Raw genomic sequence first — 60,936 nt, 5'->3', positions numbered from 1 at the left:
CCATAAATCCCACCCCGCAAGCTCGCTACCTAGGTGTTATCCTTAACTCGCATCTATCCTTTGTTCCCCACATCAACTCTATATATACATTATGCTGCATTATTCTAAAAAACATTTCCAGAATATATACATATCTCACACAAGACACCGCAAATACATTAATTCATGCACTCATCATCTCCCGCATCGACTATTGCAATTCCCTCCTTACTGGTCTTCCCAAAGTCAGACTTGAACCCCATCAACCTATTTTGCACGCAGCGGCTAGATTGATTTTCCTTGCAAACCGTTCTTCCTCTGCTGAGCCACTCTGTCAGTCTCTACATTGGCTGCCTGTAGTTCAACGAATCCAATATCAAATTCTTCTACTAACATACAAGGTCGTCAACAAAATTGCACCTACATACATTTCCTCACTTGTCTCAAAATATCTTCCAACTCGACACCTCTGTTCTGCACAAGACCTGCGTCTCTCTTCCACTCTCATCCCTTCTACCCAGGCGCGGGCTGGGAGATGACAGCCCGGGGGGCGCACAGGCGGCCGCATCGCCTGTCATGTGATGCGGCCGCCTGTGCGCTGACGCGGCCGCATCCCATGTCATGAGATGCGGCCGCCGGTGAAAATGTGTATATTGCATCTGGGGGGGCGGCCGGCCGGCCTACCCCCCGGCCCTAATAGCGGTAAGACTGAGCGGCCCCCCGGGCCGGTCCGCCCCTGCTTCTACCCATTCTCAGTTACAGGACTTTTTTTTCGGGCTGCACCCACTTTGTGGAATTCCCTCCCATGCAAAATAAGACTTTCCTCTAGTCTTCAAACCTTCAAGCATTCTCTGAAAACCCACCTCTTCAGGCAAGCTTATAGTATTCCTCTGCCACCCTCTTAATCTCCCTAGGTTACCCTTTTACCACCCTTTACACAGCTAACACAAGACAACAACCCTCTGACCAACATAGCTGTGTGACTGAGCATACAGCCAACCAATACTTTGTAACCTTTGCATTCTAGCTGGACAAATATTCTATATGATGTAGCACTTACCCTTGTGTTTTAAACCATTGTCCCATAGGCTGTAAGCTTGCGAGCAGGGCCCTCTTACCTCTCTGTCTGTATGTATTACCCAGTATTGTTTTATTAATGTTTGTTCCCAATTGTAAAGCGCTACGGAATCTGCTGGCGCTATATAAATAAATGTTGATGTTGATGATGATGATGGTGTCACTGACATTAATATCTTCACAAGTGAGTATGTTTATCATCTGTTCAGGGAGCTATTATTGACTACTGGTGCACTATAGAGATGCCCAATAGCTAGGCGTTATATAAAAAAAGAAATAGAAAATAAAATACTGAAGCTTCACAGTCCTTAAGTTATTCATCAAAATACCGATTTCTGTTAAATTCAGAGATTACTATTCCCCTCACATAGCTTTCTGATGATGTCAGCCTATCCCACATCTTGCAGAGGATGTGACATTGAACGGTCAGCTAGTGATGAGATATAGGTTACAGTATCGCATTAGAATTCGAGTAATTCTGAGCCAAATGGGATATAGGAACAATAGATTCAGTGGGACTGCTGACCTGTGGTTTAGTCATCGAGACCAGTGTGGGGCAAAAATAATTTGTACAAAAGCAAAAAAAATAAATAAATAGATTGAATGAGACTATGAACATGAAGCTGAAACTATGGCAGATACTGGTGCAGGACCTGTCTGAAGCGAGTGCTGTAGAGAATGGCGCTAGTCGGTCGCTTGGCAGCTTCAAGACCGTGGCATACTTCACTCACAGCATAAACTGCTGCCAACCAAAAAAGTGGGCAAGTATGCGTTTATCGCAGCAATACCAGAAAAAGTATCATCCAGACATTAACCAATAAAAGTATTTTACACTAGGACCATGTAGATACAGTTGCTCTACGTACTAATTGTGAATATATCCTAAACTAGCAACTTTCCACCCCCCCACTTTTATCTCTTTCTATTTGGTTGTAGCAACAGACTTTACTGCTCTGCCCCCCCCCCTCCCCTCCCCCCCCAAACTCTACTACCATAGACTCTTGCTTATGAGTAGAGAATCATGTTTCTACAGTGTAACTGTAGAATACTAGTAAAACTTTGAATCCTGCAATAAAGAGCCAGAAACTAAGATTCCTCTTGACACATGTTTGGAAAAACCAGAATATATGTGTAGCAGAATATAAATACATTAAAGTATATTCTGCATAGGTGGTCTCAGACTGCAGAGGACGAGAACAGCTCTCAGAACATTCTTTTACACAGCTACTGTAAATATAAAATAATAAATATTTAACAAAGATAGGAGCAAATGTAACCGTAAAATCCAAGCTGATGTCATGAATGGGCCATAGATCAGTCATTACTAACACATAACTGTGCATGAATGTGCAGCTCCTCAATGGCGCAGACATTTTCATCTTACAGCATATATGGGCGCCTCTGACATCTTGCAAAACCCTCATGTTATATGCTTTAGACCAGGCCTGTCCAACCTGCGGCCCTCCAGATGTTGTGAAACTACTGGCAAAGCATGCTGGGGCTTGTAGTTTCACAACACCTGGAGGGCCGCAGGTTGGACAGGCCTGCTTTAGACTGATCATCTGGCAGAGGGGGAAAAAAAATGCCAGCCACGCCAGGCTTGGGCTGGGTGAAGAGAGGGGCAGGTACAATTCAAATTTTTGGGGTTCGTTTTCCTGCAGCCACAAAGTGCCTAGATGGGCCTGACAGCCCAGAGGTAGACAGAGCTCCCTGACTGCTCCAATTGTGTTTTATATTGTACATTAACCCATCAGAGCGGGCAGGGAGCCTCCTCCGCCTGCCTTTCAGTCACCAGGCATGCCAATGCAGTGTTAGTATGATTTTTATCACTACCGGAAGTAGGGTAAGAAGAGATATGTATATTAATGCCACCAGAGATCCGGCATTTATTTATAACACCACATATGGATGGAAACAGCACACGCAATTAGGGCGCATCATTATAATGGACACAGTATAACATTATAAAGTCCTACTGGTCTTTAAACAAAAATGTAGTGTCACCAAATGACAGAAGAAAAGATTATCTTTGATTTATAAAGCACCATCATATTATGTAGCGCTGTACATTGACTTACTCATGTGACACAAATTACTTACAATGACTTGAAACAGAAGATACAAAATGGCCCTGTCAAATAAGTTAACAATCTAAGAGGTGTGGGGAACACTTGGTACATAAGGTGGCAGAATATCAATTGTAGCTGCTGGTGAGTAAAGTGCTTTTGGCTATTTTTACGCATTAGCATGATCAGCCTTCTGTCGTTGTCATTGGTGGCTGGCACTTCTGTGCAGCCAACGGTGGTACAGTAGGGTTGCAACGAGGAAAGAAGGCAGAAGGCGGAGCCACAAAACATGAACCAGTCACGGCAGAGATCTTAAAGCAGGTAGCTGCTGGCATTATCAACGGATCTTTACCATTTATCTTAAATGGTGAAAGACCAGGATTGGCTCACCTATCCGGCCACCGATTGGCCAGCAGGGGGAGGTGAGCCCTGATTGGCTCACTTGCCCTCTGCTGCCGGGACCTGTTGGGTATGAATGGAAGTACTCCCCGCTGGAACGCAGGACCGGTGAGTAGCTTGCAGTCTCTTATTTCTTCGCCCGCTTCCTGGGCACGGTAGCTGCAGGGCCCCTCTTCACACTACCACGTCATGTCCCATTGTGTTCACAAATTTTTAAATGTTTTATATTTATGGGAAGATGATTATGTAGGAGGTTAAGCCCAGAGCTGATCTATAGCTCTGGGCTTAACCTGAGCTTTCCCCCTCCGCTCTATACTCAATGCGGCCGCAAGAGTCATCTTCCTCTCACGCCGCTCCTCCTCTGCCTCCCCTCTCTGTCTTGCCTTACACTGGCTCCCCTACAGAATCCTTTTCAAACTCCTCACCACCACTTACAAGGCTCTCTCCAACTCTACTGCCCCCTATATCTCTAACCTCCTCTCCATTCACACTCCTGCCCGCCCCCTGCGCTCGTCCAACGACCGCCGCCTCTCCTCCACACTGATCACCTCTTCCCACTACAGAATCCAAGACTTTTCCCGTGCAGCCCCCCTTCTCTGGAACGACCTCCCTCGTTCCATCCGTCTCTCTCCTACTCTGTGCTCCTTCAAACGGGCCCTCAAAACTCACCTCTTCCTCAAAGCCTACCAACCATCTACTTAACCCCCATCTCCTCCCTTTAGCTCGTCCTCCCTTCTCTCCTCTTGCCTCAACTGGCTCCTCTTGTGCCTGGTCTGTTTACCCTCCCTTAGGATGTAAGCTCGTATGAGCAGGGCCCCCTCCCCTCCTGTCTCCATACCTGTTCTTACGCTCCGTCTTTACTGCATATGACTGACCGGAGTTTCTGAAGTACTTTTTGTTCATTGTTCTGTATGGTTTCACCCTGTTGGTACTGTGTGCGGCGCTGCGGATATCTTGTGGTGCCCAACAAATAAATGATGATAATAATAATAATAATATAGCCTAGACCTCTCTAACATCTCAAAAATAAAATGTTGGCTAAGCTGTATAACTTAAACTAAAAAAATAGTTATTTTAAACAAAAAGGGAAGCAGGATTAAATCCAGTTAAAGGGCTTTGTGCTTAATAGGGAAACCAGACTATAGGAGCCAAAATATCTTCCTGCATTCAGGGCTGGGATTTTCCAGTGGTGGAAAACTCACTGGACTTCTATTATTAATGGGTTGAGCTTGATTTTAAATATAATATTGTCAGTAACTAAAAAAAAAAGTAAAACAAATGAATCAAGTAAAAATATCAAATCATTAAACACAGTTATATTAATATGAATAACAATATGGGTTATAGACCTGAGTTCCAAATCCTAGGACAAGGTGGGTAACAGTTGTGGGCGCAGGGCAAGTGCCCTCTCTGCCCTGCACTAAAACCTGCCCTACCTGTACGGCCACTGCTCTGCACCAGAGACAGACAATACCCCCAATACTGAGAGCCACAGGCTGACTGCTTCTGCTCTAACCAATAACTGTATTTTCACCCTCTGAACTGTAGGGGGCTCACTCTCATCACTTTTTGATCAGCTAGTAGTGATAAAATTCACTTCAATTAAATTAAAATGCCCTTGTCATGACCTTCAAAATCTAACGCCGTACACTATACTTTATTGAAGCTGCTCTCATGGCGTTTTTATAGTGTGCTTGAAAGAAAAGGAATGACAGGGTATATAAGCCTAAAATAAAGCTTTTTACTTATTAAGTTACAATGCGCATGGTAACCTTTAATAAAGAACCGTGCCTTATAAGGAATCCTAACACATAGTTACACATAGCTCATGCTAGCGACAATTAAACTTCTCTATATCAGCTCATGTTCTAACAGTACATTGTAGTGCAAAATTTGCACTAAACCATTATAACTAATTATACTTTTGTTTTCATTGTTTAACCAGTGCTAGACACATACAAGCTGATTGGTTGCTGTCATATAGACTTCCTGTTATATGCACCTTGATCTATATACATTGGACCTAATTTAATAAGTACAATGGGTACTAGTTTGATTATTATGCTGCATTTTTATTCATCTTGGTTCAGTCTCTGTTCTTGCGCAATTTAATTTCTACAGTTGTAATATAAATATTGACTGAAAAAATACACCGTTCAGAAAATTAAAATTCCATATTTTAAGAGCAGCCTTGACCTTTTTGTATCAATTATTTGCAGATCATATTTACTAACCTCTCCAGATCTGCAGATTACTGCTCTTATGCTAAAGGAAAGAGAATCATCTCTCCTAACCACTAGGCAGCACAGTGGCCTAGTGGTTAGCACTTCTGCCTCACAGCACTGGGGTCATGAGTTCGATTCCCAACCATGGCCTTATCTGTGTGGAGTTTGTATGTTCTCCCTGTGTTTGCGTGGGTTTCCTCCGGGTGCACCAGTTTCCTCCCACACTCCAAAAACATACTAGTAGGTTAATTGGCTGCTATCAAAATTGACCCTAGTCTGTGTCTGTGTCTATAATAGGAAATTTAGACTGTAAGCTCCAATGGGGCAGGGACTGATGTGAGTGAGTTCTCTGTACAGCACTGTGGAATTAGTGGCGCTATATAAATAAATGATGATGAAGACTGCATATATTTTATATCATTATTTGATGAATGAATATATATATATATATATATATATATATATATATATATATAGTGCCCTCTAGTGTCCTCTTAATAACACAGATACATTGAAGATTCTAAAAATGAAGATAATTATATTCATTCCACAATCTACTATTAAATGTATACTTAATTAACTTCATTCCACCATATATCTATATTGACTATAGTCAGGCATTCAGGTCACCTACACTCCTTGGTAGCTCTTGAGCGCTATAGTGTGTTACACTGTTTGATGTCTTATGATTGTCGTCCAATTGCTGCTTTCATGTACCCATAATTTGCCACTTAATATTTATGCTTTGCTATATGAAAAAATCAAAAGAAAGTTTTTAAAAAATATATATATTATTGGTAGCACGGTGGCATAGTGGTTAGCACTTCTGCCTTACAGCACTTGGGTCATGAGTTCAATTCCTGATCATGGCCTTATCTGTGTGGAGTTTGCATGTTCTCCCCGTGTTTGCGTGGGTTTCCTCCGGGTGCTCCGGTTTCCTCCCACACTCCAAAAACATACTGGTAGGTTAATTGGCTGCTAACAAAATTGGTGTGTGTGTGTGTGTGTATTTAGACTGTAAGCTCCAATGGGGCAGGGACTGATGTGAATGAGTTCTCTGTACAACGCTGTGGAATTAGTGGCGCTATGTAAATAAATGGTGATGATGATGATATATTACAGAAAATAAAAGCTGACAGAGAGATACAGATTTTGTTATTTTCTGCTATATAGTGATTGTCTCACAGGACACAGCATATATGATAACTATGTCAACGTGAATGGTCTGGCATTAGATAAAGCATAACTCCAACCTTTATTCACATTATTCCTTCTTTCTCCCTCTGGTGGGAAATTCGGAGTCTCAACTAGGGTCAGATAAATACCCCTTTGTATTATGGCAGAATAATAAATAATAACAATAAGGAATAATAAACATTATAAATCTGACTAACACCATCACACAAAACCTTCAGCATTTGCATAAACTAGTTCTAATCTGGAACATATTTGCCTCTGTGATTTTGCATTCCTCTGGGCTCAACAATATATATGCAAAGTTGTTTCCCTTCTCTCTCCCCCTTTGATTGGCATAATCCTCATTTTCAACCTCACCATTTATTTAACCAGGACCACCAATTCCACAGCACTGTGTAGAGAATGTTTGTCAATCACACCAGTTCCTGCACCAATGGAAATGACAGTCATTCCCTAAGACACACGCTAGGGTTAATTATGTTAACTAAACTACTAGTATATTTTTGGAGTGTGGGAGGAAACCCACGCAAACACGGGGAGAACATACAAACTCCACACAGATAAGGCCATGGTCGGGAATTGAACTCGTGACCTCAGCGCTGTGAGGCAGAAGCGCTAACCACTGAGCCACTTTTATAAAATGATATGCAGTCCTTATGATTTAGCTACATGTTGAACTGCTATTGCCAAGTGGCAGGAAGAACTCCCATCCCTCCAAAACTGTGATATGTTACAAGCTTTGCACAATCAACATGGGTGGCCCCCTAACGTCCAAAATGAACACACATCACCCGTAATCTCCGTAATAACTTATAACAATACATTTAATCAAAGAAAGAGACAATTATCTGTAATAACATATCCGCAGGCATTTCAGACAAATATTACAAGCTACAACAAGCAGAATTGACAATAAAGCAGGAAGAAGCTGTGGGCTCCTTCCTGAGGGCCACATGTCCATCAGTGGAGGGCCACATGTCCATCAGTGGAGGGCCACATGTCCATCACTGGAGGGCCACATGTCCATCACTGGTCTATAGGATATTTTATAGAGTTATCTGTCTTGCTCACAATGTCACCCTATTGGAATTTCAGACGCCTTTAAATGCCCCAAATGTTCAGCCCCAAATGCATCTCTATATCATTGTTTATGGGATAGTTACCCAATAAAACAGTTCTGGTTTTATGTGAAGTTGCTGTCGGAACTTATAAACGTTTACCCTTTCACCAGAGCGATGGTAAATCATGTAGGTGTGTACACATGTATCTGCATGCTCGTCAGGACTTTCAGTCGTTGGTGAAATCATTAGAGACATTGAATCTGAAGTATGATTGCATTGGTGTGTACGCAGCTTAACGTGGAACAAGAAACATGCTATTCCTTTCCCCTCCCCCTTCCCTGATATAGGGGCCTATTTATCAAAGTTTTCCCCCCTGTTAAATCCCCGAAAACAACAGTTTTCGGAGATTAACCACTAACTTGCTGTTTATGATTGTAGCATCGCAGCAGATATCTCAGATATCTGCTGCTTTGTATCAATTATCGTTTTACTGAGCACTGCCCATAACAGTGTATGGGGAGTGTGCAGTAACGCTATTTAACAATGAACGAAATTAACTTTTCACTCATGTTAATCTACGCCAGCTCAAGCTGGCGTACATTAACATAATTGAAAAGTTTTACTGCCGGCAGCTCTCCTCCGAAGATCAGAGCTGGACAGCACATGTGTGGTGTGGAGGGATCATTTGATCCCTCCCTGTCACATGACCCACCGTCTTTCAGTCCAAATCTCTGAGCTTTTCGGTTGGCGCATGCGCACAGGGATTCAAAGCAGGCCGGAAACCACATCGCAGAGGATCGCTGAGGACTGCAAGTCAAGAGTGCGTGAAAAGTAAGTGTAAGACTTCACAGGAACAGCCGTTTTTCGGAACAACTGTTCCTGTGTTGATTTTTTTTTATAAATATGAGATATTTTTCAATCCTCATCTATGCAATGAGGATTAAAAAGTATCTTTCATAAAATGTGCTGCTACATAAATAGGCCCCATAGTGTCTTATCTATTTTGTATTAAAATGTATAAGGTTTACATGTGCTAACCCTATTGTTATGTAATGGTATTAATAGTCATACATATCATTATACTTGGAAAACTGTTATCAACCATCAGTGAAAAATGTGCATTTTCCACATGGGAGATGTTGATTGTGCTGTCTAGACCTCATCGTTCAAAATGTGTGAGCCAATATACATTTTTATGTTGGTTTAAGTGTGTTTTTTTGTTTTTTTTAAGGTTGCCCTAGTTCATCAGCCCAAGGAACACCTATTTTGATCCTCAGCTATTTTAAAAATATAAAACACTTTATTTCATGGGAAACAATGTGATTGGTGAGCAAGGTGGCTCAGTGGTTAGCACTTCTGCCTCACAGTGCTGGGGTCATGAGCTCAATTCCCAGCCATGGCCTTATCTGTGTGGAGTTTGTATGTTCTCCCCGTGTTTGCGTGGGTTTCCTCCGGGTGCTCCAGTTTCCTCCCTCACTCCAAAAACCTATTGGTAGGGTAATTGGGTGCTGACAACAGTCTGTATGTATGTGTTAGAAAATTTAAATTGTAAGCTCCAATGGGGCAGTGACGGATGTGAATGACAAATATTCTCTGTACAGTGCTGCAGAATTGGTGGCACTATATAAGTAAATGGTGATGATATTAATGGGTGTCTGGGGACTGAGGGGAAAATCTGTCCCTAGAATAGCTGCAATGTTGTTAGTCAACCACTAGATGGTGCTATATGTACCAAGAGAACTATGATGAAACTATTCATTATTTTAGGTCAGCTGAGTATAAAACGATATGAAGTCTATTGAGTCGCTACCCTCAGGACAGACACACAAGTATTGCAAAAATGTTATTGACTTAGTTACGCCAACTATTTTTGTCTGAACAATTGAAAGAAAATCTTATCCAACATGTTAAACTTTAAAGTTAATTTTGATACCCATTCAGCCTTGATAGCTAGTATTTTTTTCTTTTGTCCATAGCAACGTTAAAATACTTTGATCTCTGTAGAATTTAGAATGTAAGCACTGCAGATGTCTCTTGCATCCAGACCAATGATTGGATGGTTGCAGCATTTTACTTAGGGCACTGTTATTATATTATTATATGACCACTGGGCTTATTAAAAGCAGCATAATCTCTGGCTGCAGTATCTGAGGGGTTCTATGTCTCTACATCATATAATGATGTATATCTATCTGCAGGCTTCTATATAAAGGGCAAGAAATGCCCAGGTGCCTAATATGATAGGGCATTCGCTTTAATATTACTTTATATGTTACCATTCCTGTTCTGTGAAATAATTCAACTTCTTTCACATGATATGAATGCAATACAAATGAGTACAAGCTTTAACTCCAGCTATTTTATTCTGCATCCTTGCAGGGTTCACAGACTAGTGTGCATAGGAAAAAGTCTGTGTGTGCCAAGACTGTGCACTTCAAGTGGAACTTCATAGCATTTTCTTAAAAGTCAGGGGAGGGCACAGGTGTGTTGGTGCACAAGTCACGAGAGGGCACAGGTGTGTGGGTGCACAAGTCAGGGGAGGGCAGGGTACAGGTGTGTGGGTGCACAAGTCAGGGGAGGGCACAGGTGTGTGGGTGCACAAGTCAGAGAAGGGCACAGGTGTGTGGGTGCACAAGTCAGGGGAGGGCACAGGTGTGTGGGTGCACAAGTCAGGGGAGGGCACAGGTGTGTGGGTGCACAAGTCAGGGGAGGGCACAGGTGTTTGGGTGCACAAGTCAGGGGAGGGCACAGGTGTGTGGGTGCACAAGTCAGAGGAGGGCACAGGTGTGTGGGTGCACAAGTCAGGGGAGGGCACAGGTGTGTGGGTGCACAAGTCAGGGGAGGGCACAGGTGTTTGGGTGCAACCATCAGAATATGCCACTGATTGGCTGAAGTTTTCAATCAACATTAACTGTTATCTTGGATACACAGCTCCAATCACAGTCATTATGGTCAGTACCTCAGGAAGGTCTGTTATCTGACCGAGTAGTATGTCACTTGGTGCCACCAACTGAACAGCAGATTCAGAGCAGAGGGGACCATCTTTGGAGGCATCTTTACACTAGTGGGACAGCGACGTCACTTCCGTTACACCCATTCATCACCTCGAATAAAGTTTACTAGGTGCCACTTCAATATATGATGTCATTTTTGACAAACATACAAAATATTTCAATCTTTTTACTACCATGTTATAAGGTTATGTTTCGGTGTACAAGGATGTCACACAGCTGCATGAGGATTTGGTGATGGACTGAGGAGGGTGTAGGAACTAGAGAGAGGTGCAGGGGTTGTGATCACATGATCACACCTGCTAGAACCACCTCTGCTGTATTGTGGCATTATCCCAAGTTCAGGTAACTTTGATGGAAGAAGCTGAAGGTATCAGAGTATAAAGAAGTGTGTGGTATATTATGTTTGTTAGTATCAGATCAGATCGTATGGATCATATATGTCCTACATTGGTCACTGACTAGTGATGTCATAGAGGCTCAGAGATATTATACAGTTTATACAAGTATTTACACCACACATGTATTATTGGGTTAATTGTGTCCCTTACTGGTATTGATAAGTCATGTCCTTATTTGATTACCATAATGTCACTCTCTGACTTCACCAAAGATAAACTTATTCTATCAGTAATTTAAAATGACCTTTGTTTTGTTTTTTTTTAATGCTGCTAGGAATGCATAAGAAAGATTCTGATAACATTATGAAACAAGATTGCTGCCCTTTCATTTCTGCCACCTCAGGCCCAGGCTTATGTGCAGTCAATGTTCATCTTCTAGTTTTCAGATATCGTTACTTTGTTTTCAGCCGACGTTTTCATTTATTATGGTGTAAATCCTTTTGTTTAACATCCCACTCTCTGACCTTCCACTTGTTCTATCCAAACTTGTAGAGGCAGAAATGACCTCTCTCTATCACAGTATGCTGCGTTTATCTTATCTGTGTGTCTTAGTCCTGTCGGTCAATGTTCATGGATTTTAATTAGTCTTATTATTGATTTTATTAATCTTACTTTTCATTTCAACATGATATGTTTAACATCTTAAAATCGTCTTTTACATTTGCTCTCTGTGATACAAATGGTGCCAGCCCTCCCTTATACCCTGCCATCCTGCTCCCACTAACTGCTATACTCTGTATCAATTATTATTAATATTATTATTATTATTAATTTTTATTTATAGGGCGCCATTTCTTTACTGCGACAGCTCTGAGCACTGACACCACAGGATTAATCAGCACTGTGTCTATGGCTGTAACTATACCCCCTGCTAATCATGTTAATATTCAATCCTAATAGAATCCTGTGTTTCAGCGATCTATATCTAATGAGCGCTGTTACATATTGACAGGCTGTTTCTACCAGGGAATTTCACCCTATGGGTCATGTACAACAAGGGCACTTAACCTGTCCAATCTAGCAGAAACACTCACTGCAACAGTAAAGAATAAAACATAATATTCACAGTGATTATTAAACAATATAGACATAAAAAGCGACTTGGTATACAGTTACAGAAATTAGGGGGCACTTGTCAATCATTACACACAACTGTGGGCATCTTTAAAGACATTAAACATTTAGAAATACATGATAAAAGAAAAGTGTACTATGTTACAGCAGCCACAAAATGACAACATTGTTTATTATGGTAATATAATATAATCAATATTCTTTGCTGCGGATCTGGTTGTAGGGTGAATTGTTTGTTGAGGGAATTCTGTTGTTTAAGAGGATGGTGTATGTAGGGGATACTACATAAAAAATAAATTTGATACTTGTACCATCATTATTAATATGTAATATGTACTTCTAAATTACATTTTTGGTTTCAAGATTGAAATAATAGTAGAATTGTAGAACCAAAAAACAGGAGAGGTGCAGAAATTACCAGTGACTGAGTGCGCTAAACCAGTGAATAAATAATGTAACTTACTTTAAAACAAAGGCAACAGATTAACTTACATAGATGGTGTTTTCAATAGAATTTTAATGCATTAAAATGGAAAATGTTCAATCACTGGACGCTTCACCCTCATGTGTAGCACTGCCTAGACCAGTGATGGACAAGGAGCGACCCTACAAGCCTTCACCTGTGGCCCCCAGTCCCCAGGTGTTTGTTACAGCTTGTAGGACTATACACTACAGAATATTTCTCTCAATCAGATATTGTTAACGGTTTTACCAAGGATTGAAAGTCCCGATCGGCAGCCGAATCATGTGTACACACGATGCATGTTATACAATATTTACTGTCAGCTCTGTGCTCTTCATCTGTCATAACCATCAGTTGAAAAGCTGGTGACTCTGTAAACTCTATGGAGATCTATGGACACTGCCGGTGGTGAGTGCTTACACACTGCAGGATTTTACATTGTTTCATCGTTTACAGAGATTTTTAGTCCGTTTATAACAGGCCTGTTCAACCTGCGGCCCTCCAGGTGTTGTGAAACTACAAGCCCCAGCATGCTTTGCTGGTAGACAACCAGTTGATAGCTGGAAGGGCATGCTGGGACTTGTAGTTTCACAACATCTGGCGGGCCGCAGGTTGGACAAGCCTGGTTTATATCATCATATGATACAATGTACTTTGCAATGATAAAACATGATCGTGGGAGTGTACACACTAATGCGATATCAGACCTAATGGTTATTTATCAAGTGATTGGCCCGATAATCAGGTGAAAAACCTGTAGTGTGTACCCAGCTTCAGACTAGTGTAAAATACCTGCTGATATGTTATTACAGATAGGTGTCTCTTTCTTTGATTAAATTACTGTATTGTATTTCCTCATTACTGAGATTAAGTAACATGTGCCCCTATTGAAGGATAGAGGGCTGCCCATGTGACCCCTGAAATGTTTGAGGATTGCCCATCACCGATCTAGACAAACCTTGGTACATATGAACAGCATGCAGCATAAGCCAGGGACATTCAGTATGTAATCACTCACCCGAGATGCTGATCGTGGGGTCACAGGAACAGGTGAGACTTTAAAACATTCTACAGAGCTGTATGATGAATCTAGACAGGAAATCCTCTTCATAAATAAATGTACTAATAATATATCAATAAACAATAAATCAACAGGACAGGACACACGAGTAGCTTTGTGAAAGAAATAATTTGATTGTGTTGTGTCTGCACATTAATGTTACCAGGCTGCGTTCTACAGGGACCTGTAGAGCACATCAAATGTTTAATGCTCACTGGCTGTAATATTACCAAGGGAATTATGTCCTCAATGCACATAGAGAATTCCGCATCTTTGTTCTATTGTTGTCCTGTTTTTTTTTTATTATATTTTATTCTTGTTGTTTGAGCACTTTCAGGTAGAATCCTACAGCAGGTCAGGAACGCCCGATATAGATGGCTCATAGTCATATTTCCTTTTTTAGTCTATTTTTTTTTTTAAAAGTTATGGAATTATATTGGTTGTGATGGGTTACAGCACATTTACTCACTGTTCTACTAAACGAGGCCTTTTTGCGGTTCAGGAGGACAGTCATGGGGCCCCGATAACATGGAGAGAAACCATCATTGAGACATGGGAGGCAGAATGACAGCAACATACAGAGAGGCATATATACAGTATACACATCTACATGAATTAAAAATAAAGGAATTGCTCCCATTGGGTTACTGGTATTTAGTAATTTACTGGAGATGAAGATACAGATGGGTATGAAACAGGTCCAGATTTCGGGTCTTGGTCCACTGAATGACACCTAAACAGATATCTGTCAATGCCGAGAGTATCTCTGATTCAGCGTGAGGTTTATTAAAACATCAGTAGGTCCTACAACACAGTAGAATATCTGGGATCCAATAATGTATTTAGCCTGACAGTCTATCTCAGATCTCTTACGTATTGCTGCAGTACTGCTTTATACAGCTCGATACATTAGGGGGTAGTTGGTTTACATTACAGCCCTCCAAGCCGTCACCTGCGGCCCCCATCCTTCTTAAATGTGTAGCCTTCAAGAGTGCCGCACCCTGCAACCACTAACGTGTATCAGGTGGCCCATCCCTGCATTACAGACAAACATTTGAGGGGAACGTAGGTAAAAAATAAAAAACATTGGGCATTTAGTGGTACATTGTAGAAATTCTGTGGATTCTAATAATAGCTTCTCTCAAATCTCTATGGTCAGTATAAATCACCTGATCATACACAGTAATCTCCAATCCTGAAATCTGTCACTGGGACCCTTAACAGATTTGTTACCGGGACGTCTGACTAATTTGCCTTTTGGGTAATGGAAGCCTAGATCCAACCAACCAATAAAAGTCTACTGTGTTTATAAAATCAAAAGTAAAACCATGAGAGGTTTGCAAAAGACAATGATGGAATAAAGTATAGTCCAATGCAATAGACACAAACAGAATCCATTTCAGAATTCTGCTGTAATGATTCTCAGGTTTAAAGAGATTTCAAATCCTTGGCTACATCCAAATCATCTGTTTATTTAGTCTGTAATAAGTGAGATGTTTCCTGCACTACACATAGTGACTTCTTATCTCCTGTCTAGGTACAGTGTGATATTTAGGCTTATTAGCTTCCAAGATGTACAAATGTCTGTTACGTCTATCAGACTGGAAGCCATGTAACAGGAACCAATCATACAGAACTAGGTTTCACAGACGTTGCTAGAGACGTGATTTATTTAAAGTAAAACTGTCACCTACACAGAGTGGAGGTGATTTATGAAAGACAACATGGAAATGCATGAATCATAATACAATTCTATTACACTCTATACAGACATAGGACACTACACCTCCAACATGACCTGACCACTGGACATGATCATAATACAATTCTATTACACTTTATACAGACATAGGACACTACACCTCCAACATGACCTGACCACTGGACATGATCATAATACAATTCTATTACACTGTATACAGACATAGGACACTACACCTCCAACATGACCTGACCACTGGACATGATCATAATACAATTCTATTACACTCTATACAGACATAGGACACTACACCCCCAACATGACCTGACCACTGGACATGATCATAATACAATTCTATTACACTGTATACAGACATAGGACACTACACCTCCAACATGACCTGACCACTGGACATGATCATAATACAATTCTATTACACTCTATACAGACATAGGACACTACACCCCCAACATGACCTGACCACTGGACATGATCATAATACAATTCTATTACACTGTATACAGACATAGGACACTACACCTCCAACATGACCTGACCACTGGACATGATCATAATACAATTCTATTACACTCTATACAGACATAGGACACTACACCCCCAACATGACCTGACCACTGGACATGATCATAATACAATTCTATTACACTCTACACAGACATAGGACACTACACCTCCCAGTATGACCTGACCACTGGACATGATCATAATACAATTCTATTACACTCTATACAGACATAGGACACTACACCTCCCAGTATGACCTGACCACTGGACATGATCATAATACAATTCTATTACACTGTATACAGACATAGGACACTACACCTCCCAGTATGACCTGATCACTGGGCATGATCATAATACAATTCTATTACACTCTATACAGACATATGACACTACACCCCCAACATGACCTGACCACTGGACATGATCATAATACAATTCTATTACACTCTATACAGACATAGGACACTACACCTCCCAGTATGACCTGACCACTGGACATGATCATAATACAATTCTATTACACTCTATACAGACATAGGACACTACACCTCCCAGTATGACCTGACCACTGGACATGATCATAATACAATTCTATTACACTCTATACAGACATAGGACACTACACCTCCAACATGACCTGACCACTGCACATGATCATAATACAATTCTATTACACTGTATACAGACATAGGACACTACACCCCCAACATGACCTGACCACTGGACATGATCATAATACAATTCTATTACACTCTATACAGACATAGGACACTACACCTGCAACATGACCTGACCACTGGACATGGTCATAATACAATTCTATTACACTCTATACAGACATAGGACACTACACCTCCAACATGACCTGACCACTGCACATGATCATAATACAATTCTATTACACTGTATACAGACATAGGACACTACACCCCCAACATGACCTGACCACTGGACATGATCATAATACAATTCTATTACACTCTATATAGACATAGGACACTACACCTGCAACATGACCTGACCACTGGACATGATCATAATACAATTCTATTACACTCTATACAGACATAGGACACTACACCTCCCAGTATGACCATGGGACATGATCAGAACACAACTGTATTTTATTGGATAGAATAAGAACAGATATTTAGAACAAGAAACTATGGATTGAGATTGGTCAGTTTTAAATCAACTTTAAGAAAAATCTTTAAATCCTGGTACTTTCCAAGGGGAAGGGATGGATGCATTATAAAGAGGGTGATATAAAGAGGGAGTACTGCAGCAGGTTTATTCCAAGCACTACACACATTATAAGAAGTATTCTTAATTTTAGAAAAAAACACCTTGATACCAAGTTTCTCCAGAGAGAAATTCAGACGAGTCTACAGCACATTCATCTGACCGGAGAAGTATCGTGTCAACAAGTGAAAGTGATTTGCATTCCCGCAATGCGCAGATTATTTATGTTTTTACAGGAAGGAATTTTCTCATGTTAACCTAAGCATGATTGCAAATCATAAGTCTCGGGAAATGTTCGTTAATGCAACGGCTGAATATCTGAAAGAAATAATAATTTTATGTTTCACTGACTTCCTTACAGAATCCAATGGATTAGTGAATCTGCCACTCATAGGACAGTCAGTGATGTTTGTAGTACGGTTTAAAGCCCACAGATTGGGGATCACGGTCAGAATACACGGTCAGGAAGGATTAGATTCTGGTCTTTTGTATGCAAGCTTCTCATCAAAACAAGTGTAACAAAGCCAGTAGCTGAGAGTACATGTCATACAAATCTGTTTTTCATAGAGAAGAACTCATGCAGATTACTATTATTATATTTTATTTATAAGACACCACAAGGTGCAAAAGCAGTAATCCCAATTCATTGGAAAATCCCCTCACCTACAACCCTGAAAGAGTGATTTGCATGGATATAAATGACTCAATCCTCTTATCACCTGGTGAGTTTGAAGTATACTGTGCTATCTGGTCTAGGTGAATAGAGTTTAAAGAGGCAGAGAAGTAGGTTACCCTGTGCAAATAAACATATCAGCATTAAAACCACCTGCCTAATATTGTGTAGGTTCCTCTCATGCTACCAAAACAGCTCTGACCCGTCGAGCCATGGACTCCACAAGACCTCTGAAGGTGCCCTGTGGTATCTGGCACCAAGACGTTAGCAGCAGATCCTTTAAGTTCTGTAAGTTGCGATGAGAGTCCTCCATGGCTGGGACTTATTCTGAATGAGATCTGGGGAATTTGGAGGCCAAGTCAGCATCTTGATCTCCTTGTCGTGTTCCTCAAACCATTTCTGAACAATTTTTGCAGTGTGACAGGGCGCATTGTCCTGCTGAAAGAGGCCACTGCCATCAGGGAATACCGCTGCCATGAAGGTGTGTACTTGGTCTGTAACAATGTTCAGGTAGGTGATACGTGTCAAAGTAACATCCACTTGAATGCCAGGAACCAAGGTTTCCCAGCAGAACATTACCCAGAGCATCACACTGCCTCCGCCTTCCTTCCATAGCGCATCCTGGTGCTGTCTCTTCCCCAGGTGAACGATGCATTCACACCTGGCCGTCCACATGATGTAAAAGAAAACGTGATTCATCAGACCAGACCATATTCTACCATTGCTCCATGGTCCAGTTCTGCTATTCACATGCCCACTGTAGGTGCTTTCAGCATTAACTTTTTCAGCAATATATGCTACAATAGCTATTCTGTGGGATTGGACTAGACGGGCAACTCTTTGCTCCCTCAATGAGCACATCAATGAGCCTTGGGACGTCCATGACCCACTCGCCGGTTCACCAGTTGTACTTCCTTGGACGACGTTAGGTAGGCAATAACCACTGTATACTGGGAACACCCCACAAGACCTGTAGTTTTGGACATGCTCTGGCCCAGTCGTCTTGCCATCACAATCTGGCCCTTGTCAAAGTCGCTCAGATCCTTACGTTGCCCATTTTTCCTGCTTCCAACACATCAACTTCAAGAACTGACGGTTCACTTTCTGCCTAATATTGTTGTGGCTGATGTATATATGTGAGTGTGTGTTTTTTTTAAATGTTAGATAGATATATATATATATATATATATATATATATATATATATATTCAAGTTACCGTTATGTTTGAGATGATTACTATGCTGCTTTATTATTTAAATTAAAGCATTAATCTGTGCTACTCCCATAATGCATCTCTCTCCATCTTCAACACCCTCTTTCCCGTCACCATCATCCCTCCCTTTCAAGCTCTTACCCTCATCTCTCATCACCCCCTTCCATCTTTTAACTACTTCATCTCCCCCCTTTAGCAATCACTCTTCGGCATTATCCTCCTTTCATCATTCCTCCCCCATGTTAATATACAGTGCCCCCAGTAGCTTTATACCTCCTGTGTTCATCTATATCCCTCTATAATTATATATCCTAACCCCTATAGTATTATTCCTCACTCACCTACAAGGCTCTCTCCCACTCCACTGCCCCTTACATCTCTAGCCTCCTCTCCATTCACACTCCATCCCACTCCCTGCGCTCGGCCAATGACCGTCACCTCATCCCACTCCAGAATCCAACACTTCAAGCTATGTTTGGAATGTTTGAAGTCCTGGTAGTATTTGTTGAATGTTCGGTACTGTTGGTCCCATGTCTGTCTCTGTACAGCGCTGCATAAATTTTGTGGCACCCTATAAAGGCTGCTAATAATATCCCCCCCCCCCAATATACTGTATATGCCCAGCAGAGCATGTGACCCCCCCCCCCCCCCCCCACTCAGAGGGGCTGGTCAGTGCCCCGTGAGCAGGATGTATTTACTGCAGAGCTGAGTTCAGTGCTTGGACGGGGCTGACAATCTGGGCCTGTCACATAGTGCTCTGGGAGATCGATAATAAAACCCAATAAAAAGAAAGTACTTTATCTATAAAGCATACCCTCCTTTCCCAATAAATAGTACTTTGGGGTCCCACCCATTCGCTCTATTTAACAGAGCCTCAACCCTAAAATAGCAGGATCTCTGGGGAAGTGTCCGAGCCCCGCTTCATTGAGCAATGCTGGAGTCATATTGGTTCATCCCACAAAATGTCTGCCTCCATGGAAGTGGCAGCTGCACTTTAAAATCAAGCTATGGGTCTTTGGAGAAAGTATCTTGTCTTTGCACTTCCTCTCTGTATGTCTATTGGCAAACTTGGGAAGCATCCACACAGCAAAAAATATTAGGCCAACAGCAACCAATCCCTCATACGCACCAGCTGCCATAGCTATAAACTGTTTTTAAAAAAACAACTTGATCCCCTATGGGAACCTTTTGAATCTTAAAAGATGCCTATATTGGACCAACCTATAATTACATTAAGCAGCTGTATAGTGCACATTGTTGTAGAACTCGTACGGAGAGAGGTTTGTAGAGGAAAGGTTGGGTTACATTACGTTTTGTTCTATAACAAGAGTGACAACGTTCCACAAGTTGTGAAACTTAACACCACTGGAATATATCAAAGAGAACAATGCTAAAGACTATGATTTAAAAAACATGCAATGGGGAACGTACATTATTATATATAATTTACACTCAGAGGTTACCAAATTGCCCCAAATATCAGTTCTGTTGTACATTCCACGATAAATGCAATGTTATGTCGCAAGGTGGTGTAACGTGTTTATTGGGTACATAGAGACATGATGGATCATGTATACAATGACTGTTCCTTGCAACCCTCGCCTAATGTGCGTGTTAAAAAACAATGCTAGCCCCTGACTTAAGAATATGTTTTCCTAACTTCCCACTTACCATATTAGGTACCCTCTCCCCTTATATAGGACGGCTGTATTCCTACAATTAGTCCAGTAACCCCCGTCACGCAACCCCATTGCCTACCTTTCCCCCATACCCCTTTCTAAAAAGGAGTCATATTAATGAATATTACAGCTTATAATACCTTTTCTTGACTAATTGTTCTGCACTTTATGGCTTGCAGATACTTAAATTATTCTGTTTTTGTATTGTAATATCTTGTTGCAGACCAACCAACATAAAGAATTAAAAAAAAAAAAACCACAATACTAGTTAAATCATGGAAAAAAACCTTGCACTGTCCTTGCTTTTAACAAAGAATTTAAAAACGCATTAATTAACCCGTAGTAAAGCTTCTCTGCAGTATAGCGTGATGCAAACTGAGATCCCACAGACCTCCACTGTATTTTTACTGAACGATAATCCTTTTGAACACCGCAGATATCTAAAATCGATGCAAAGTTTGTCAGAAAGTGTGTGTGCGTGTGTATGTGTGTGCGTACTCCTAGAAAGAAATTGAAACATTTATATGTACAATGCCCAATGATCTAATTGCCTTCATGAAGAGTACTACTTTGATCAGCTTTCCGTCACTGGATATTATTTTTAAGCTAAAGAGCAGGCAACAAGCTTTACAAAAGAATAAATCACACAAAATGGATTTGATATAAAAAAAAAGCAAATTTTACTTCATACAGAAATGTGCAGAACCGTAAAAAAAATAATAAACCATATACGAAATGCATAACAAAAGATAGAGTGATTGCACCAATCGGGATGCCAGTTTTGATCACATGATTATGATATGGGCAGACATGAGAAAACCGTAACATTCTGCAGTTTTAAGACAATTCTCTTTGAGAATTATTTTATGTACAAAAATATTCACAATACTAAACAGGGGGAGATTTGAAATTTGAGGTACAAAACAAAGCAAATATAAAACACTGAGATAGACCAGACCAAACAAAAATACATTCAAATAACCATGGCCTTACAGCACAGTTAATAAATATACTTCACTGTTATTCCATATTAAATAAACGTTCAGTCACACTGAGGAGACGCTTCAATAAGGATCTAATATACTAAAATGTACATAATTCATTTTTCTGAAGTTCGCTGCCGCCCCTCAGAAAGATTTTTGGAGAATACAAGTTAGTACCTGCAATAGATGTAATACCATAATTAAACATACAATTATTGAGCTGGGAATACCCTTGGATTTTATGTGATGTTTCCTTTGTTTAGTTTGTATTATTCAATTGTCGTACAGATTTATCATGTTCGGTAACACAACAATTCATTAAAACACACTAAAATGGTGAGAGAAAAAAGAAAAAAAATTAAAAAAAGATAGAGATTACAGGGTAGATTTATCAAACCTCCTAAAAAGTTAAAGTGGAAGTGTTGCCCATAGCAACCAATCAGATTCTAGCTAGCACGTTGTAGAATGTACTAGATAAATGATATCTAGAATCTGATTGGTTGCTATGGGCAACACCTTACTTTTTGTAAGGTTTGATAAATCTACCCCTAAGTCTCATTTGGCCCCTTTACTATCTGAAGCAGCATTAAAAAGTTTTCACAGCTATTTAAAACAACTCACCCCTTACTAAAAGTAGCCCAGTAAATGACCACTTTACCATTGAAATTCTTGTTAGTTTACCATGGTAACCATGTGCTTTTTTTTTTAATAAAGGTTATCATGGGGACTTTTTCCTAAGGGACAGGAAGTGGAATAATGATGCCATTTTATTACACTTGCCAGGTCGGCCATTTTAAAACGCTGATTTGTAATATAAATAGGTGCATAGCTGCACTGCAAATGCATGTAAGTCCAACAAAAGACCAAGTAAGTAGCCTACTGTGCATCGACATACAGAAATGTCTGTATTACTGAGGTAAAACTGGGTTCAAACTTCTCTACGTGAGTCCAGTCCGCTGTTCTGTGTATCTGTGCTTATTACAGGAGAAGGTCAGGGTGTGGTTGAACAATGCATCATATGTGGAATGTCACGAGAGCTTTTGTTGGCCTTAGAATGTCGGACATCGTTTTACCTCACAGAATGCGATCAGACAGGAAAGTCTGTCAGTGACTGTTACATTATCACAAATATTAAAATGTTTAGGCTACTTCAGTGACTGCTTTATAAAAGCGCAAGAATAAATAATGAAGGAACTGAAAATATCCCAATACTCCTTCCTTCAGTGATTTCCTGAATCCTGGTGAACCGCTAATCACATGACCTGTATAATGCATCACAGTTACCTGAAAACACTTCTATGAGCTGCCATTAAACATCTCTGCATTTAATAATTCTAAATGCAGATTTATATATAAAACTGGATTTTGCACAACTGTTTCTCAACAATTAAAAAGACAGATGGACACAGCAATAAGATTTAGTGATAAACGTGGATGTGTTGGTTTACACCTGTTACAACATCCAATCCAGCTAGACATATCTGAAGTTCTGATTGTCGCTCCCTTGTCTGCTGCCCCACCAGGCAAAAATTCTCTCCTACTGCATGAGGCAGAACTAAAGTCTCGCTTAGTTTTAGGATACTTCTCTAGGGATAGCATTTTTCCGCCAGGACAGCCAGCGTCATCTACTCTGGGGGTATAATGATTGGCTAGAACTTTAAGTGGGGGAATTCAACTCCCCCCGAAGTAGTGCAGCGTTAAACCTATTACCGTAAATTTAACCCGGCGTTGAATCTACCGTAATAACGGTATTTAAGCGCACTATTACTGTAATAACGGTAATAGTGCCAATTGAATTCCCTTCAAATAGTTATAAATAACCAAAATACTCAGGGGTAACATGTACCCCTATAAGAACACAGATTGTCAAAAAAACATGGAGATAAAGTGGAGAAAAACATGTGGAACACTGCATATAATCCCTGTAAGAGACTATAAAGAGATTTGTTCTAAAGGTTACTTGATATGAAAGTTTTTTTGACTTATTTCTTTTTATATTCCATAGTACACAAAATATTCTCACACATACACAACGCTGACGTTTATCCAAGCAGAAAAACCATAATCTAGTTTCACTTTACAGAATCCACCTCTTCTGGCGAATTCTCAGCATATGTACAAGAGATTCTGTACAGAAGAATCGCAGAGTTCTATGGAGACCTCGTCACCAGGATCGGTCTTTCTGGACAGTGCTGAATTTTTGCAAATGATGTACAAAAATAAAAAATGTACAAAAATGACTAAAAGTAGCAAAGAAGGCAAATTTGCAGCAGTTAAACAAAATAAAATGTATGGGCCGTACAGTCTGTGCCACGATAGTCACAATCTCCATCCATCTGCATTTTGGTCTGTTGTAAAGCTGTAAACCCCGTTAGAGACAGTTCAATAAATAGTATAAGGTCCAATAAATACACTGGTAGAAGGGGGTTTTATCTATGGACACTCCGCAGCTGTATCTCAGGATGAACGCCCGTCTGGTAACTAGATTTGTGTCGAGGACTGTATACTCGGTGCTGGCTCTACCGGACTTTCTACAGGGACCTGGGAAATAGGTGAAAAGGAGGAACGTTAAAGACGTACAAGCAGTACAGTTATATATTACACATTCATACAGTACAGCCCTATAAATATAGATGGCTACATCATAGCCGTATTTTTGCAGTTATTGACCTGCCCCTTAAAAGTACATGTCTCCTACACACAGCGGTACCTGCCATTTTTTGTAATGAGTGGAAATTCATGACGATGTCCTTGGTTCGTAGTGAACGATCAGGATACATTAACAAGATACTTTGCATGTGATCTGGTTGGTTGGACCAATCACTAACTTAATCTGGCCCACACACACACACAGAGAGGTTGACAACCACATTGTAATGGGTTTTCTCTTTCTCCTGATTGGCCAATAACCTTACGTGGGCTGATGAGTAGTAACTGACCAAATCTTCCTATCTGCCGGATCAAATCCAATCCGAGCAAATTCTGACTGGTCATCAACATCATATTTTATTTATAAGGCGCCACAGATTCCATAGCTTAAAACATGACAACGTCTTACAAGAAAGACATACATGAGACAGAAGAAGGAGAGGACCGTGAGAGCTTACATTCTAGTGGGAGGGGGTATTGGGAGACAGTAGGTGCAAATGGGGAAATAATAAATATAAAGGATATAGCAGAGGGAGAGGACTTGAATGTTTAGTGGGTAAGGTAGACAAATATGAAGAAGTGCATTTTGAGGGATCATGTGAAGGTTGGGGAAGAGCCTGGAAGGATGAGGAAAGGAGTTCCATAGGTGGGGAGCAGCACTGAAGAAGTCTTGGATACATGAGTGATAGGAGGTAATGAGTGGAAGAGAGGTGAAGGTCAGAAGCAGAGCTGATTACAGCTATTCGCCCGTTTTAAATGGGTAGTGTGGGGAATAGGTCTAATCGTCATGGGTGACAAAGTAATACTTACAGCCTTTACTTCTGACTTTGCGAGTCCAACATTGACATTGTGTCTTCTCAGATCTGATTTGATAAAAGCTGTAAGAGAAATAAATGATATTAAACTAAACATTGCAAAGTTCAACTGAAGGTGCGGAAACCATTGGGGCTGTCAATGATGCGGAGTGTCACTGTGTACAGCTGTAAGGTGCCAACATCTACCCATTGTAAACTAAGCACTAGCTGTCCTACAGCTTCACTACCAGGGTGAGATTCACCAGGCGGAGGTTGTTAATCCTGCTGGGCTGATCTTTGTTCGCTTCCATCACCAAATTAGGCCAGGAGGAAAAATAACCAGCACACAATTATTTTTCTGCTAGTTTGATGTGTTGGAGGCTAGCACAGACTGATAAAGCTGGATAATATGTATATGCCATTAGTAGAGCACTAGATATCTATCACAGAGCATCCATTTACCTACTGAATCCTCAAATCGCAGACACAAACATTTGTAACGCAGCAAAAGTCCGATATACAGATTTCTGCCAAAACAGAGTAGCTTAAACACAGTACAAAAGAAACAAATTCAAATAAAACGAAGCCTGGTACATACACATAAAGAGGGACATCATTCTTCTCAATACTGGAAAACAAAAAAGTTTTGAGTCCACCTCAAGATAACTGTTATTAGTTTGTGCACATTCCTGCAACTTAACTTAATACATTCCCTTATAATTCTGTCTTTACTCTGCGTCCTAGTTATGTATTTCTATCACCAGACTGTTATCATGGTTTATCCGGAATGTGATAATTATGTTCTCTGCTTTGGAACAACTGTATCCAGCGATCAATTTTGTGTGATACCCTAGAGAACATGTGGAAAACCTGAGGATCTGGACCCTTAGTAGGGTCCCAAAATCTATTTTTTGGATCCCACCGCACTTTCCAACTGACCCCTTGGGGTGCCACCGCACTGGCCCACTGACCCCTTGGGGTGCCACCGCACTGGCCCACTGACCCCTTGGGGTGCCACCGCACTGGCCCACTGACCCCTTGGGGTGCCACCGCACTGGCCCACTGACCCCTTGGGGTGCCACCGCACTGGCCCACTGACCCCTTGGGGTGCCACCGCACTGGCCCACTGACCTTACAACACTAGCACACTAACCCTTGGGGTCGTCTCTAAGGAAACTGCATGGTGAATCGGACACACATGTAGGAGTAGTGCATCAAAGTCTATGGATTAGATGTGCTGCCCCATCTGATTCCTGGTGATTATATCGCTACTGACATCAAGCAGGAAACTGTACAATTGCTGACGGGACACGGAAAACTCCGACTGCCGCGATGAAGTGACACATTGGAGGTGTATTAGAACATGGCCCGGATATAGGTGATCATCTCAGCACGATTATGTGGAGGAATCATTAGTGTCTTCAACTGTCATTATACAGATGGACCCTAATTGTGGGATACTTCGGATCTGTTTTGGAGACTACATGTCCTGTGCATACAATCGACCGATAATCATGGTAATCATCAATTGGCAACAGATTTATCAGCACTACACATATTGTAGCTCTACAGTGGACTGTGTATAGTATTAGCGTGTCCACACATGGAGTAAAACTAACCTATATATATCTACTGACTAGCATTAAACTATATGTATATATTGTGTTTATATCATTTCAGTCTATGTAAAAAGATTTGAATATTAAAAACTTTTAATACTCAATGTGCTCGCCTACTACCTATTTTGGAGAACAGCAGGTCGTATTATTAATTGAAAACAGTGATTTTTTTTTATTGTGGCTGTATTTGGCAACTGGATTTTTAAAGGTGTTTTCTGCTCCGATACCTTTATTCCCACAATAACGGCCCACTGACCCTTAGGGTCCCAGCTTAGAAGACAATTGGGGTTAAAAAAAAAAAAAGGGTTGAGCACAATCGCCCTAAGGCAACAAATAAACGATTATGATGATTTCAATGCATGACTGAAATGCACAGATGGAAACCTGAAACAAGGTAAAATAACGTCATCCTGCAGGTGGAAACCCCGTTATATAAATACATTTTCATGGTGGCACATTGTCTATTTCTAATGAAGTCTATAAAATTAGGTCACATTCCCAACTGCAAATCCTGGCTAAGATCTCCATACACTTACAGTACCAAGTTATCACTCTACTCTGAGCCATCTGGGATTACTACAGCAGCACCAACACTTTCAACCAAACTAGACGAAGCCAAACTGATTGTACTTTGACAAACGTGTTCGCTGAACATGCCGATTCTATATATACACACAGTATACGATTACTTTGTGTATTTTGCTTGCCTTGCCAGTAAATAAGTAACCAAACGGTAAAAATAGAGGATGAAGCATTAGACTAAGCAGTAAAACAATTTAGATAGATAGTGATGGAAATGTGGGTGTATACAGTGGCATGTCATACCGCCACTGCTTCTACTGCTTTCATCGTAAAACAATCAAATTTCATTAACTTACATTCCCATTACATATACTAACTGCTCTGTAGCACCAGATATATGTAACGTTCATAGTTATTTCATTGTTTAATTAAATAAATCACCAAGATAGGAAATGGTTCCTGCTCACAAAGGCCCTCTTCATGATTAAACCCGCCATGTGATAAGACATATTATTCCACTGTATATCCCATAGTACCCTGCGTCCCTGCTTGCACAACATGTGTGCTCACCAGAGCGTGTGATGCTGGTGTAGTGTGGACGTGTTATTCCATGTTGGAGGAGCTGACTCAGTGTTTGTTGTGCATAAGGAAAATGAGAACATTTTAAAAAACTAAAAAACAATGCAATGCTGAGAGAAAGGACGGAAGCAGAAAACAGAACACTTTCCTTCTATGATAACTGAGCCCTCACCACATTTCACCTGTTCTGTCTATTAATCAATGCAATTTTAAATCAGGAACAGGCTGTACTATAAATGTGTCTCAGAGTAAGAGCCCTCTGTGGCCTCCTTTTTATCAATTAGGAGTGGCGAGCATTAGGGACACTAGGGGGTAGAGTTACTAAACCTTCTAAAATGGAACGTGGAGGTGTTGCCCATAGCAACCAATCAGATTCTACCAATCATCTACTACATTCCAGAACACAATAGCTAGAATCTGGTCGCTATGGACAACACCACCCTTACTACACCGTTACCTGTAGAACAGTATTTATAGATATCCTCCAATATTTCCCATTCCTCCTGCCCAATCTTGCCCCATCTCCACATAATCTCTCCATCGCTTCCAGAGCAGAGACTCTCCCCTTCTCCACCCTTCATCCACACCCTGACTTTGTTCCCCTGGCAGCCAGATGTAATAATAAAACAAATACCTTACTTTTCTCAGATAGCTGAGTTAATCCGCACACCTCTAGGACTACAGCCCAACCCAGAACACTACACACAGCCTAAAATATGCACAATGACTATGTAACCCCGTTTCAGAGTCTCCCTCTGACGTAATCATAGGATTAAGTATCGCGGCGCAACCTAATCTTACTGACAGTTCTCCGACACCCAACAAACTCAAGTCATGAGATAAGATCTAGCAAGTCCCAAATATACAAGGACCCATTTATGACAACCTATTTATTAAATCCAAAAGGGAAAACAAACAGAAGACCCCCTACATTATTACACATCTCTCTGTAGAACTGGAGAGCTCAATAATGACGGTAAGAACACGTTTTATAATGTACTATTCCCACTAGTGTGATATAGACAAAGCTCTTAGCAGCGATGGGAAACAGGTGGCCCTAGGGCCACATGAGACCCTCCAAGGCCTCACCTGCTTCCCCAGCGTCGTCTTTTATGTCAGATTTGCTCGTTATAGCTTGTAACACTTGTTTATCGGACATTAAAATGCTAATGTCGTTAGATGCAGTAAGTGCCTCTTTGATTAAATGAACAATTTTAATTAATCACTGAAATTGTGCGGCCCTTTAGAAGGTTAGAGGGCTGCACCATGCAGTCCCTGACGTGTGTCAGACGCTTATCACTGTCTTAAAGAACGGGGAGAGACCAGCCAAGCAGAGCTACCTGCCCCTCAACACCTGCTGTTGCCAGTTTGAGTCAAGCTATTAACTCATTTATTTACCAGTTATTGGCTTTGGGCTGGTGATGGACTCCCCTATATATCACTGCACAAGGGGGAAGATACACTATATGGACAAAAGTATTCAGACGCTTGACCATTACACCAACAGGGACTGTAAAGACATTGTATTCAAATACATATACTTTAATTTGGAGTTGGTCCCCCTTTTGCAGCGATAACAGCTTCCACTCTTCTTGGAAGGCTTTCCATGAGATTTTGGAGTGTTTCTGTGGGAATTTGTGCCCATTCATTCTGTAGAGCATTTATGAAATCAGGCACGGATGTTGGACGAGAAGGCCTGGCTCACACTCTTTGTTCCAGTTCTTCACAAAGGTGTTCAATGGCGCTGAGGTCAGGACTCTGTGCGGGCCAGTCAAGTTCTTCACACCGAACTCATCAAACCATGTCTTTGTACTTCGTGCTTTGTGCACTGGGGTACAGTCATTTTGGAATAGAAAAGGGCCTTTCCCAAACTGTTGGCACAAAGTTGGAAGCATAGCATTGTCCAAAGTGACTTGGTACGCTGAAGCATTAAGATTACCCTTCACTGGAGATTAGGGGCTTAGCCCAAACCCTGAAAAACAGCCCCATACCATTACCCCTCCTCCACCAAACTTCACAATTGACATAATGCAGTCAGGCAGGCAACGTTCTCTCGGCATTCGCCAACCCCAGACTCGCCCATCTGACTGCCAAACAGAGAAGCGTGATTCATCACTCCACAGAACACGTTTCCCCTACTCCACAGTCCAGTGTCGGTGTGCTTTACACCACTCCATCCGACGCTTGTCATTGGTCTTGGTTATATGAGGCGTGCATGCAGCTGCTCAGCCATGGACACCCGTTCCATTAAGCTCCTGCTGCACAGTTTTTGTGCTTACATTAATGCCAGTGGAAGTTTGGAACTCTGCAGCTATGGAATCAGCAGAGCGTTGGCGACTTTTACGGACCATACGTCTTAGCAGTAGTAGATGCCGCTGTGATTTTATGTGGTCTTCCGCTTCATGGCTGAGCTGCTGTTGTTCCTAAATACTTCCACTTTCTAATATCACTTACAGTTGTCTGTGGAATATCCAGCAGTGATGAAATTTCACGAACGTGTTATTGCAAAGGTGGCATCTTATCACAGTACCACGCATCCTATCACAGTACCACGCATCCTATCACAGTACCACGCTGGAAGTCACTGAGCTCTTCAGAACGACCCATTTTCTATCACAAATGTTTGCAAATGGAGACTGCATGGCCAGGTGCTGGATTTTATACACCTCTGGCAACGTGTCCGATTGAAACACCTCAATTCAATAACTAACAGGTGCGGCCAAATACTTTTGTCCGTATAGTGTATTAAGCAATTGCAGGCAGCCACAGGCATATACCATTTATAACTAGATTCAGATTATGTAGTTATCATTTAATGACAGAATCTAGAGAATGTGGCTTTCATAAAGCTGGCCACACGTGTGATGCAGTATTGGTGTGTGTGGCTAAAGTTGGGTGAGATGCCGGATAACGATCTAAATAAATATGGTAATTTTCGGTTGTGGTGGAAAATGGCTGCATCAGCCTGTGCATGCAGTTATCTTGCAACAACGCTAGCAGGTCACAGTGAAACTGGTAGGGACCCTGGCGAGAAGGGGGGATGCATGACGACCCCACACCCAGTGAGCAGGTGGGGGGCGCGACGAGCCCACACCCAGCGAGCAGATGTGGGGGTGCGCAATGAGCCCGCACCCAGCGAGCAGGTGTGGGGGTGCGCAATGAGCCCGCACCCAGCGAGCAGGTGTGAGGGGGGGGGGGGTGGCGCGACAAGCCCGCACCCAGCGAGCAGGTGGGGGGGTGCGCAATGAGCCCGCACCCAGCGAGCAGGTGTGGGGGAGGGGGGCTGCGCGACGAGCCTGCACCCAGCGACCAGGGGTGGGGGGCCCGCATCTACAACTTTAAGGAAAAGAAGTTAAGTAAAAAGTCGTTTTGCCCAAGGGAAAGACAAACCAAAACACTGTTGAGGAAAGAAGAAAGTTGTTTCTTTAGTTAGAAGGTAACACACACAAATCTGACACACGTTGGATGTGTATTCTACAATGACAATGCTGGGTGGGGCATGACCTCTGTCCTGACTTGGCAGACTGCCGATATGTCACAGTGATCGTCACACGTTCCTTTAGAACCAGACTGACAAGGACCTGAAGTCACATTGTTAGGAAGTCACTCTGCTTCACCTTACACCACTAATCAGTGACCGTTCTGTTCTGGAGAAAATCAATGAGTGAAAACCTGTTTGCTCTGGACTCAATAGGTAAATGACACCCCCTCTCCAGTAACAAAATATGCAAGCTGGATAATAGCTATGAGAAAAACCACAGGACGCTGCATGAAAGGCTTCATTCAGATCGTCACTAGGTTTCATGCTTTTCCCTCACTTTTGGCCTCACTCAAAAAAACACTCATGAATAGGTGTCATTATACTTAGGGTTCTCTGTATCTTAAGGTATGTGCATCTTGTAATCAATGACATTTTGCATCAGGCTAATGACAACCGCTAAAATATACCTCCTAAAAAGTATGTATCTTAAGGTTACATCTGAGTCACAATTGGACGCACCTTTAAGGGGTGTGATTGACTTATGTCTCCTCACCCAACAGTACAGAACTTACAAATTAACACCCGACAAGCCTCTTCAAGCACAAAGAGTCACAGGTCTAAGATACGCTCAACTCAAATACTGGTTGATTCTTTATCACCAGCAGTCCGTCTCTATATGAAGCCTACACCAGTCAGCTAAATAGTGACTTATGTGCAGGGAGAAAATGTACATTTACACACTGGTGGAGATAAACAGGTCAACGATTAAAAATAATGTAGTTGTTTTTAAAAGAAGGGAATCTCAGATACTTTGATGAAGAATAGAGTCAAGTTTATTAACTCTCGTGTACACGGACCAATGACTCTAATCAGATCATAATGTAATGATTATACAGTTGCACATATGTTTTATAAGCAATAATCTTGGCACTCTTACGCAGAGGGGCACTGACATGTACACTGATTGGATGACTATTAATTACGTGCACCTCTAATCAAAGAATGTGTCTCCTGCACCACAACATGTTAAACTGAGGTTCTATCTCTGAGGTTTGGAGACGTTCATTTTCTTATCAATGTTTCCAAACAATCACTGGTACAAGTCACTGTGGCCTTGCATAAGCACATTCCAAGAAGCACAAAGAACAAAAACATTCAACTCTTGCAAAACCAAAATCATAAGATACGGAATCACATAAGTACATTAATGGCTGCAGGACAAGATCTTGTAACCCAGATTGATTATGCAAACAATTCTATCTTACAAAAAAATAAAATCATAATTTAGTTGTAGACAACACATTGTTCCCACCTGTTCCTCACGTAACATCATAGCCTTATACATAAATAGTAATACCTACTTATAACAACTCACTGTTCAGCTATACTAGTATATTAGGATGGAATTAAGGGGATCGGAAGAAACTCTCAGATTCAGTAGTCCATAGGCATAGTCATGTCTCGTATACTAGAAGTTATTCTAAGATATCACACATATGGTTAACCGGTGGCTCTCCATTGTTGTAGAACTACAAGTTCTAGCATGCCCTCTTGGTGTCGGGGCCGAAACGTGGCCCCACAGCAGCTGGAGGACCACAATTGACCTTCTTTTGATTAAAAATCCTTACAAATTATTTAAAGGGGATGTCCCTTCAATATACCACATTTAGCAATTATTATTATTATTATTATTATTATTGTTGTATTGAAACAATCCCATTGTATGAAGACAGGTGCTTGCTCATGGCACTGGAAGTCACAATCAGTTCATAAAGGTCTATTATTATACGGAGGAGGGATTGTCCAAAAGTGAACAACCCCATTCATGTATCACATTACAGAGGTGGGTTAATCATTTATACATCAGTAGAACACAGCTCTGCTATAGAGTCTAATGGTGAAACGTGCAGCTAATGTATAGAAAGCAGTAGACGGACACTCACCTGTTAAAATGATTCCCAAAAACATCCAGGCACACAGGAAAATGTTCCCAGCTCGAGGACTGTAGTCTGTCGTAAGCTTCCCCTGTGCCAGGGTGAATAAGATCCCAAATATCTGGAAGCAAAAATAAGATTTCCCCAGAGTGAAGAGTGCACCGTGACAGTCACAGGAGTGGGCCCTTGTTTCACCACTGCCTGATAATTCCAACCGTAGGAATCTTAAAGTAAAACTCTACCCTCAAACACCACCTTCCAGGCACATGTTTATTCATTTATTTTTTCTGCCCCCAGATATGACAAAAGTTGATCTACAGGAGATACAAATGACCTAATCAGCTTATCTAAGCCATATTCAAGGGTAACAAAATAATCAAATCAACCTGGAAGATAAGCGGGATAAAGGCGGAGTTCTCTCTGAATTTCAGGCAGTGTTATCATTGCTAGCAGAGTCTAAAGAAAGCGTTACTGGTCACAAAGGAGACATGGAAGGTAATTAATGACAGGTTCCAGACACCGATTTTGTGCTGGAGCTATGAATACTAAGAAGTGAAGTTTGCATGATGGTGTAAGCCAACTGCCCCCAGAGGACAAATCACTCAAAAGTTGTGGTCTTTGGGGAAAGGGCGTTTAAAAAACTAGGCTCCAAGAACCAGCTTTAGAGGCGGGACTGTTACATACAGAAGGGCGCACAAGCTCAGGTCAATTATAATCGCCATGGCAGCTGGAATTTGACCAGAACTGTTGAACAACATAGAACATTGTTAAACAACCACCCCGTTTCCTTTAAGCACACAGGCACGGTGCTGCCAGTTGTCTTCATCCAATATGCAGAGCAAGCGCAATTCAAGATTTAAGGTAAGAGTTAGATAAATGCAAGCAGAACACACCCGGCTATAAGGGGTTATCGCTGCGTGTTCCACTGTTTTTTGTGGCATTTTCGGTAGCACACATTTGACCCCAGGTCATGCAGCAGTTTAATATGTGAGGCTGTAAACAAAAGAAAGTGCCCTCGCTAGTAACACACACGGGAGCACTTTCCAGATGACGGGGAGCGACCTTTGGTATGGACAACACGCTGGAAATGACAGAGCACTATGTACAGACACTGGATATGACTATCGCTCTTCTGCATTAATGACAGCTAAACGGAGTAGAAATAGATCACAGATTATTGATCTCTGGAGAGACGCTGATGTAGTCCATACGCCAGGTGGGTGGGAGGAGACGGAAAGGTCAAAAGAGCAATGTCACAGCCTCCCTGCTCTGCCATCTGATTTGGAGAGAAGGCCGTGTGCTCTGCGATGTGACTTGCCATAGAAATCATTTTGAGATAGGCGCTAACCCAGCTAAAAGGTCCAAATTAACACCTGGACAAACCACGCGGCAATATAAGGGGTATAAATGCAACCTTTATTGCGTGCAGGGAAAACACTGCATAAATCTGAAATTATAATGTTACCTGTGCGGAGGCGTTCAGGAGCCCCGACGACGTGCCCTCAGATTCTGGGTACGTGATTTCTACAGCAAATTCAAATCCCAGCGGAAGGTATCCAGTCATAAAGAACCTGCAGGAATGAAACATAAACCAGCACTATTATCTTTAGATTGTAAGCTCTTCTGAACAGGGCCTACTCCCACTCTTTCAATATAGGTCCCTCTCATTGTATTTTCAATTGAATTGTACAGCGCTGCAGAATGCTGGCGATATTAAAAAAAGTAAAAAAAAAGTATGACAATTAAATCTCTTCCCAGATCTCTTGGAGCGTCACAAGTTAAAGAAAACTGTGCAGTAGGGTCATATTGCTTTGTATGATTTTTGCATTGTGACAGCCCTTAATTGTCAATGGGTAAAGTACTTAGTGCGATAGGAGCTTAAAGATTTAAAGAAAACAAAAACAGCTGACAATGCTCCTGCTTTGCTGTCATTACTGTTTACATCACAGAACTTTGCCCTCAGGACGGATGAACCTCAGTTTACTGCAGATAATCAGTGTCTCACCCAAGAACTCCTCCCGTTATAAACACAAAAATGAGGTTGCCCAGATCCAGTGTGAAGGTGAAGACCAACATCCCGATGAACGATAAGATGTACACGATCAGAGTGGTTTGTCTGCAAGAGATGAATTCACAGAGTTAACACAGAGCAACCACGGAGAAAGTAAACAGGTTAGATGAGAAAACACACACGTCTGAAGTCAGGGATCCAGAATAATTACTGTATATTACAGAGGTTTAGGGTTTACCTACTTGTATGTTTTTGTGTAATCCAACCACACGCCACAAATAACTGAACCGATCATTCCTGCTATAACAAGGGTCAGGCCAATCCTGCCTGCGTTCACCTCTTCCCCCTGCCGAAAATATTACAAAGACAGCTTAGTGTTTACTGAAGAGTAAACATATTTATTGTCTGGATGTTGTTATACTGGCTGTGATGTGTATGATGTGGATCAACAAGTGAGTGTGGACCTATCACAATGAATATTTGATTGAACAGTAAAGGGTTGGACACATTGTAAGAGTCCGTGAAGTAACTTCTTTATATCTCATAAGGAGCTAGAAAGGTTAGCTCCCTTTAACGTGAAGCTGGCCCCAGGTTATTTCCTAAATTCTACGCGGTGTTATATTATATTAATCCCACTATTGGGCATGGTTACAACAGCCTATGTATTACTAAGATAAAATATACCCAGATCCCAGTGGCTCTATTCATTTTGATGCATAATGACCGCTTTATTCCAGTGCAGGAAGCGGTGGAGCTTCTCTATATTGTATCACTCTGGAATGGGAAGGAGAAGAAGTGCACAAATGTCTAAGTTACTTGCAGTCTCCTTGGTAACAAACACTATGCAAAGATCTCTGGATTCCAACAGAGAAGACAGACAAGGAATGTCACTGCAATATTGAAGACATACTCTGCTCTAATATCTGAGCTTTTTTTTTTTTTTTTTTTTTTTTTTTTTTGAGTCATTTCAACATGTTTAGTCATTGTTGTGTTTAGTCCTAGGATTCCAAACGTATTTAGCCTGTGTCCATTTCCTCCCTGTTCGTTGTTGACAACTTGATACCAGATACATTTTAGGCAAATGTAAGAGTAAACAGATTACACAGGCCTTCTGGTAATTTAAAAGAGAATTAGGAGAGGAATTAATATGTTCATTTTTATAATAGAAGTCAACTAAACAAATCCTAAATATTGCAAAAATGCAACTGTGGTTTTGTGACATAAAAGGAGAGGAAAGGGCATTAATGCCATTATTATATATTTTATATTATATAGTTACAAACGCAAAAGCGTACAAAATGCATAGAGTATATCAGCGCATCGCAGATCATTAGGGGGCAATTCAATTCCCCCCAAATTAGGGCGGCGTTAAAGCTATTAGCATTATTACGGTAAATTTAAGCCGGCGTTGAAATTACTGTTATAAACAGTAATTAAGCGCATTATTATCGTAATAACGGTAATAATACGCAGGCCGCGTACTTTTAACAGCAACGCGGCCAATTGAATTCCCCCCTATATGTTCTATGATGGGTGAATTGCTGCCTCCCCATATAGTTTTGAGCAGATACTGCAATCAATAGATTATATAGGTAACGTATATTGACCACTGGTACCAAGCTGCACAGATATTAGTCTTCCCTGAAACCTGTGGTGCAATAAGTTTTTTGCAAACATTTTGGGGGACATTTATAAAAAAAACAAAAGACAAAAAACAAACAGTGGGGTGCTTTAATTTTGTAAACTAGAAAACTGACAACTATATTCAAAATTATACTTTATACAAATTCACTTGAAGCAGGTCAACTTCTGAGAACACTTAGGGGTATATTTACCAAATTGCGGGGTGGAAAAAATGGAGAAGATAACTATAGCAACCAATCAGATTCAAGCTGTCATTTTGTATAATGTACTAAATAAATGATAACTAGAATATGATTGGTTGCTATAGGCAACATCTCCACTTTTCAAACCTGCAGTTTAGTAAATATACCCCATAGCCTCAAAATAATGTCATTATTGACTGTGACCTTATTCATAGCACATAAAGAAAACAGGAGTTTATTAGCAAGGTGCACTGGATATCCCTTTAAATATTGGTTATAGATATCACAGAACGTCCATTTAAAACATAACTTATTTATATTAAATATTAAAAAAACTGACCTGCAAAATATTAAAATAGTATAGTGCAAGTGAAAAACCAAAATAATGTGCATGTAAAATAACTGGGTGCACTTAATCTCTTCTCCTGGCTTAAACTATATGCTTCTTGGTTGCTCTGGATTTAGTGGAGTTTATGGTCTGCAAAAAATAACTCTCTCTGTGTTAAACTAATCCAGCTTGTGAGAGCAATGTGCAGTATGAATCAATTTATTGATTATAAGAAAATAAATATGTTTGATCAAGCTTTTTAATATATATATATATATATATATATATATATATATATATATATATATATATATATATATATATATATATATATATATATATATATATATATATATATAACACAAGTTAATATGAATAAAACTGACTTGAGCTAAAATACTGATATAAGATGTTTTTCTGCTTTTGTCCCTGAGAAACTAATGAGCTGGCTGAACTAAGAGGAAAGGATGTGCGTGCGTGGGGACCTTGAAGTGTCTAAAGAACAAATGTTATGTATAACAGAGAGCTACAAAGAAGATAAGATGCTCAAGGACACCATTAAAGCAAGAATGTTTTAATTAATTCTCAGAAATATTTATGGACATATAATCTTTTTCAGCTGTGAACTAATTTTATGAAAAGTACATGCAAGCATAAAATGTTGTATAAATAAAGCAATATCTGACTAGGGCGGTCAGAAGAGAATCAGTATTCAGCCCTTACAAGACTGAGTATTTCTTTTCTCTATCGATCGATCCCCACACATCAGAAAGAGCCAGAGGTTGTTGTATCCCTGAGGTACAACGCTGACAGTTTCAGTGGGGGCTCGCCCGGGATCTTCAATACATCCAACCCTCCGGCACCAGGAACCACCCTATCCACAAGGACAGAGAAACGGAAATCCATATGGTGAGTAAAAAGCTTTATTTTTACTCTTAAAGAGTTCTGTCCTTGGGGAAGTGGGGTAGGTAACAAGTCCGGGGGACTTTGTTTGGATTGACGAAGATCCCGACTCTGGACATTATATAACCCCTTTTTGGTTATTTAAGTATATGTATTACTCACATATGTATGTATTGTATAACTAACAAAAGAGTGTTTTTAGGAAAAAGGTCTTTTTCAGCACGTTTTCAGTGACATGTCAGGCAGAAAAGGAGAAAATGTATGTAGTGTAAGTCCTAGGACAGAAAGAGGACGAGTGGATACTGTGTGGTATTTTACCCTGTACCATAAATTCCACGGTGTTGTTCCTGGGACTAGAGGGAACACAATATAAGTTGATAAATAGCCATCACAGACCACATCATTCTGACATAGGTCAGGTATGGTCCAAAGGCTATGAACATGCCAAATAGAAGGTTGTTAAAAGAATGTGTACAGAAATTATAAAGTGGATATTTCCAGATTGCTTGGAAGAAATGTTCATACTTTGCTGCATAACAGCAATATTATTCTTTGTACTTTGCATAAAGATAGTCTGCAACATAAGAAGGGGATTAAACCCTACTGATTTGCTATCCCCTTGGTAATCCTGTTCCTATATAAACTAAATATAAAAGTATAATTATCTGACGGACCGCTAAGAATAAAAAGTGTACCCAAATATGGGTAATAAAAAGTCTAGGACCGATGAGGATTCAGAAAATTATTGGGGATATACACCCTGGGAATATGCCTATAAACATGGGGGTAGTCCCCTCATTGTAGGCATGGAAAAGGTTTTTAAAGCAGCTGGATTTCCTAAGCAAAGGACATTAAAAGCAGACAAATGGAAAAAACTAATTAAAGGACATCACAAGCAGTTATTAAAAGAAGGTTTTCTTGAACAAGGTATAAAATGGAAACAATTAGCTGAAGAAATAGAGAAATGGGAAACGGGTAGTACTGAAGGGTGGGTGGATTTTGACAGTGAGGATGAAGATGAAACAAGTAACCCCACTGTTTCCCCCCTAAAAAAAGAAAAAAAAACTAAGAAAAAAGCAAAAGGGAGTGTGTCACAATCCCCGACGGCACCCCCTACCCTACCCCCAATAATTCCCAGGATGTATCCCCATCTTCCTGGGGAATTATCGAGTCCACCGAGCGCCCCCCCCCCCCCCCATACTGGAAAGAGAACAGCGCCAGAGAAAGCCGCCCGATAGACTGGGGTACACACTCCCAGTTCAGACTCACCCGCCACCATATGTGGGGGAGGGATGTGAATTAAAAGAACCAGTGGGACAAGTATGCCAAGATTGCCAATGGTGTGTCCCAGCCAATGAATATGAGTGCCCAGTATGTGGACGTAAAAAGGAATTTGATGACCCTCCATGCGTGCCAAAAGTTGGGGGTAATGAAAATATCAAAATATTCCCTGTATCCACCCAATATCTCTGCATTATTAGACCCTCTGTATGAAACCACCAAGGGTAATAACAAGGGCCCATTGCAACTTACAGATAAACAGGTTGATGTTTTTCTCCAAATAAAGGCAATCATTTTACAAGCACCAGCCCTGGGGTTACCAAATTATGATAAACCCTTTGTATTATTCTGTCATGAGCAGAAGGGCTTTGCACACGGTGTATTAACTCAAGAGCATGGTGGTAAACAACGGCCTTTGGGGTATTACTCAGGAAAACTAGATCCTGTGAATGGAGGATCAGCTTCATGTATAAGAGCAGTACAAAGACAAAGTGGGGGATATAGTGTTAGACCATTCTCTCACATTACAAGTACCGCATGCAGTAACAGAAATTTTATATCAAGCTAAAACCAAACATCTGTCAACTGCCAGACTTACTAAATATGAGGTTGCATTATTAAGTCCGAGCAACCTAACCATTAAAAGGTGTACAGTTTTAAATCCAGCCACCCTGTTACCACAGGACGAGGAAGAGGATTTAAAAGAGGGGAGTAGTAGTCTGGGAAGTAGCCATGATGATGATGAGCATCATGATGACTTCAATGAGAAGGGCTCAAATCACACTACAAATTTTTCTCATGACTGCTTAGCTTTAATGGAATCGGAGCATCAGGGGCTCCCCAACGTGTTCGAAGAGCCACTAACAAATCCTGATATGATCTTATTTGTAGATGGTTCCAGGTACTACTATGAGGGGCAGCCCAAAACGGGGTACGCTGTTACCACTGAACAACAAATACTTGTCCAAGAGGCCTTAAACCCAGGGCAATCAGCACAGGAGGCGGAACTGCAAGCCTTAATAGATGCCTGTATTATGGCTGAAGGGCAGAGAGCTAATATATACACAGACTCCAGGTATGCTTTTGGGGTAGCACATGATTTTGGCCCCATATGACGTAGCCGAAACTTCCTGGGGGCAAATGGTAAGCCAATAAAGCATGCAAGCCTCATAAAAGCATTATTTGAGGCCTTAACAGCCCCTACAGAAGTGGCTATTTTAAAGGTAAAAGCACACACTAAGGAGCAAACATTTGAAGTAAAAGGTAATAGATTAGCAGATAAAGCAGCCAAGGATGCAGCTTTAAAAGCAGTAGCCATATACTATGAGGTCACCCTAGGCCAAGGGAAACCAATAGACTTGCAGGTGTTGAAACAATTACAGAAACAAGCAATGCCCACGGAAAAGGGAGAGTAGGAAAAAAGGGGAGCAACAGCACAGAATGGAATATGGGCTACCACAGACAGATGTTGTCTACCCCGAGTATTGTACTCTGTAATGGCAGCCCTCATACATGGACCAACTCATGTGTCCAAAGATGGTATCACTAGCCTAGTATTTAAGCACTGGATTGCACCTGGATTCAGTGTAGTAGCCGCTAATCATGTGACGGCATGTGTTATATGTGGAACAGATAACCCCGGCAACACGAAACCAGTCCCAGGAAAGGTGACACCTAAGCCCCTGTATCCCTTCCAAAGGTTACAGATTGACTACATACAGCTGCCGAAAAGTGGAGTGTATGAATATGTGTTGGTTTGTATTGACCTCTTCTCAGGATGGCCGGAGGCTTATCCAATGGCAAAAGCCACGGCTAAAAATACGGCAAGGAAATTACTAGCCAAAATAGTGTGCAGATACGGGGTCCCGGAGATCATTGAGTCCGATAGAGGGACACATTTTACAGGAGACATAATGCAAGCCATCATGGCGGGAATGGGTATTACACAGGCCTTTCACACACCATACCACCATCAAAGTAGTAGAAAAGTGGAAAGAATGAATGGGACACTAAAATTAAAAATACAGAAAGCTATGAGAGAAACTGGTAAATGCTGGGTAGAATGTCTGCCCTTAGCTCTCTATTCTGTAAGAATAACCCCAAATAAAAAAACTAAGTTGAGTCCTTATGAAATACTGTTTTGGAGGCCCCCCAAAAACAGGGTGTTATTTTCCTCAACAAATGGAGAATAAATATGGGGATATGGTGACTTATATGGGAGAGTTACAGAGCCCACTAACTAAAGTGCATGGTCTAGTGTTCTCTTCTATTCCAGATCGCCTATCTGGTACCCATTCTTTGAAGCCAGGAGATTACGTCTTCGTAAAAAGGCACGTCAGGAGGGCCTTGGAACCCAGATTTGAGGGACCATACTAGGTCCTATTGACCACCTCTACCTCAGTAAAGCTGGAAGGAAAAGGATCCTGGATACATGCTAGTCACTGTAAGAAGGCTACGGTACCGGACCCTGACCCCGAACAAGAGTCTCAAAGGCCCTGATCACCAATATAGGTAAAGAATTCCAATACTTCCGGATAACACATCATGCCGAATATGCAGTATAGTATGAGCAAATATGTTTTTTTTTTTTTATAAGTTACATGACTACAGTAATGACTGCCACTCCAGGGTTATTACAAGATAATATAGCGAATTGTACAGGCAGAGGTTACATACACCAAGAACTACCAGAAAACAATATGACTATATGTGAATGGAATATTACAGATCTCTCAAGCATAGGGAGAAATGTAACTGCAGGTACATGTTTTAAGAGCGATTTGAAAAATGGAAATTGGGAAATGGAAAATACGATAGAGGATAGAACTGGAGCACAGGAATTTGTCTGGCCATGTGACAAATTAAGTGTAAAAATAAAAAGGTGGAAAGGTTTACAAAATTTTAGGAGATACACACACTCACATAATATGGGCAGCAGAATTGAATAGTACTTTTGAGCTAAAAGGTACCAATGAAACTCAATGTTGCGAGCAGCCTTTTCTGAAATGGCTAGAAAGTAATGAGGCAAAGAATCAAATAGATCAGTGTGGAAATAGAACTGATACTATAAAGTATAACCAAACCAATAATGCTACAAACTATCAAGATAGAGTAATAGTTTGTACCAATAATACACAGATGCAAAATTCCACATTAGTTAAGGCTTAGATTTTATATCTTGCAATCACAGCCTAACACAATTGTAAGGGTCCCATCTACATGTCTAATGATGGGAATAAGAAAACAAAGAACAATAATAAGGTGGAACATTACTTTCCCGACAGATAGTCAGAAGAAGTGCAAGCGGAGGTGGTAAGATACCTTGTTGGGAGCTACAGGGACGGGATTAGGCATAATGAATACAATAGACACTGAGGTCAGACACGAAATTTAGCAAAACAGGAGCAGATCTCAGTAAAATAGTTCATATGCAAGCTGATTGGATGCCCACAGTCTTCAACCCTTTGACTAAAAACATACAGTGGGATAAAGAGTTTTTGCAGATATACAACAGAACCATACTTAATAGCTGGAGTATACAAGTAAACATTACGAAATTTGTGAATTGGACCCAGTGTTCGTTGCAATATTTGTATCAAAAGAAGCAGAAGGACACTGCACAAACAAAGCTTATGACTGGAAACATATTATTCTATAGGAAAATGTTTAATCTGACTAACCAAGAAAGGTTTGAGTTAGATGGAAGAAAAAAGATGTGAAGGAACCTATTTAGAAATATACACAATAAAAGTGGAAATTCAAGTATGTAAGTTCATTGTTATGCCCATGATTTTGCAGGATGGTAACCTATGGACACCTGAATTTAAGGAACATTATATTGATAACAAAAACAGGTCAAATAATTTAAACCTCTGTGATGACACAGACATGGGACCAGTATGCCCACAACAGACTGTTATCTTTGAACCATGTTTACTACAGCATAATACCAGCATTTGTATATGGACATTGCATCCAAAAGAAAAAGAATATGAGACATTAATAGAGGTGGCTCCTCAGATGGTTTGCCTCATCACATATGATGAAGCAATAACACAAACTTATGGACTAGCTTACCCCTTCTCACGGTGCTTAATAAATATAACACACTTACAATGGCAAGGGAAGTTGCTAATGTTCTATAAAGATAAAATGACACAGATGGACAAGATGTTCATGTATAATAATTTAACCTTACCTCAACTGACCATAGCTATAGGCATAATAGTGAGGATAATTAATGAAACCAAGTTACTAAATGATCATCTCAAACAGGTAAATTATACCAATAATCATGCTAAAATGGTAACTATTATTGAAGGAAATGAGCTAAAAGGTATGGCTACCAAATTGAAGGAGGATTTGGAAAAGCATTGGTGGGATGTGTTCACAGGAGCGTCCCCCTCAGTATCTGCAATGTTAAATGCACTGATACATCCAGTGCTGATACTATGCATAATTATTATGTTGCTTAGCTTATGGAACTGTTTTATTGCTTATAAAATGTTTTGTAGCCCCAAGCTTCTCAAGTTATATTGACAATTTACCCCTACAAAATATATAGCACAATGGATAATCCCTCCTTGTGAAATAAGTGAGATAACACTTGCCGAGCGCACTGTATATTTTCCCACCCATCCTTCATTCCCTTTTTAACTCACAAGACCCCTACATTTGTCATACTAAACAGGCAGGAGTTAGCATTGTGTGCATAAACCATAGACCTTGCTGAATGTATCTTTACCATTTTCTAGGGCCTATAAGAGGTTCCATTAAGTGAAGTAGGTCGGGTGCAGGAATACTTTATGTACACCCAAAGACAGGCAGGTGATATTAAAAAGTATGATAAAAAGAGGGGTTATGTGAGAGCAATGTGCAGTATGAATCAATGTATGGATTATAAGAAAATAAATATGTTTGATCAAGCTTTTTAATATATATAACACAAGTTAATATGAATAAAACTGACTTGAGCTAAAATACTGATATAAGATGTTTTTCTGCTTTTGTCCCTGAGAAACTAATGAGCTGGCTGAACTAGGAGGAAAGGATGTGCGTGCGTGGGGACCTTGAAGTGTCTAAAGAACAAATGTTATGTATAACAGAGAGCTACAGAGAAGATAAGATGCTCAAGGACACCATTAAAGCAAGAATGTTTTAGTTAATTCTCAGAAATACTTATGGACATATAATCTTTTTCAGCTGTTAACTAATTTTATGAAATGTACATGTAAGCATAAAATGTTGTATAAATAAAGCAATATCTGAATAGGGCGGTCAGAAGAGAATCAGTATTCAGCCCTTACAAGATTGAGTATTTATTTTCTCTATCGATCGATCGATCGATACCCACACATCAGAAAGAGCCAGAGGTCGTTGTATTCCTGAGGTACAACGCTGACAAGCTCTAATAAATTAAATATTTAGCAAGTCTGCATAGTCTATGGGGAGTGCATTGTGCCTCCTAAGTGCTCCCCCACTCTCTCTGGACTTAATGGAGCGGTTGTATATAAATAACCCCCTCCATGTATAAAGAAAACCTAGTGCACCCAGTAAATACACCAACGTGCGCTACATGGTGCTTATTTAAAGGCAAAACACCTTATTCATGTCAGATGTCTCTGCTCACACAGCCAGAGGTTTATGTAACTAACCTGAACAAATCAGCAGTTTATGCCATTAGAGATATAATAAGCTTCGGTTAGAACTGGTGTGGGTCTATTTTAATACAGCATATATTCATGTGGGATTACAGCAAGCATAGACTTGTGTATCTGGCACTAATCCTCCATCTGGTGTCCAGCTACACCCTACACCACCCTCTAACCACTAATAATGGAGGCGCTCTGGTTATGCAGAGGCGTGTTTGGCATTTAACCCCCTCCCACAATGGGATGGGGGGTGGAGGGGGGTGGTGAATACAGACAGTGGAATAAAGAGGGAACACTGTATATATTTATAGCGAGGGATGTGTGACAGACAACAAAACACCAGCTTGCGCCACTATACAGAGCGCAGATGACAAACAATATTCTGTATAAATGGCGACAGTCCAGCCATAGCCATTATATACATGCAGGAGACTGACCTCGTAATGAAATGTGATCATCTGGTTTAGCAGCGTGGACACAGAATAGAAAGAGCCGGTCATGATTCCTGCAATAAAACAACATCATCTTATCTTCTGCCTAAATAAATATTTTGACACTATATGCAAAGGCTAGCCAGGAGGATTCAGCGTTGGGAAATACACATGACATTGCAGATATCAGTAACATGATTAATCAGAGACGTGGAACCCAACCAAAGTCCTCACCCATCACTTCCTTTTATAGAGATTAGTGCGTGGTTTAATAGATCATGTAGCAGCCTGAACTTGTGTTCATGCATTAAACACTAAATAGTACACCTGAAACTTCAACATCTAAACTGAAAACTATTACACAGCTTTTAAGGCAACGTGTATTTTACATTTCATGGCTTATTAAATAAAGCAATGTTAATAGCATAAGTAGTTTTCTTATTTTTACAAAGTTCAGAAGCTTTAAAACGTTGTATTTTTTTACATCGAGAATCAGCACTTTTTAAACGACACAACACGTACTTGAGATTAAGGATATTTTCTTTCACATCCCAGTCTATGGTGAAGGAAGTGAGAGCGGTTTAATCACTAGTAGGAAAAAGCAAACATTAAAATAACGCCTGTGAGTTCTAAATCATAAGGGGTAACCCATTTAGCTCATACTTACCTACTTCTGCGAAGTTCTTTCCGGGAGAGGGGCGTGACTGGAGGGCGGGAGGGGTGGTGCGCGGCCAATCGCATCATTTTGCGCCCCCCCCCCCCCCCAGAAATGTCATTTTTTGGTGGGGGCGGGGCCAAAATGAAGCCATTTGCCACGAATCGCGTCAGTTTGCGAAGACAATAGCGGGATGCGGGAGACTTGCCAGCTCTCCTGGGAGTCCATGAGACTGACCCGAAATTTTGTATGTCTCCCGGACATTTTGGGAGAGTTGGCAAGTATGATTTAGCTCAACTTCCAACTGTCCCGAATTAGGCGGGACAGTCTCGATTTGAGGGCTCTGTCCCACCTACCTGATCGAACACCCACATCATGCAGTGGCCACACCCCTGTCCTGATGCCCAAATGCTGGGAGGCACGAATTTGCTGATAAAAAAAAAAGGGCATTCCGATGCAGAGTTTCAAAGGGGTACCAAGAAATCTGAACATGGAGTTTGCACCCTCCGTGGGGACAAAGACACAAATTAGTGTTAAGGTCATTTACACAAGCGTGAATTTAAACTCGTCTCCATTGAGCTCAGAATGGAAAAAACAGAGGGAACGAGCTGCAGGTTTAGTAATTATCTCTATGGCAACATGCATGTTGCATTTAAACAGCTTTGTAAACTAATTGTGAATACGTCATCATACAACCATTACACAGGCAGCAAAGCAGACAGAGTGGCTCAATATGGGTCTGCTCTCTGGATTTACCCCTATGCTGTCCTCCAATCAGAACGCAACTGAGCAATAACTTCAGAGCACGCCTGTGTAAACAAACCCTCACACATACCGGACTGCTTCCCGTTACGGCGCCTGCAGCCAGTTAGATTGCTCTATACAACTTCTAAATAAACCAATTACATACTAGTGCATGTCCTGCATTCATCAGATTCACTGAACCACACTTACAGCTGTGACTTAATACTAAAAGAATCTCGTGACTCATATTTTTCTAACTGTTTTCCACTACAGTCTACGAATGAAAAGTGCAACTAAAACATTAATAGGTTCCCAACAGCTCTAATTTTCTCCCTTGACATATTACTGTAGGAATAGGACGTATAAAGCAAGGCGAGTGATATGTATGATATATTTGGTAGCTCTAGATCAGCATTGGGCAACAGGAGGCCAGTCAGCTCCCCGCCAAGCCTCCATCTGCGGCCCACCGGCTGGCTGCTCCCGATCTTATAAAAATGCGGGCAGCCGACCTCTGGGTCACGTGACCTCCTCTGCACAGTGCAGGGAGGTCACCTGACATACGCGGAGCAAGCGGGAGCGCACTGTGCCCTCCCTCCTTTGTGCGGCCCCTTGGAAGACCGGAGGGCTACTCCTGCTGCCCCTCACTGCTCTAGATTATAAACCCTCTATCACCTTTTGTATCTTCTACTGTTAATAACAGCGCTGCAGAATAAGCTGGCGCTATATAAATAACTATACTAATAACAGCATGTATCAGTTGGCATATAACTGGTCTCATTTATCATAGGCACTCTGACTAGAGATAGAAAGTCATAAAACACAGAGATAAGACAAAGAGAAGGTACGTGGGAGTGATACATAAGTACAGGTTCATCTCTTACCATAGCTAATCAGCAGCAGCAAGAAGGGAACATTCTTGAAGAGATTCCTTATGGAGAGCTTGTAGGAGTATTCCTCCGCAGACTCGTCCTGCAGAACGGCCTGGGACTGGCTGGGAGGGATCTTAGGCTTCTCTTTAAACACTGCAATAGATCAATGACTCAGGATCAGTATATTCACATACAAATGTATTTCACCAACTCTGACCATGCTTCCCGGTATTACTGTATAATATAAATAAACCCCAATAGACATTAGAGAGGAGAGAACTCTGCGAGACGTCAGCTACAGGTGATTCTGTTGTGTGGTCACATCGGAGACACGCCAGGACGTGAGATTTATCCAATGCAGATTATGGTTGGTTTGCTGTTGTCTTCAATTGGGGCACAGGGCTATCCCTAGCGGTTTAGGAATGGGAGGTTATGAAAGGGTTCTTTACTGTAAAGGCAGCAACACTGTGGCATGCAATGCCACAATGCTGGGTATCCTTGATCACCAAGGCCTTAACTTTGTTTCTAAACGCACCCTTTGCGTTCTTGCCCAAGAAATGGCTCAAATATTATATCGTTGATTCAAACAATGTGCATACATGGCTGACAATCCAGATTTACTCATCCTAGATAATGACAGATTAACCCCAATACATAGGATTATAAAAACTTCTGTCTTACACAAGTTTTTTCCATCTTATTTAAAGAAAATATTTTTCCCTAGAGGAACAGACTGAATTGGATAAATATATAGTATGTTTTAAAAAGGCGGGCAAAATAACAATATGTAGGAGCAAGCTGGGCCCTTTTATCAATCTGGGAATGACAGACACTCTAAGGGGGGGTAAATATATTATTTCAGTTTAAGAGACATTTAGTAGGACTAGTAGTAGGATTAGTAGGACATTCCACTTACTCATTCTGTAAGGTATTATAGTCATCTGCCCATCGGACTGCAATTCTCTATTATATGCGACTTTGTTTGTAATTCTACTTAACCTGTGTGCTCCCCAGGAAATTTTGCCAGCCAGGTGGCATTAACAATTAGCCAGGTGCAGGCATTTGTAATACTTTGCAATAATATTCAAATTTTTTGGAGGTTATTGCCCACACCTGCCAGGACTGGTCAGACTGGTGGTCAGTGGTGTAACACACACTGCTGGATGTAGTGCTCACATAGTGCCTGTTCTAATAGGAGAAACAATGGTTTATTATATTATAATAGGACTCTCTTGGGTTTCCAAGAGCCGGGAGCAGTGCCTGGGAAATAGGTGCTGGGGAGAACACTGCTAACCCACATGCACTGGTATATAATAACTGTACATTTATGAAGGTAAGCACCAACAGGATATGTAGTTTATTTAAGTGTCACAAAAAACACACATAAATGGTTGTGTAGTTACAACAAGCAAAAATCACAGTATATTAATTGCACGAGCACAATGCAACAAAATTTAAAATATTTTAACCTAGAACTTGCCTACACTCATTGGGGCACATTCAATTAGCTTTCCGGTTCGCGGTAACGCTCGTTACCGCGAGACCTGCGCAGTATTGCCGGTAATACGGTACCGCAATAACGCGGATTTTTGTACGCAACCCTATGGGCTGCGAACCAAAATCCACGTTATTGCGGTACCGCGGATTGACTTCGCGCCCCATTCCGGCGCGATCCCGCGAACCGGAAAGCTAATTGAATATGCCCCATTAAGTCTTCAATCTGTCTTTAAACGTAGGAAAAGACATAGAAAAACCGCTGTCAATTGAGGTCTTTGGGGCTCTTTTTTGTTAACGCACATGGATGTCTTTGAATCTGTTTTTCTTCCATTGTATATAAATAATCTGTAATAAAACGGTTAAACAACTATGTGCGCTTTAAATTCATTTTTAACAGTTAAACAATGGATTAAAAACCGCTCTTGTGCACATAACCTAACCACAGAACGTTAGGACAATTCGCACTGTCCCCGCAGATTTCCAGCGGAGTTATAGAATAATAATGGATAGAATGGAGACATATAGAATATATATTTTTTTTGATCACCAACTCCTTTGTTACACAGGACTACAATGGATCTTATACTCTGGCTTTGTACAGTATTCTAGCAGTAAAAGTGGCTTTTAGCCAAGATATGGCCCCATGTTGGCTGACCTCTGACAGCTGGCCGGGATCATGCCGGGATTCACCTGCAATACACAACAGCTACAAGAGCCTGCGACACGTACCAGTGTTGATATTGGGCTCGTTACAAGTAGATTGCTGGTTGACCTCATGTAACTGAGCAGATTGCTCAACAGCGGCAGCATACAAATACTGCAGCAATGTCTTACATTGCTTATTTTCAGCCTGGCTGCATGCTATAACAATTAATAATTGCATTTCAGACGTGTGCTGCAAGGATTGTATAGCCCTCAGTGATACACATGATTCCTATGCAGATAGGGGCCTAGGAATTGTAATTAATCGCTAGTAAAAACATACCTGGAGGCTCAACCCTGTGGGGAAATGACAACACCAGAACAGATGTCTAAATACAGGTTATTGAGAAGAATCAGCGACTGCACTGCTCATGGAATTAGACAACCGTAGTGATCTGAATCGGCCAATTACAAAGCGTATGATCCCATGTTTCATCAATAAAAGTTTTTCAAGCAGACTGTTCAAGCTAAATAATTTGGAGAGGAAGATTGACGGCTGTCACCCACTAGGGAACAAGATTTTCTAAGCACTCGTTTTAAAAGCAAACTTTATTTGCTGCCATCTTATCGGTCAAATCACAAGAAGTATTTAGCACTGTCATCACAGAGTTGTGCAAGGCTAATCTGTGCCAGGGTATGTCCTAATATTACACAATAGAGCAAAAGGCATGACCTATGCCCTTACCCCTCAATTATATTATATAGGTATAAATTACCACCTCCTAGGCACTGATGCCCGTATATTTGACAAGTAGCACTTCTATAATACAGAATGACTGGCATGTAAATTTAAATATTTTTTTTACCTGTTACTTCAACATCAGTATACAGATAAAGGCATTTTAATCGTCTGACAAATAATTAAGACTACAAGCGGACACTGGGATCTCATCCAGTTTTCTCAGCTGAGTTTGTCAAACGTGCTTTAATATAACCCACTTTATGTGACTTGAGAAGACATATGTACTTTAAAAATGAAACAAACTTGAAATATAAATAAATTGCTTGTACAGTAAATGTATCTGAATGTGGCATTCCCAGGATGTCAACTGACAATCATGTCTGTCAATCACGTAATTTGACTGTATAATTTACTTTTAAAAACAAAAACAGAATTGCCATAGACTCAAAGGATTGAATTCAAATCATATTATGGTAAGTAAAATATCACTGTTTTACATATCGCCCTAACAACCTGCGAAGCTCCGATTGGACATCGCTAGGAACCAAATTCCCCACAAAGCCTCCAGTTCCGAGCCCCATTTCTTCCTTAAGTTTTCCATAGTAAAAATATTTTCTTACATTTTTTTAAACCTCTGTTGCCATTATCTGATGCTAATGATGAAATAAATATTCAAGTTTACCAACAAACATTTGCCTTCATTTACGGATAGATCATTTTTCAATTACGGCACAAACGGTGCAATCTAATTTTTGGAAAAACGGTCAAAAAACGTATCACTATACCCAACGGTGTTCTCGAACAACGCAGACACCTATATCTGTTTAAGCCATAGCCAATCATACTTTCTGATTTTCTTACAAATCGATTAAAAGCGATCGTCTCTTAAGATCAGATTTTAAATTGTATAATCAGCTGTATGTAATATAGTGTAGCGTTATGTAAATTCACAAGTCATCTTATTAGAGGTTTGATATTGTTTATGTTGTGTCATGATTCACCGTGTATCTGGATGAAGTTTCCAGTTAGAATTCTATTGCCATTCGATGACTGTAAAATAAATACGGTTATATTCAGAAAGATATTTGGCTAGGTAATGATCGGTACCCACATTAGCAGTACCGGGGAAGGGTTAAAGGTGCCAATCTGAAATAGGAGCCGCTCTCTGCTAATCCTGAGGCCATACTTTCCGTCAGTCGGCATACTTAAGGAGCTGATGTTACACCTACTCACAGACTGACTCAGCCTTACCTGCGATAGTCAGGAGGAACAGAAGCGTGGACACAGCAGCTGTACCATAGAACATTATGCTGATGTTGTGTCCCGTTAACTCTTTATCGTTGTCTATCCTTGGCACCAACACCGGGGGGAGAAGGAAGCCAACAGCGGTACCAAGCTGTGAAATAAAGAAACATTAGTGTGAAGACAGCTTACCCTTTAAATTGTCTGCTAAATAACGAGGAACTATGAAAGTCTTAGAGATAAAGAACTGTAAATGATATATCAAACTCTCTATTCAGTCTGTATTGTGCTTTTAACCAGAATGAAGAACAGGATAGGAGTATTTACAATATTAAAATCATTAGTAGCGGTGCACCAAGATTATCTATTACAGGGATTTAAGACATCACCAGAGTTAGTTAAAAGAATACCTTGGCAAAAGATCTTAGCTTAGAGTGAAATAATAGATTCCCATTGTGAAATTTTAAATGATTCATACAGATGCCACCATCATTTGAAGTACCCATATTGATGTCATGCAAGTTAAGTCTACCAGTTATGAAACTTATATAAGAGTAGATTTCAACATCTTAATGGATGCTGTAACACTTAGTAGGTGAAAGTGGAAGGTGTAAAAAGCTCTTTCAATGTTAGGGATCATCTGATAATAAAAAAAAATACATTATTGAAGTAGGCTCTAGAAAAGGTCAGGCTGCACCTTATGAAGATGTGGCCTTGCATAGAAAGGTTAAGAGAACAAAACAAAATAAACAGGTTGCTCTTGCACAAAATACACACACGTGACATTAAACTCTCCGCCTTACAAGCGAAACCTATACAACAAAAAAAAGAACTTTGCAAGAAAAACTCCAAAAACACGGCAGCAGAAACTCAATGGGCAATAATCGCCAATATTTCTTAAAAAAAAAAAATGCACTGACAGTCTAAGTCATGTGACAAGCAAACTGCGGTAGTAACATCACATGCACGGCTTAGCTCACTGTGGGTAGTATAGAAATGTGGAATAGACAGGAGGTCAGGGAGAGTGTGACGAGGGGTATTTCACGTGCTGGAGTTGGAGTTTTTGTCAAAATCAATGCAGAAAATGTGGCAATGTAAGAATCATTTACTTTTAACAATGTACCCCCAGGCTCATTGAGAAAGAGGTATGAAAACAGGTTTATATACCTTGGCGTGAACTTTTAAAGGTAATGCCAACATGGAACAGAACGTACACATAAATAGCTAAAAGGTCATGTGGGTGTTTAGGGCAGGAGTTTCAAACTCCATCCTGCAAAGATCAATAACTAGGGATGTTTCACAATATCCTAATATAAAAACCTAGCTGGTAATTTGTGGATGGGTGATATGAAGTAATTGTGTCTTAAGGGCCTGTATTGCTCTATTTGCAATAAGGATATGACCACACATTTATAGAAAACTGATGCTCTACACCGGAGGTACGGTAAGTAACTTCTGGCTGTCCAGATATTGTAGAACTACAAACTCCAGCATGCCCTGGCCAGTTCTGGTGTTGGTTGGGGATAATGGGGCTTGTTGTTCCACAGATGATGGACAACCACAGGCTGCATGCAAATTATCTATATTGTCTCTTAGATATATAATTTAAACCCTTGAAATATTTCAGATGCTATTTAGATACTTTTATGCCCTGACTTATATTAAAACAGGGATTGTTGGTTCCTTAGCATCTGAAATGTCTCATAAGACTAAACCAGAGTGCAGAGGATCAGCTTATCTATAACCAGAGGAAACTCATTCAATGGAATCTACATAGACTTCAGAATGGATGAAAGTCAACTTTCCATTAGGAAGATACAGTCAGTACACTGACATTGCAAAAAAAAAACAAAAAAACAAAAAGGACAGAAATTCTGGGAACAATGGATTATATTACTGGTTTGGAAATAGAAGAACATTTTTAATAACACTTATACTTAACAGTTAACAATTAACTCCTAAACTTCCCCATCAATCAACAGAAGGAAGCAAGGATAAAATGATTGCACTTATAGGAAAGTATGTTAATTATGTAATAATGATGTCATAAATGGCAATCACAGCTATTCCAGCAATTAAATAGCTTAGAGAGATAAAGTAGACCCATTGCTAGGTGCAGCTAACATACATATAAATACAAAATACTATCAGCATAATGCCATTCATCTAATCCTTATTAATCTCTACCTCGGGCTGGATTCATTTTTTATAAACCGTGATCATCTTTGTTTCATGTGGATATGGAGGAAAAAAGACAAACTTATTGCTGGTTATGTTACATTTTACTTTGTATGTGATATATGTCCTGCTATAATTATAATATGAATCAACTACATGGTATATTACTATTATTTGTCTAATTACTGGCTCAATAGATTTTCTCTCTTCACTGCACTTCCTGAAGCTTATACTACACATGGAACTTCTTCCTGGTTCACTTCCTTTTATAGACTACCGCAAACATGTTTTATATAAAGATTATTGTACATTTACCAATTAGCTGTCATATGACAACTACTATGGACTACGACATACATAAACCGATGCTTCATAATGAAACAATTTATACTGTCCTAATCCTATGGCCTTGTATAAAAAGAAAAAAGGTTTCTATGGTCTACATAGTACTTTTTCCACTAAAAGATTGAAGATTTGTGGCACATTTCTAATGAAGGATTTGTACATTAGGTTAGCAGATTGTCCATGCTTGTAATGTCCGGTAGGAAAAAATGCCATGTGGGTACTGAATAAAAAATTCATGACCAGCCATGACAGACAGGCTTTGTGTCAGGGTCCCCACCCTTGAATACTAATATAATATAAAATTATATATATATATCTCAGGTTGCTAATCAATACTTAGTACAATGCATATATTCTATATGCATACATTGTACAGTATATATCACACACACTGCCTGGTACCTATAGGTGGGCACTGTACAGAGAAATATATACACACACACACAGCATGGTACCTATAGGTGGGCACTGTACAGAGAAAAATATATATATACACACACACACACACACACACACACACACACACACACACACAGCATGGTACCTATAGGTGGGCACTGTACAGAGAAATATATATACACACACACACACAGCATGGTACCTATAGGTGGGCACTGTACAGAGAAATATATATATATATACACACACACACACACACAGCATGGTACCTATAGGTGGGCACTGTACCTGGTTGCCCAGCACAGCTGTGGCACACGCTGTAGACACCTCCTTGGGTCCGAACCACACAGAGGCCACCCGGGAGGGCAGCCCCAGGATGAAGACCTGAGCCACCGAGCAGATGACCTGGGCGAACATGGTGACGGGGAAGAGGTCGGAGCGGGCGCTGGCACACTTCACCCAGGCCCCCAGGCAGTTGAGCCCGGAGCCCAGCAGCGCAGTGATCCGCAGCCCCCGGGTGTCCAGCAGCCAGGTGGCCGGGAAGATGAGCGGCACGTAGGCCAGCATGTAGACCACGGACAGCCAGTCGATGGTCTGGTAGGACACGCCGTAGAAGCCGGTGAAGATGCTGGACAGGATGCTGTACTGGATCCACTGGAAGGCGTTCACCAGCGAGTACAGCGAGAAGACCGCCAGCACCAGGAACCTGCGCCGGTACAGCCGGGTCTGCAGCGCCGGTGCCCCCGGGAGCATGGCCTGCCGCTCATCCTGTGCCAGCTCCGGGCTCACACCCACCGGCACATCGCCGTTACCAGTGGGGCTGGCCAGCCCGTCCCCGGCCTCCGTGCCCAGGATGTTACCGTTGTGGTGGTGGTGGCTGAGCTCGGTGGACACCATGGTGCGTGCGTAGAGTGTCCGGGGACACGTCGTGTCCTCTGCCCGGCCGGCATGTACTGATGGGTGACAGCCAGCACTAGCTGTGCCCGAGCAAGTGAGCCGGTACCGAGCGGCCAATCAGCGCCCACTGCCTGAACCCATCCAGCCAATCAGCTCTGGAGTCCGTGACACGCCCATTCTTGTCCTGTGACTTATAAACGGGAGGGTGTGAGGAGAACTTGACTTTGTGGCGGGCACAGGCCGCTGTGTTCAGAGGGGACACAACTAAATAGCCCATTGAGTAGCAGCCTTGGCTCACCTACTGAATACACTTTCCATCTGTTTTCCTTACACTTGATGTAAAAATAGAATACAGTGCTTGTTATGGCAGAATTACAATGTATCTTGCTACAATTTCATCATCATCATCATCATCATCATGTTATTTTTATAGCGCCACTAATTCCGCAGTGCTGTACAGAGTCCCTGCCCCATTGGAGCTTACAGTCTAAATCCCCTAACATACACACACACACAGTGTCGGACTGGGGCATGAAGGGCCCACCGGAGGACTGCAATGCTAGGGGCCCACCAGTGGGTGTGTGGCCGGCCATCATAGAGGCGGGACCAGACACTAGAGGGGGAGTGGTCAGCTCACGAAGGACAGCTAGTACCATAGTGTAGTATATAAAGAATGCAGTGTGTATATAGAGTACACAGTCTTCACCTGCCCCTTAGATTGGGTAGAACAGTCACCAAAAATTGGGATTGTTCCAGTAAACCAGGCTTGGCTAACCTGTGGCACTCCAGGTGTTGTGAAACTACAAGCCCTTGTAGCAGGGGGGACGCCGATCACCAGGTGAGCTGACCCTTCCCCTTTGATCCAGAACGTGGCTGCCGGCTGGATGACAGGATACGTATGTTCAGCAGCCATACATTAATTCCTGGTTTAAGTTAAATATTCTACAAGTATTCCCTTTATTATTCCGCTCACGCTCAGACAGTTTGTGTGTAACACACTTACTGACAAGAAGTCTGATGTGCGTAGGGGGAACTGTTCCCTGTGGTAAAACCTTATCTGGAAATATCTGACAAGAATCCATGGACCTGGTCTCCCAGCAGGCACACGCTCCTTTGTCTAACACGCTGGCAGGATCTGGGCACACGTACTGCGTGTAACACGGGTGATATCAGGATGGTGATTGGGGAACTCTCCACACCAGGTCGGCAGTGAGAATGATTACAAAGGTTTATAACAAGCAGACGAGATGAACTCTGTACACACAGCAGCAGGGACGCCGGGGAGGGCAGCAGGGATACCGAACATGTGAGCTGAATGGGCTCCGCCCACTACTAGAAGGGGGTGTGGCCGTAAGGCAGAGGGGCCTACCGGTGATTTTTCCGGTAGACCTGTGGGCCAGTCCGACACTGCACACACACACACACAGACAGACAGAAACACAGACTAGGGTCAATTTTGATAGCAGCCAATTAACCTATTAGTATGTTTTTGGAGTGTGGGAGGAAACCGGAGCACCCGGAGGAAACCCACGCAAACACGGGGAGTACATACAAACTCCACACAGATAAGACCATGGTTGGGAATTGAACTCATGACCTCAGTGCAGTGCTAACCACTTAGCCACCGTGTTGCCCTATTTTCATCCATCCCTTTCAGTCTACTGAATGTTGTCCAAACCAAAATTGAAAAAACATGAAACAAACACAAGTTCTTGTTTTAATGCATATTTATTTTTGTGCACGGGGTGAGAATGCTTGGAAATTAGTGTCAGTGAGATATGAGCTAAGATGTTGATAGTAGGGATGTTGTTTATTTATGGTATCTCCTTTATCATATTCTTAAGAAATATATTTTCTCCAAGGAGCTGCCTGGCAAATTTTAGTCTGGGCAGTAATGTCAAAATAAGTATTTTAAAATGTGGCACTACTGGTCCTGGCAGTCATAAACTGCTTTGGTGTGCTGGTGCTTGCTGAACTACAAATGCTGTTATATGATATAAAAAGGGGGAGTTCCAACCACACTGGTTAATTATATGAATCAAAACTCTTACCCCTATTTGGTATAATAAGGGGTTAAAAAACACTAAACAAAATATTGACCTTTCATTGCTTGTGCACGCACGTGTTTAAATTCAATAGTAAGTTTAAAAACTGGGAATATGAATAAAAGTTTAATCATTTGCCACTATACTAGAGACAACACGTTTTAATGTTGGCACACGAAATTCAAACAATGTCAAAATATATTGTACAGGATGAGACCAACTGCCTGCTGTCAGCAATGAGTTAATTCAGAGCAGGAAGGGATTAATCTTTTTAAAAAAGTTTAAAAAATGTATCTGTCCAGACAAATAAGTGTATTAATTTCTATATGGGTGTGTGATAACGACTAGGGGCCTGATTCATTAAGGATCTGAACTTCAGGAACTTCTTATTTCAGTCTCCTGGACAAAACCATGTTACAATGCAAGGGGTGAAAATTAGTATTCTGTTTTGCACATAAGTTAGATACTGACTGTTTTTTCATGTAGCACACAAATATCAAATTTACATTTCAGTGTACAAATACACTATCAAGTATTTGTGTGCTACATGAAAAAAACAGTCAGTATTATGTGCAAAACAGAATACTAATTTGCACCCCTTGCATTGTATCATGGTTTTGTCCAGGAGACTGAAATAAGAAGCTTCTCAAGTTAAGATCCTTAATCAATCAGGCCCCTAAGGTTAACATCTATTACAAAGAAAAGAATAAAGTGGTTAAAATGCAGTATAACAACTGTAATATATTATCTATTACTGTATGTAGTTTATTATAGTAATCAATCTCTACTATTTCATGTGCCCTCTATTTATCATTCAATTGATCAGCGCTTTTAAGATTGTCTATCAGATTTACCTGTAAGTGTAATTAAATGCCCAGATCTGTAATAATGTCAGCATAGGAAAAATGTTACAGATCAACAAATTAGCATCGTGATGGTATTTTGATTGTCATGATAAATTAGCTTTAAGAAAATTTTAACCAATAAGGTCACGGTTATGCTAAAAAAATTAGAATATCATAGCCAGCAATGCAATAGCTTATTTATAAACTTGGATATATGGCATGGTGCTATAGCCAGGGCCTGATTAAATGTTCTGGCAGCCCTAGGTTAATACGGCTATAGTAAAATCCCCCCCGAGTACATAAGTGTATAGGAACACTCGCATCCGGCCCTTCCTCTCCCAAGATGCCACCAAATGTCTTATTCACTCTCTGAACATCTCCCGCTTGGACTACTGTAACCTCCTCCTCACTGGCCTCCCCCAATCTCATCTTGCTCCCTTTCGATCTGTTCTTAACGCAGCCGCTAGGCTTATCTTCCTTTCTCGCCGTTCCTCGTCTGTCTCCCCCCTCTACCAATCCCTTCACTGGCTCCCCTTCCCCTACAGAATCCTCTTCAAGCTCCTCACTCTTACATACAATGCCCTCGCCAACTCCACTGTACCCTACATCTCCACCCTCCTCTCTATTCATGCTCCATCCCGCCATCTCCGCTTTGCCAATGACCGTCGCCTCTCTTCCCCCCTGATCACCTCCTCCCATGCGCGTATCCAAGACTTCGCCCGCGCTGCCCCCCTCCACTGGAACAAGCTCCCTCCCTCCATCAGAACTTCCCCTAATCTGTCCAGTTTCAAACGTGCTTTAAAAACCCACCTTTGTATTAAAGCCTTCCAGTCCCCCACTTAACTTCCTACCTTTTCTTCTGCCTCTTCCCCTTCATTCCCCTTCCCTTATCCTTATCCTCCGTTCCTCCTTCTCTCCCTCTCTCCCCCGTGTCTCTCTGTCTGTCTACCCCACCCCTTAGATTGTACGCTCCTTTGAGCAGGGTCTTCTCTCCTCCTGTCTTCACCACTTCTAACTCTGCTCTCCAGCTACCTAGCCCTCCTCCTCTAGGACCCTCTTCCCCCGTCCCCTTTCGCTTCCTCCTCTCCCCCTGAGGGTCTCCCTGTCATCCGTGCCCTCCTTCTTGGGCTCCCTCTCCCCTCCCCCGCCCCTAGCTGTGCTTTGAGCTCACGGAGTTACTGTGCTTATTGTTTACTGTACTCTGCTGTCTCTCCTCGTATTTTAATTTCGTTTGTTCCTGTACGGCGCTACGGATACCTAGTGGCGCCCTATAAATAAAAATTAATAATAATAATAATAACACTCCAGGCTTATATAAGCAATGTCTGAACAGTTGTGGCCAATCAAATACAAACCTCTACCAGTCCCATCTCATTAATATTTAGTATTCTAGTGATTGCTGAGACCAGAGAGAGCATCCATGTAACCGCCACACAATCAAAGCTGCTCTATTTTTTAAATACCCCCTGCAGCCATTGCTCCCTGCAGCCATTGTCATTACCTCCCACACTGTACCTATTCCCCTCGTAGCCATTTTCCCTATTCCCCCTGCAGCAATTTTCCTTTCCTCCCAACCTGCATCCCCCCCCCCCTGCAGCCATTTTCCTTAACCCCCCATGCAGCTAATTTCCTCACCTCCCACCTCTGCAGTCTCCCTATAGATTTGTATGGCAGAGATACTTATTACCTACAGTGGTTAGGAAATAATTGATGCACTAAATATTAGTTTTGTTGCTACACTTTGTGGCCTGTTTTTGTGTGTGATTTACAGACTTCAACTTCTACAGTTTCCG

At 41.2% G+C, this 60,936-nt stretch overlaps 1 protein-coding gene across 1 annotated transcript; it reads right to left on the bottom strand.

Annotated features, from left to right (window-relative positions):
* Positions 1–23,825: 23,825 nt before the first annotated feature.
* Positions 23,826–56,349, bottom strand: FLVCR1 (FLVCR choline and heme transporter 1). Its single transcript, XM_075204232.1, has 10 exons — positions 55,645–56,349; positions 52,444–52,588; positions 48,324–48,464; positions 46,050–46,117; positions 35,866–35,969; positions 35,618–35,728; positions 35,078–35,183; positions 33,622–33,733; positions 25,494–25,561; positions 23,826–24,575 (listed from the first exon to the last, which is right to left on the bottom strand). The coding sequence occupies exons 1-10, from the start codon at positions 56,251–56,253 to the stop codon at positions 24,516–24,518; spliced, it is 1,524 nt and encodes a 507-aa protein (XP_075060333.1). The 5' UTR covers positions 56,254–56,349; the 3' UTR covers positions 23,826–24,515.
* Positions 56,350–60,936: the final 4,587 nt, after the last annotated feature.

This window comes from Mixophyes fleayi, chromosome 3 (assembly GCF_038048845.1).
Source record: "Mixophyes fleayi isolate aMixFle1 chromosome 3, aMixFle1.hap1, whole genome shotgun sequence".
Taxonomy (NCBI): domain Eukaryota; kingdom Metazoa; phylum Chordata; class Amphibia; order Anura; family Limnodynastidae; genus Mixophyes; species Mixophyes fleayi.
Note: the sequence above shows the minus strand (reverse complement) of the source record. Positions and strands in the feature narration are given on the sequence as shown.

Excerpts from the sequence above, each read along its gene's own strand:
- FLVCR1 (XM_075204232.1), bottom strand. The coding sequence starts at position 56,253 with ATGGTGTCCACCGAGCTCAGCCACCACCACCACAACGGTAACATCCTG. Across the intron at positions 35,970-46,049 it reads TGATCACATTTCATTACGAG|GGGGAAGAGGTGAACGCAGG; the intron begins GTCAGTCTCCTG and ends TATTTTCGGCAG. Across the intron at positions 25,562-33,621 it reads TTTGGGAATCATTTTAACAG|CTTTTATCAAATCAGATCTG; the intron begins GTGAGTGTCCGT and ends TTTCTCTTACAG.